The 72,089-nt window shown below is 41.7% G+C and overlaps 1 protein-coding gene and 7 non-coding genes across 9 annotated transcripts; all 8 read right to left on the bottom strand.

The window, feature by feature from the left end:
- Positions 1–11,937: 11,937 nt before the first annotated feature.
- TRNAK-CUU (transfer RNA lysine (anticodon CUU)) lies at positions 11,938–12,010 on the bottom strand. Its single transcript has one exon. It is a non-coding gene; the product is annotated as a tRNA-Lys (tRNA).
- A 670-nt stretch (positions 12,011–12,680) lies between these two features.
- TRNAK-CUU (transfer RNA lysine (anticodon CUU)) lies at positions 12,681–12,753 on the bottom strand. Its single transcript has one exon. It is a non-coding gene; the product is annotated as a tRNA-Lys (tRNA).
- A 664-nt stretch (positions 12,754–13,417) lies between these two features.
- TRNAK-CUU (transfer RNA lysine (anticodon CUU)) lies at positions 13,418–13,490 on the bottom strand. The gene has a single exon. It is a non-coding gene; the product is annotated as a tRNA-Lys (tRNA).
- Positions 13,491–16,612: 3,122 nt separating this feature from the next.
- Positions 16,613–16,685, bottom strand: TRNAK-CUU (transfer RNA lysine (anticodon CUU)). Its single transcript has one exon. It is a non-coding gene; the product is annotated as a tRNA-Lys (tRNA).
- A 9,161-nt stretch (positions 16,686–25,846) lies between these two features.
- Positions 25,847–25,919, bottom strand: TRNAK-CUU (transfer RNA lysine (anticodon CUU)). Its single transcript has one exon. It is a non-coding gene; the product is annotated as a tRNA-Lys (tRNA).
- A 622-nt stretch (positions 25,920–26,541) lies between these two features.
- TRNAK-CUU (transfer RNA lysine (anticodon CUU)) lies at positions 26,542–26,614 on the bottom strand. Its single transcript has one exon. It is a non-coding gene; the product is annotated as a tRNA-Lys (tRNA).
- Positions 26,615–33,045: 6,431 nt separating this feature from the next.
- TRNAK-CUU (transfer RNA lysine (anticodon CUU)) lies at positions 33,046–33,118 on the bottom strand. The gene has a single exon. It is a non-coding gene; the product is annotated as a tRNA-Lys (tRNA).
- Positions 33,119–41,557: 8,439 nt separating this feature from the next.
- LOC147854416 (uncharacterized) lies at positions 41,558–46,340 on the bottom strand. Of its 2 annotated transcripts, none has more exons than XM_087331754.1 (10): positions 45,447–46,340; positions 45,222–45,361; positions 44,873–45,064; positions 44,447–44,691; positions 43,696–43,992; positions 43,378–43,479; positions 43,038–43,199; positions 42,581–42,643; positions 42,345–42,494; positions 41,558–42,113 (listed from the first exon to the last, which is right to left on the bottom strand). In XM_087331754.1, the coding sequence occupies exons 1-10, from the start codon at positions 46,286–46,288 to the stop codon at positions 42,063–42,065; spliced, it is 2,244 nt and encodes a 747-aa protein (XP_087187880.1). In that variant the 5' UTR covers positions 46,289–46,340; the 3' UTR covers positions 41,558–42,062. The 2 variants fall into 2 exon arrangements, with proteins under 2 accessions (XP_087187880.1, XP_087187879.1); XM_087331753.1 differs by having other exon boundaries at positions 44,873–45,070.
- Between the last annotated feature and the right edge of the window lie 25,749 nt (positions 46,341–72,089).

The raw sequence follows: 72,089 nt of genomic DNA on the forward strand, positions 1-72,089 counted from the left end.
GTTTTGCTCAAGACATCCTGGCGCACATTGATACTTCTCGGGCATCCTGTTCTCAGTCTCAACAACCAGGTATTGACTACCGACAATTCGAATATCATGATGGTTTGTTATTCTTTAAAAAGCGCGTATATGTCCCCGATTGCTCCTGTCGCCTTCAAATTGTCCAACATTGTCACGACACCCATACGGCGGGACATTTCGGTAGTACTAAGACGTTGGAGCTAGTGCAGCGATCTTTTTGGTGGCCCCACATGCGCCGTTTTATCGACGACTACGTTCGGACCTGTGATGCTTGCTGCCGAGCAAAGATGCCACGACACCATCCATATGGCTTGTTGGAACCTTTACCAATTCCAAGTAAGCCATGGCAGTCTATTTGTCTTGATTTTATCACAGATCTGCCGGTCTCGAAAGGGTTCGATGCTATCCTAACCGTCGTCGATCGATATACGAAGATGGCACATTTTGTGCCATGTACTAAAGCCATCACTAGCGAGGAAACCGCCGCTCTTGTTATGCGTGAGGTTTTTCGGCATCATGGCCTCCCAGACAGTATTATCAGTGACCGAGGCCCGCAATTTGTCTCCAAATTTTGGCAGCATCTCTTCAAGATGCTCAAGGTCTCCTGCAACCTCTCCTCCGGCTACCATCCTCAGACCGACGGACAGGCGGAACGAACAAACCAAACGCTGGAGCAATATCTCCGGTGTTTCCTGAGTTATCAACAGGACGATTGGGCCGAGATTCTCCACTTTGCGGAGTTTGCGTATAATAATGCTATTCACTCCTCGACTCGGGTCTCCCCATTTTTCGCTTATACCGGTTTCCATCCTCGCTGGTCGGTGATCGACGCTCCGGAGCTACCTACCAACCCTCGTGCCGAGGATCATTTGGAGAGGCTACGCAAGATCCAGATGGATCTCTCTACTCACCTTCGTCATGCTCAACACACACAGAAGACTTATGCGGATCGTCATCGGATTCCCTCCTCTTTTGCCATCGGAGATCGAGTATGGCTCTTACGTCGTCACATCAAGACTACTCGACCGTGCGACAAGTTGGATTATCGACGACTCGGTCCTTTCCGTATTACGGGGAAGATTAATGATGTCACCTTCCGCCTTGATCTCCCTCCGCAGCTTCAGATACATCCGGTTTTCCATTGTTCTCTTCTTGAACCTTATAAAGCAAACACCATTCCCGATCGTGTGACACCACCGCCGCCCCCACTGGAGTTGGACGCCGGCCCGGAGTATGAAGTTGCTGCCATCCTCGATTCCAAACTTGTTCGCAACAAACTCTATTACTTGGTCGATTGGCTCGGTTATAGTCCGAGCGAACGTACTTGGGAACCCGTCGAGAATGTTGCCAATGCACAAGATCTTCTTGCTGATTTCCACCAAAAGTATCCGGACAAACCCGGTCCGCAAGTAGCGCTGACTCGTTCCACTCGTCGTCTTTAAGGGGGAGATAGTGTCATGAGATGGCAAGACTCGAACCCATGACCTTATGGTATATGGGTCGAGCTCTTAACCATCTCACCATCTATTGTAATTCATAGAATATTATTTTCATTTATGTTTTATTATAAGAAAGTAATGTATATTCCAGATTTGTCTGGAACATTCTAGAAGCTTCAGGATTATTCCTGAGAACACTATAAAAGAAGGCACTAAGCATTATGTTGAACCAAATTGGTTCAACACCAGTCTTAAGCCTCTTAGCCGATTTGTACTTATCTTTCATATAATATAAGAGTTGTTGTCATCATTCTATTTCTCTCTCTCTCCTCTTCTCACTTCCTCTCTCTCGGGAATCTTACGCAGTCCTGTCTTCTTAGTACTAATAGTACTACTCTTCTTAGTACTAATTCCATCTCTGCTTTAGTACTATTCCTGACAGTACCCACTCAGAGAAAGGAAAGCACCGACTACATATGTCAGTCAATACATTCTCTTGACTGATGACGGTGAACCAGAGTGCTGTGAAGAAGCCATTGCCGACGAGAGCAGTGAAAAATGGCTGAACGCGATGCAAGAGGAGATGGAATCCTTGCACGCAAATTACACCTACGACCTAGTAGAGCTGCCGAAAGGTAAGAGAGCACTCAGGAATAAATGGGTCTACAAGGTGAAGACTGGAGAAGTCAACACCGAGCCCAGGTATAAAGCCCGCATAGTGGTGAAGGGTTTCCAACAGAGGAAGGGCGTCGACTTTGACGAAATATTCGCACCAGTCATAAAGATGACATCCATACGAACTGTTCTGAGCATAGCGACCAACATGGATCTGGAGATCGAACAGTTGGATGTCAAAAAACACCGGGTCATTTGGAACAGGTAATATGTCGCATTATGAGAACACTACGTCAAAAAAGGGCACAAAAGCACGCAGTTTTCAAAAAGGCACGATGCATGCGTAAAGCTTTTCAGAAAAGGTGGCAAAATATATTGAATTTGAACATGACTACCACTTTGAGGCCTCCAAAAATACATCACCAAAATTACAAAATAGTGTACAACATGTCTACCAGTTACAATTATACATATTCGTGAGTTTACATCCAAAACAAATTTACAAAGTTTCCGATCATGTAGTAAAACAATCCCCAACTTGAACCAAACCAATATATTAAGACATGTCTGATGGACTAGAAGAGCATTCTGACGTCTCATCCTCATCATCAGTGGCAATCAAAGCATTATCCTCATCCAATTCCAACCCAACATCTTTGTGGTTATGAGAATTGCTTTTGGTTATTCTCTGTATTTCGTTTGACACCATGTTTGGGATTTTCTCCTTTATTATCTTGATAGTTGCTTGTCTTAGATGACCTGATTTTGTCAATGAGAAGTCATATACTAGTATGTCAACACGGTCTAGTGCGAGAGTAGCCGTGCTTGGTATATTCTTTCTTCTTCTCTTTCTGCTTGAACATCCGACATCCTTAACCATCTCTAAAGAATACTTTCCTGTAAATGCATCAGGTGAAGTTGTCTGATACCAGTGGACTACTATTGACTTTGTCTGACTATTTTCTTCATCCCTTACTAATTCAATAATTTTTGCAATCCAAAATGGATGGCCCAAGGTATCGTCCCCTGCTAATGTTGCAACCAACATTCCCACTTGTAGTTCTTGCAAATTACCTTGCCATCTTGCCTCAACAGTACGTGACTTTCTTGGTCCCACATAAATATCTCTTTGCAGTGGCCGAACTAAATCATGAAGCTCCATATTATTCGATTGTTGGTGATGAGTCTGTGATATCGTTGATGTCATCCCAATGTTCCATGTGAATGGGATACGGATTGGCCATAAACCGGCGAATGTAATTATCTAAAATGGTGCGTTGATGGGTGAAGAAAATCTCCCACCATTCAACATCCTCATCACCGGCATACTTCTTAGTCCGATCAATATTATTTTGTTTCTCTGCTAGACATCTCAACCAATATGCCCTTTGTTCATCAATAGTACTATTTGGTGCTACATTTTTACGATCATCATATGGCATTTGTTGTGCACCATGTAGAGGTTCATCTGGGATATGAAGAAGGAGCCTACAACCTTCTTGGGGCTCCCATTGTGCACTAGATGAGTATTGTTTCGCAAACAACACCGTCATCTTGAGGTGGGCCGATCTTTGTTTTATGAGGAAGACATGGTTGAAACTTATATTATTAAGAGGTGCAAGCACCCTACCTTTAGTCCCGTCACTATCCATGCAGAAACGTTTGAAGTCGTATACTTCTTCCAAGTGTTGTACTTCAGGCTTTGGTGTATATGATTCACTAATCAATTTGGATAGCGTGGGAAGTGTGAAAGCATTACAGCGAGCAAGTTTCTTTGAGAACCTACTGAACATTTGATCTATGTGATCATGGGTATGACCAACCAACAAGAAGTTAACCTTTATCTTTTAAAATATGCCCCTCTCTACTAGCATGCTTAGATAGCCGAAGACAGTTGAGTTCTTATTCTCTCTTGCTGTGTTGTCTAGTTGCACATATAGAACTGGCGGGAGTATACCTGACCATGATTGCAATACCCTGTGCATGACAGTGACAGTAAGATTAGTGTCGTTGTGGATATTGGGATAAGTTAAGAACACTTGCGGTGTTATAGTTTGACAATATGTCAAACAACCCACTAGATGCATTTGCACTAGACACTCATCTCCAATATCCTTGGGGAGTCTTTGAAAATGCGGCAAACAAGTTTTCTTTTGATCCATGCCATCAATAATCATGCACATACACTTTTCGGGAGATTGAAACGCTTTTTGTCGGTGATGCATAGCCTTAGTACGTTCCAATGCCTGACTTTCACGATGTTCTTTTAACAGGTTCTTGTAATACTTGATCTCTACATCTGATTTTCCACCCTTGGCCATACTTTTTAAACTCGCACATATTGAGCAGACTCCCATTCGCACCTTTCGTGGGATAACCACGTTATTAAATTGTAACCTCCATAGTCGATTAAAATGCATGTACTGTATGTAAGGCTCAACATCGGAAGACATGTCGTCCTTGTACGATTGGTAAACTTCCCTTCGAGTAAAGTTATCTGACAAATTAAGTCTTCCTGTCGTTGGCATAACTTCGCACTGTTTTGAAAAATATACCTCCATCCACCTAATTGCCTGTTGCCCAATTTGACCCTTACATCCAGAACCATTTTGATCGAACTGTACCCAGGAGCCCTTCAGAAGTCGCTCTTGAACTCGTTGCAGCCGCATATTTCCAATGCTATGAGTGATTTTAAAAGCTGCTCGACAACACTTGGTAATTAGTCCAAGGAAATATTCAACTTGCGTTGAATTAGGCCCTGCTTTGTGATCCAATTTAAGTTGCATATGCGAAAGAAGAAATGTATCTTGCTCTTCCCCATTAAGCGACAAGTATTTTTGTCGTGTTTCACGTAACCTTGACTTTCCATAAGTTGATAGACAGAGATTCGCACAACACAATTTGTTCAAGTCGCATAGAAGTTGACGATCAGAACATAAGAAATTATTTATCTCTTTTCACTAACTTGTCGAGGAACTCTTTTAAATGCTAGAGGTTTAGTAATGCTATTGTTATCTATCGACGAAGAACCGTCCGCTTGTAAGCTTGCATGAAGAGGGCCATCAACAGGATCAATTGAAAACAGAGAATTCGAAGTACTAGGAGCCACACTTTTCTGTTTAAGCCGCGAATGTTTTTTGTGGTCGTACTCTTCTATTGAGAAATACGAGTTGTCTGACAATGAAAAGGGGGCAATAGAAAAAAGAGATGTTCTACTTGTAGAAGAAGACATTTGAGGGAGTCTAACTGTATTCTAAAACCTTCTTTTGAGAAAATTAAGGAATGCTAAAGCCTAACTATATAACTACCCGAACACTTAGATTAACTATATTATTTTCCGACATTTTTCTAAAAAACAAATAATTAAAAATTATTTTTTATTTTAAAAGGAATGCTAAAGTCTTCTATATAAGGAGGTTAGAAATTTCATTTTCATTATCACGTGAAAGAATCCATCAAGCTCAGAGCACAGGCCAATTTTCGAGCACTCAGAAGCACATCGTCGACAGCACTACCTCCGGCACGAATCATGAACAAGGGAAAGAAAATCGTCAGGTTAGTAATATTCTTTACATTTTTTAAGATTCCTAAAGATTCCTTAAAGATTCCTTTCCTCAACACATAGAAATTTTATTTTATTTTGTACAACGAACTTGGAAAGCAATTCTGAAAGGCAGGACCTTCAACGAAAATCTGATGCAGTGCATCGGATTTTCGTTGAAAGGCAGGACCTTCAGCGAAAATCCGATGCAGTGCATCGGATTTTCGCTAAAACTCCTGCGATAGTTTTTTATCGCAAAAACAACATTTTTTTCAACGAAAATGTTGTTTTTGCGATAAAAAACTATCGCATGGGACCATAATATTGACGTAATTTAGATGATAATTTGCGTGATTTAGAAAAAATTGTACGTTGTTTCTATGTTTTCACCAACGTTTTTAATTTCAGTGAACCCAGACAAAAAGTTCCTTCATTTAGATTGAAGATTCGATCTCCGACAAAACGAGATTTTGGCTCCTTCATGAAGGACACGAGTAAAAAGATTTTATTTGACTCAACGGGGGAAGGAGGATCCAAGTCATCTGTGGCTACTACCAAAATCAACAAAGGTAGTACGCAAGAGGAGAAAACGGTTGAGGTGAAATATAAGGATTACCCCGAACTTGAATGGTGTCTCTCCTATGTCGAGGAGGATGGGGTGTTGTTATTGATAACAGCAAAATCGGACGGGGAAGGGAAACTTCAGCTTGGAAAAACATTTAATTACGGCATGTAACCAAGCTAGAGTACGAAGACATTGACTCTACAAGTATTTTAATCGACGTCTCGAGCTCAGTTGGCAATAGGCGATTGCGACTTGATGAGGGAAACCTAGTACCCGAATCTTGCAATCCCAAGGCTTTGCGTAAAGACCTGCAAACGAAAAATAACTTGTTGGTAGCTCTTCGGCCGTACGTGACAGGAGAGATGATGACCGGTGAAGCAGAAACTCCACCGAAAAAGTCTAGGAAGACAAATCCTGTTCAAAAGAAATATACTAAATGACCACGACCCGAAGAAGAAGAAGAAGAAATATTAGAGTTCGTGGAAGAAGAAGACGACCAACAAGTCGACGTCGTGGCTCCAGGCGGACAACTATCTTCTGGTGTCCTGACGTCAGAACAAAATAAAATAAGAGAAAATATTGTGAAGACTAAACTTGTGCGCAGGGGCCAGCTATTTCATTTGCCCATTACTTCTATCCAGAGGCCCCCCATTGACCCCGTGACTGGAAGACGTCCCCTGGAAATTAGGGAGCCGCACTCCGTCCATGTGCAAAACCTAAAAAGCAAAATGAAAATCAATCCTCACGCTACTGTGGTGCCATTTTTGGTAATGGTTGATCAAGAACAATGCCCAACAATAGCAGATTTCAAGTATAGCTCTGCAGACGATTGCATATACTATGTAATCGGAGGATCACATTCAGCCGAAGCTCAACGACAACTTGTCAAAGAATATCCTCTCACGCCGTTCTTCAAGTACGCCGAATGTAAGGTATATGCAGGACTAACTCATGAGGAGGCGAAGCTGCTCGCATGGGACCATAACAATGACAACGATTATAGGCAAAAGATGTCATGTATAGAGAGGATAAGATTTTTTCATCATGAATACCTGGATGCCTTGAATCGTTTTGGTCCAAGATTGTGGCCTAGATTGCAACGCCAGTGTTTATTGGAAGTAGGGATTGCAGTGGATGAGAGTACCAAATCCGAAGGTCTCCGAAAATATGATTCTTGGTTTCAACTAGCTTTTCGGACTGGAGAGGTGTGGGATCTCCAAGACAAAATATTCTCTATGTGGGAGCGGAAAGAAGTCAAGGGGCAAAGATAAAAAAAGGGAAGAATTGATCCACAAGTTGAGATGAAATCAAAGACCAAGGGAAAAAGCGACTTGGTAATCGAGGAGTTAGCAGAGGACATGAAACTTTTACCTTGGAGATCATTACAAGGTATCAAAGATGATAGATTGTTAATATCCGTGCTATCTCGAGTGGTCGCCAAGGAATTTAGTTTGGACGAGATGGTAACAGACTTGCAAAAGTAAGTGTTTATAGTATACCTTTTCATGAAAGTCTTTAATTATTTTGAATATCTTATTTCTAATTTCATATTGATTGTGCAGTGACAAGGTATACATGAAGATTCAGGAGTTGATGATGCAAAAACTGAGTTTACCGACATGGGAAGAAGTTGAACAAGCCTGCCCGATAACTTCTTCCTACAAGGCATTGGAGGAATATTTTATTGTATTTAGAGAATGGGTATGTGTCTTTTGAATGTTGATATGTTAGAAAGTAATGTTCCCTACTAACAACAATGACACTTGCAGAAACCATCAAAATCGAAAAAGAACAACGACAATAATGACGGTATTCCAGCGGCCTTCATCACGCACTTAGAACGTGCGAAGTATGAGAAGAGAATGACCAAAGGGAAGGAAATGGAACTGCTCGAGGATTCGGAGACTGTAAAGAGTTTTTTGCATAGGTCCGATCCTTTCAAATAGCTTCATTATAGTGTTTTCAATGGTGAAGTATCCCAGATGCTCGAACTGTTACCGAGAAGGCACTACACTTTGCTGATAGCTGACATAGCATATGGTTTCCGTATTGCGGGATCAACATATGATGATGTGCCTTTCAAGTACCCTCAGATCGAGAAAATGGTAAAGGATTTCGCAGAACTGACATTGGCCCCCTTGTGGAGGATAGTCATATTTCATAGCATGGGGCAATCACTGTCAGTCACAACAGCTTTGAAGTCCCGTTGTCATGCCACTGAACATATGCATTGGTGCGTTATAGTTCACTTTTACTCATTACAGTACTTCTTATTATATGTACACATTTACACCTCTAATACTTTATTTTCTTTCTCTATAGGATCAAAACAAATATTACACGTAGCCCTGGCAATCGAATGGTTAGTGCGGTCGAACATTTTTGTGTGGGCTACTATGATTCAATTACAAAGAAGAAGGCTAGAGCACATGTCAATGAGCGTAACGTGGTTAACTACATCATGTGCCCAGCTGTAACCAAAAAATTAAGACATGTGTCAGGGGATAAAAGTATGGTGAACCCTTATCAAAAACCTCAAAGATTGATCAACCGCCTCATAGAGCTCTTCTCAAATCCAGATGATTGGGTCCTAGACTTGTTCTCTGGCACAGGTATAATATATATATTTAATTTCAATCCTGTCGATCAAGTTTAAGACGTTACTTCTTATATATACTTGTTTGTGTTCATGCGACCATTAGGTACAGCGACAGCTTGTGCATTGAAGATGTTTAGAAATTGTGTTGCATTGGAGAAGGACCCTGCTCAAGTTAACTTCATCAAAATGAGGATCACAGGAATCTGGGACTGTCCAGATCAGGATCAAGAAGTCAGAGCAAAACACATCAACAAGACAGAGATGTTCCAGATGACTTCACGAGAACCAATGGAACCAATTGATGAAGAAGCAGGGGAGCGGTGGACCTAGAAGATGTAGCACAGTTTGACCATACATCAGATTCGGGAGAGCTTGGAGATGACACAAATGAAAACAGTCTAGAACAATCAACGCCAGAGGAGCCTGCTCTGCCTGATTTGCTTATAGATTGATGTAGATGGCGTAATGTAAAAATTGAGGATTTTGAGGCATAATGTTCACCATCACTTCATATTATATTTGTATATGAGAACATCTGTAATTGTTTATCGTTTAATTAAATTCACATGTTCATAATTTCCCTTTTTAATCATTATTGGAACCGTAGTTTGTATTTACATATAATTGGTCACCATGCTCTTCTTCAGTTTGAGATATTAACATGATATTGTAATTTCTCATTTCCGTTAGCATGATTGTATATGAAAAGGCGAATGTTTTTTATAATAAGAGGTTTTTAGTTACCTACGGTTCAAGTCTACTGGTTCCACATAGTATAAATGAATGTCGTACGTAGTTGTTACTCTTACCAATTACATTGTCATGAACTATATGACATTATACAATGAAACTATCGATATACCCGTCCAACAAGTGGGGTACTACTTTATTCCTAAACCCAAAACCACATATTTATAATTACGGTTTATGTAGTTTTACTCTATAATTTGAATATGGATACCAATTTTAGAACTTTATATTGAACCAAGTCTTCAATTGTGCTCCATGATATGCAAATTGACACGAATATGGACACATATACAATTTAGTAATTGCTAGGTTTTTTTTGTTCTATATTTAACCATCAAGTCGCAAAAGGGGTACGCATGCATCGTATATTTTCGATATCGGGCTAAAATAGGGTACTTTTCTACATCTGGCCAACTATGCCAAAAGAGAATACGACATATTACCTGTTTCAAATGACCCGGTGTTAAAACCGCATTTCTGCACGAGGAGCTATAAGAAGAAATCTACATGTAGCAACCCGAAGGCTTTGAGGAGAAAGGAAAAGTGAATATGGTGTGTCAACTGACGAAAAGCTTGTACGAACTGAAACAAGCTCCATGCCAATGGTACAAGAAATTCGAGTCCTTCATGATGGAACATCGGTTCTAGAAAACATAGGCCGATCATTATGTGTTCGTCAAAAGGTACGAGGAAGGAGATTTCTTGATTCTCTTGTTATATGTTGATGATATGTTGATAGTAGGTCAAGACGCAAGGAAGATTGGAAGCTTGAAGAAAGCTCTCGGCAAATCATTTGCCATGAAAGACCTTGGACCGGCAAAGCAAATCCTAGGAATGCACATAACCCAAGACAGATCTTGGAAGGTATTATGGTTGTCACAACAGAAGTATGTGACGAAGATCCTAGAGAGGTTCAACATGTCGAACGCAAAGTCGGTCGGCTTTGTGTTGCCGACAAACTGCAGATTGAATGCAAAGTAGTGTCCAAAAGGGCAGAAGGAGAAGGCTGAGATGAAGAAGGTACCATATGCCTCGACTGTCAGCAGTCTAATCTATGCTATGGTCTGTATGAGACCGGACATAGCATTTTTTGTGGGAGTAGTAAGCCGATATATGAGTAATCCAAGGAGACAACACTGGGCAGCGGTGAAATGGATACTCAGGTACTTGAAAGGCACCTCGGACGTGTGCCTAAGGTATGGTGTCGGAGAACCTGTACTGGAAGGTTTTACCGATTCGGACATGAGCCGATCCATGTCAGGGTACGTGATGACCTATGCAGGGGGAGCAGTGTCGTGGTAGTCACGATTGTAGAAGTCTGTAGCTTTATCCACTACAGAGGTAGAGTATATGGCAGCGGTAGAAGCTGGAAAAGTCCTGATTTGGATGATAAATTTTCTCACCGAACTAGGCATGAAGCAAAAAGAGTTCTTGCTTCAATGTGATAGCCAAAGCGCCATACACCTAGCCAAGAATGTGACATACCACTCTCGGACCAAGCACATACAAAGGAGGTATCACTGGTTGCGGGAGAGAGTCGAAGAAGGAGAGTTTTCTCTCGAAAAGATCCATACTCACGACAATGGATCCGACATGCTGACGAAGAGCCTACCTATGGATAGACTTAGAGTCTGTTGACAAAATACAGGACTGACAGATTTCCACCCACAAGAGTGAAGGGGGAGTTTGTTGGGAATATGTCCCTCTAGTGGGAGGATGACCCGACTATTTTGAAAGACGACAGTCGAAGAGTCGGAAAACAGGAGCCGAGTTGATGAGAAACCAGAATTGTGTAAATAGCCAACTCGGGAGACAATATTTGTAAATAGTCTTAGTGTGCGCCCCATGAGGGCTATGTATGTAAATAACCAGAAAGTTGCGTAATTATATATGCAACTAGGGCAAACATGTTGTGTTGAAATGTAGGAACAGAAGTAGTCGAAAACTCTGTGTAGAAGGTGTAGAGCGTGAGGGAGAGAGAGAGAGTGAGACAGAGAGTGTGTGTGTGAGCCGTGCCATAGCTGTGTGTGTAACAGCAGACGCGAAGAGCCCTGTGTGGCTGATACACTCTATCGGCAGAGTGTTGTAATCATCTTTGTTCTGTATATACACTGTCTATAGTGAAGATTTTGTTCTCCCGTGGTTTTTCCCGTTTCAAGGTTTCCACATAAATCTCTATGTACATCTGTCGTTTATCTTGTGTTTGTTATTTTTGGTATTTCTATGTGATTCGTATTTCAGCGCATTATTTGTCTATGGTGATTTATTCCGCGACGATTTCTCAACACTAACAAGAATATTAACACCCTCCCGGACAATCATATTATCTGAAGCTTACCATGAAGGAGATTGTTGTAGATATTGTTCACTAATGGCAACAATAACATTTTTCTTCAAAACCAATAATCGCCGACCATGGGGCTCGAACCCATGACCACAAGGTTAAGAGCCTTGCGCTCTACCATCTGAACTAGGCCGGCTCCATGTGCCGTTTTCACTAAGGTGTATTTACTAGAAGTGGAGCATATGTTTTACTTTCACAATAGGAGTAAGTGCGCTTCACACCACCGTTGAATTTAGTGTGTGACTTATTACAATTCGAACTATTTTTACGGGTATAGGGATTTGTGAATATTTAGTTAGAGGCAATTCCGACCTTCCATCGAAGGTACGGCGTCGCTTCCTACCTCCAACAAAGCACTTCTATTCATGTAAAGGTAATTGAAAATTTTTCTTTGAAAAGAATATTACGCGGCTTGGCTTTCGTATGACCATATGAGCTCTATGTTTTGGTCAAGTACATTCATGTATCTTTCGTTGATTCATACATAAAAAACGAATGGGTTTTTGACCATAGCGCTCGAGCCCATGATGACAAGACTTAGAGTGTTTTCCTCTACCATAAATATAAGTGGCCCATGATGACAAGACTTAGAGCGTTTTCCTCTACCATAAATATAAGCGGGCTGGACACCACCTTTACTTAAATCAACCCCAGAACAATTGCATTCTTCCGTGTATGCTAAGTCTCCTTTTCTCACATTAACTCCCTCGCGGAGCACCATATGATCTGAGGCTTGCCCGTAAGGAAGTTCTTGCAGATATGGTTCACTAATAGAAACAATAACATTTTACTTCTAGACCAATGATCGCCGACCATGGGGCTCGAACCCATGACCACAAGGTTAAGAGCCTTGCGCTCTACCATCTGAGCTAGGTCGGCTTCATGCACTTTTCACTATAATGGTGTATTGACTGGGAGTGGACCAAACGTTTTACTTCCACAATAGGAGTAAGTGCCCTACACACCACCATTGAATTTAGTGTGCGACTCATTACAACTCGAACTATTTTCATGGGTATAGGGATTTGTGGAATTTTGAGTTAGAGGCTATTACGATTTTCCATTGAAGGTACGTCGCCCCTTCGTAACTCCGGCGAAACACTTCTAGTCATCTAAAGGTAACTGCTAAGTTTGGTCTGAAAAGAATATGAAACGGCTTGCGTACGACCATATGAGCTCGATGTTTTGGTCAAGTACATTCATGCATATTTCGTTGACTACTACAAAATAAAAAATGGTTACTGACGATAGGGCTCGAGCCCATGCTTAGCGAGTTTTCATCTACTGTAAAACTAACCCGGCTCGACGAGCTCTTTTCATAACTCAACCCCGGAATAACTGCGATCTTCTGTTGATGCTAAGGTGCTTTCTCTCAGAGTGATGACGCACTTGCAGTCATCTTCACTTGACCCAGCATTTTGTTCTCACAAAAATATTAACACACTCTCGGACAACCATATGATCTGAGGCTTGTCATGAAGGAGTTTGTTGCAGATATTGTTCACTACTGTAAACAATAACAGTTTATGTTGACACCAATAATCGCCGACCATGGGGCTCGAACCCATGACCACAAGGTTAAGAGCCTTGCGCTCTACCATCTGAGCTAGGTCGCTCCATGTGCTTTTCACTAAGGTGTATTTATTGGGAGTGGACAAAACGTTTTACCTTCACAATAGGAGTAAGTGCCCTACACACCACCATTGACTTTAGTGTGCGACTCATTAGAACTCAAACAATTTTCACGGGTATAGGGATTTGTGGAATTTTGAGTTAGAGGGTATTACGATTTTCCATTGAAGGTACATCGCCGCTTCGTAACTCCGACGAAGCACTTCTAGTCATCTAAAGGTAATTGATAATTTTGCTCTGAAAAGAATAGGAAGTGGCTTGCGAACGACCATATGAGCTCGATGTTTTGGTCAAGTACATTCATGCATATTTCGTTGACCGCTACAAAATAACAAATGGTTATTGACCATAGGGCTCGACCCCATGAGCACAAGGCTTAGCGCATTTTCCTCTACTATAAACCTAACCCGGCTCGACGAGCTCTTTCCATAACTCAACCCCAGAATAATTGTGATTTTTCGTCAAATACTAAGGCGGCTTATCTCACATTGATGATGCAGATGGAGTTATCTAGACTCTACTCATAATTTTGTTTTAACAAGAATATTAACACCCTCACAGACAACAATATGATGTTAGGTTTTTCCGTGAAGGAGTTTCCTGCAGATATTGTGCACAAATAGAAACAATAACATTTTACTTTGAGACCAATGATCACCAACCATGGGGCTCAAACCCATGACCACAAGGTTAAGAGCCTTGCGCTCTATGATATGAGGTTGGCCAGCTCCACGTGCTTTTCACTAACATCTATTTACTGGCAGTGGATAATATGTTTTACTTTGACAATAGGAGTAAGTGTGCTCTACACCACCGTTGAATTTAGTGTGTGACTTATTCCAAATTGAAGTATTTTCACAGGTATAGGGATTTGTTAATATTTAGTTAGGACCTATTCTGATCTTCCATCGAAGGTACGTCGCTGCTTCATCGGACGAAGCACTTCGATTCATCTAAACGTAATTCATAATTTTTCTCTAAAATGAATATTAAGCAGCTTTCGTATGACCATATGAGCTCGATGTTTTGGTCAAGTACATTCGTGTATATTTTGTTGATTAATACAAAAAAAAAAAGGTTGCAAACCATAGCGCTCGAGCCCATGACGACAAAGCTTAGCGTGAATATAAGCCGGCTACACATGGTCTTCAATTAAGTTAACCCTAGAACAATTGTGATCTTCTGTCGATGCTAAGGCGTCTTCTCTCACTGTGATGACACAATTGGAGTCATCTAGACTTGACTCATCATTTTGTTCTACCAAGAATATTAACACCCTCGCGGGCAACCATATAATCTAAGGCTTTCATTTGAAGGAATTGCCTGGAGATATTGTTCACTAATGGAAACAATAACATTTTACTTCGAGACCAATAATCGCCGACAATGGGGTTCAAACCCATGACCACAATGTTAAGAGCCTTGCGCTCTACAATCCGAGCTAGGTCGGCTCCATGTGCTTTTTACTAAGGTGTATTTACTAGAAGTGGACCAAATGTTTTACTTTGACAATAGGAGTAAGTGCCCTGCACACCATCGTTGAATTTAGTGTGCGACTCATTACAACTCCAAGTATTTTCATGAGTATAGGTATTTCTGGAAATTTGAGTTAAAGGTTATTCCAATCTTCGATCGAAGGTATGTCGCCGCTTCCTAGCTCCAACAAAGCACTTTTATGCATCTAAAGCTAACTGATAATTTTTCTCCGGAAAAGAATACTAAGCGGCTTTCATACGACCATATGAGCTCGATGTTTTGGTCAAGTACATTCATGTATCTTTTGTTGACTGCTAGAAAAATAACAAATGGTGGATGACCATAGGGCTTGAGCCCATGAACACAAGGGTTAGTGTGTTTTCCTCTACCGTAAACCTAACCCGTCTCGACGAGCTCCTTACATATCTCAACCCCAGAATAATTGTGATCTTCCGTCGATGCTAAGGTGCCATCTTTCTTTGTGATGAGGCACTTGGACTTGACTCATCATTTTGTTTTAACATGAATATTAACACCCTCACGGACAACCACATAATCTGAGGCTTTCCGTGAAGGAGTTTCTTGCAGATATTGTTCACTAATAGAAACAATAACATTTTACTTCGAGAGCAATAATCGTCGACCATGGGGCTCGACCCATGACCACAATGTTAAGAGCCTTGCACTCTAGTATCCGAGTTAGGCCGCCTCCATGTGCTTTCCACTAAGATATATTTACTGGGAGTGGACCAAACATTTTACTTTGACAATAGGAGTAAGTGGCCTGCACACCGTCGTTGAATTTGGTGCGCAACTCATTACAACTGGAAGTATTTTCACAGGTATACGGATTTTTGGAAATTTGAGTTACAGGATATTCTGATCTTCCATCGAAGTTACGTCACCACATGGTAGCTTCGACAAAGAAGTTCTATTCATCTATAGGTAACTGATAATTTTGCTCGGAAAAGAATATTAAGAGGCTTTCGTACACCACATGAGCTCGATGTTTTGGTCAAGTACATTAATGTATTTTTTGTTGACTGCTACAAAAATAACAAATGGTTGTTGACCATAGGGCTCGAGCCCAAGAATACAAGGCTTAGCGTGTTTTCCTCTACCGTAAATTGAACCCGGCTCGACGAGCTCTTTACATAACTCAACCCCAGAATAACTGTGATCTTCCGTCGATGGTACGTCGCCTTCTCTCAGAGTGATGACACACTTGGAGTCATCTAGAGTTGACTCCTCATTTTTTTCTAACAATTATATTAACACCCTTGCGGAGCACCATATGATCTAAGGCTTTCCGTCAAATCCTTTCGTGGAGATTACTAATAAAAACAATAACATTTTACTTCCAGACCAATGATTGCCAACCATGGGGCTCAAACCACATTTTCCTCTACCGTAAACCTAACCCGGCTCGATCAGCTCTTTACATAACTCAACCTCAGAATAACTGTGATGGCGCACTTGGAGCCATCTAGAGTTGACTCCTCATTTTGTTCTAACAATTATATTAACACCCTCGCGGAGCACCATATGATCTAAGGTTTGCCGTTAAAGACTTTTGTGAAGATATGGTTCACTAATAGAAACAATAACATTTTACTTCGAGACCAATCTTCGCCGACCATGGGGCTCCAACCCATGACCACAAGGTTAAGAGCCTTGCACTCTACCATCTGAGCTAGGCCGGCTCCATGTGCTTTTCACTAAGGTGTATTTACTGGGATAAGACCAAATGTTTTACTTTCACAATACGAGTAAATGCCATGTACACTAGCGTTTAATTTAGTGTGCAAGTCATTACAACTCGAAGCATTTTAAAGGATATAGGGATTTGTGATATTTTAGCTAGAGGCTATTCCGATCATCCATCGAAGGTACGCCGCCATTTCATAGCTCCGATGAAACATTTCTAGTCATCTAAAGGTAACAGATAATTTTCCTGCGATGATGCACTTGGAGTCATCTAGACTTGAGTCATCATTTCTTTCTAGCAAGAATATAAACAACCTCGTGGACAACCATATGATCTGAGACTTGTCGTCAAGCATATTCATGTATTTTTCATTGATTGATAAAAAATTATACTCAAACTCAAATGGTGGCTGACGATAGGGCTTGAGCCCATGAACACAAGGTTTAGCGCCTTTTGCTCTACCATAAGGCTAACCCGTCTCTAGGTGGTCTTTATTTAGCTAACCCCCATAACAATTGTGATCTTCCGTTGATGGTAAGACTCCTTCGCTCACTGCGATGATGCACTTGGAGTCATCTAGACTTGAGTCATCATTTCTTTCTAGCAAGAATATAAACAACCTCGTGGACAACCATATGATCTGAGACTTGCCGTCAAGGACTTTCATGTAGATATTGTTCAATAATAGAAACAATATCATTTTACTTCGAGACCGATGATGGCAAAGCATGGGGTTCGAACCCATGACCACAAAGTTAAGAGCCTTGTCCTCTACCATCTGAGCTTGGCCGGCTCCACGTGCTTTTCACTAAGGTGAAATATTTATTGGGAGTAGATCAAACATTCTACTTTGACAATAGGACTAAATGGCCTACACACCATTACAACTCGAAGTATTTTTACGGGTATAGGGATATGTGGAAATTTGAGTTAGAGGCTATTCCGATCTTCCATCGAAGGTACATCGCCGCTTCGTATCTCCAACGTAAACCTAAGCCGGCTCTACGCGCTCTTTATTTAACTCAACCCCAAGGAAATTGCAATATTTCGTCATTGTTAAGGAGCCATCTCTCACTATGATGACGCACTTGGAGTCATCTAGAGTTGACACATCATTTTCTTCTAACAAGAATATTACCACCCTCCCGGCCCACTATATGATCTGAAGCTTGCCGTCAATGACTGTCGTGCGGATATTGTTTACTAATAGAAACACTAACATTTTACTTCGAGACAAATGATCGCCGACCATGGGGGTCGAACCCATGGCCACAAGGTTACGAGCTAGGCCGGCCCCATGTGGTTTTCACTCAGGTGTATTTATTGGGAGTGGACCAAACATTTTACTTTGACAATAGGAGTCAGTGCCCTCCACACCATCATTAAATTTAGTGTGGGACTTATTACAACTCGAAGTATTGTCACGGGTATACGGATTTGTGGAAATAGAGGCTATTACGATCTTCCATCGAAGGTACGTCGTCACTTCGTAGCTCCGACAAAGGACTTTTATCCATCTAAAGGTAACTGATAATTTTTCTCTGAAAATAATATTACGCGGCTTTCGTATGACCATATGAGCTCGATGTTTTAGTCAAGTACATCCTTGTATCTTTCGTTGATTGATACAAAAAAACAAACGGTTTCTGACCATAGGGCTCCAGCCCATGACAAGAAGGCTTAGCGCATTTTCGTCTACCATAAATATAAGTCGGCTACCCACGCTCTTTACTTAAGTCAACCGCAGAACCATTGCGTTCTTCAGTCGATGCTAAGGCGCCTTCTCTCTCTGTGATGACGCACTGGCAGTCATCTAGACTTGACTCATCATTTTATTCTAACAAGAATATTATCACCATCGCGGAGCACCATATGATCTGAGGCTTTCCGTCAAAGACTTTCGTGCAGATATGGTTCAATCGAAATAATAACATTTTACTTTGAGACCAATCATCGTCAACCATGGGGCGCGAACCCATGACCACAAGGTTAAGAGCCTTGCACTCTATCATTTGAGCTAGGCCGGCTGCATGTGCTTTTCACTAAGGTATATTTACTAGGAGTGCACCATACGTTTTACTTTCACAATAGGAATAAGTGCGCTTCACACCACCGTTGAATTTAGTGTGTGACTCATTACAACTCGAAGTATTTTCACGGGTATAGGGATTTGTGGAAATCTGAGTCAGAGGCTATTCCGATCTTCCATCGACGGTACGTCGCCACTTTGTAGCTCCGAGAAAGCACTGCTATTCATCTAAATGTAACCGATAAGTTTGCTCTGAAAAGAATATTAAACAGCTTTTATATGACCATATGAACTCGATGTTTTGGTCAAGTACATTGATGTATTTTTGGTTGACTGCTACAAAAATAACAAATGGTTGCTGACCATAGGGTCGAGCCCATGAACACAATCCTTAGCGCGTATTCCTCTATTGTAAACCTAACCCAGCTCAATGAGCTCTTTACATAACTCAACCCAAGAATAATTGCAATAATGAGCATCAGTTCCTCTTCAGTTGTCGTGATTTCCGGCAACCAAAGATCTTTACCCACCAGCATATCCCTCATCTTCGACTTCCACACTGAGTAGTTGGAGCCGGTGAGCTTGAACATACTGCCAAACAATTCTTCCATTTCCTGTGTTGTTCGCTCTGATACTAGTTTGAAGAGAAATAGCATGGAATACTTCTCGGCCACAACCGAGTAATGAAACACTACAATGAGAATCAAAGACAGTAATGGGAAGTAGAGAGTGAACGGACGTACACACACAACGATAGAGAGTACACATAATGTTTACGTGGAAAACCCTTAATGGGAAAAACCACGGGAGCCCACAAACTCCAACTATCACTATGAAGAAAAGGGTACAATCAGAGACTCGAAGGCAATGACCTCGACCTCTGTATCTTCGCCAAGCGGCGGTTACAACTGAGTATAGGTCTGTATCTCTCTCTCTGTATGCAACAGTTATGCACATCCAACAATTTGACAACCACACTTCTTTTGTGATTGCCCTAGGTCATATATATACTCATATGAACTTAGGGCTATTTACAAATATAGCCTCAATAGGCTTACTCAAAACATATTTACAAATATGTCTTTTCTTCCGGTTCTCACTAGGTCCATCCGATCCGGTTTCTGGATCTCTTCGAGAACTGGGTCCATCCGATCCGGTTTCTGGATCTCTTCCGGTTCTCACTAGGTCCTCTTCATTCATAACCGGATCCCATCTAGAGGGACCGACATCCCAATAGTTGTCGCTCCGTAGCTCCGATGATGCACTTCTAGTCATCTAAAGCTAACTGATAATCTTTCTATGAAAAGAATATTAAGCAATTTCCTCACGGCCACATGGGGTCGATGTTTTCGTCAAGCACATTAATGTATGTTTCATTGATTGATACAAAAATTATGCTCAAACAAAAATCGTTTCTGACCATAGGGCTCCAGTGCTTGACGGAAAGGTTTAGTGCCTTTTCCTCTACCGTAAAACCTAATCGTCTCCACGCGCTCTTTACTTAACTAAACCCCATAACAATTGCGATCTTCCGTCCATTGTAAGGCGCCTTCTCTCACTATAATAATGCACTTGGATTCATCTAGACTTGACTCGGTCATTTTTTTCTAGCAAGAATATTAACATCCTCGTGGACAACCATACGATCTAAGGCTTGCCGTCAAGGACTTTTGTCCAGATATTACTCAGTAATAGAAACAATAACATTTAACTTCGAGATCGTCGACCATGGGGCTCGAACCCATGACTACAAGATTAAGAGCCTTGCGCTCTACCATCTGAGTTAGGAAGGCTCCATGTGCTTTTCTATTTATAGGGATAAGAGCAAACAATTTACTTTGACAATAGGAGTAAGGGACTTGCACACCACTGTTGAATTTACTGTGCGATTTAATACAACTCGAAGCATTTTCATGGGTATAGGGATTTGTGGAAATTTTTGTTAGAGGCTATTCGAATCTTCCATGGTAGGTACGTCGCCGCTTCATAGCTCCGATGAAGCACTTCAAGTATTCTAAAGGTACCTAATAATTTTGCTATGAAAAGAATATTAACCGGCTTCCATACGACCATATGCGCTCAATGTTTTGGTCAAGCATATTCGTGTATCTTTCCTTGATTGATAAAAAAATTATACTCAAACACAAATGGTTGTTGACCATAGGGTTCGAACCCATGACCAAAAGGGTTAGCACATTTTTCTCTACCGTAAACGTTGTCGTGCCTTTCGGCTCCGGATCGTTTGCGTGAGTCGGGTGGGAACCACCGGGGTTTTGGACTTGGAGAAAGAAAAATACAAATAAGGCTAGTAAAGAATAGGTATAAAGAGTTATAAGATAAGAATCTCGTGAATCCCACGAGTTTAGTATATTTAGTCAATATTTAGGTAGTAAGAGAGAATTATTTTAGCAAATTCGTGAATCCCAGGAATATTTTAGATTGATTGATCATTATAGAAAAATAATCAACAAAAAAAGAATATGTATTTAGATTGAAAGAAAGATATAAGAAACTTGTGAATCCCACAAGTATAGATTATATTATTTTCGTGAATCCCACGATTATATTAATTGGTGTTTTAGGAAATATATCCAATTTCCCAAATATTTTTCACACGCCTATTACATTGTGCTCCCCATCCTTATGTAGTGATGGGAGAGACTAAGCATAGCTACATGCTTTTTTTTCTAATATGTTCATGCACACTAAATATGCATGTGATGCTTTTCTAATCCTTCCTTTTATTTGCTAAATATAGTGCTCATGCACGCTAGATGTGCATGAGTCACTTTTTAGTTGCTTGCGTTTTTCTATAAAATATTCACGCACTCTAAAAATGCACGATTTACCTTTTAATAAAGGTAGGTGCAAATAAAGCACTTATAGTTATTAAATCTTTTTGTAGAACACTAAAGATAAGGTAGCATAATGGTAAAGTTGAGGTTTGGCTACGTGGAGGTACAAGGTTCAAATCTTGCCCTATGCATGTGATAAATATCTTGATATTCTTATTTTATTTATTTATATGTAATTAAATCGGTTATATTATTTTTACTTTTTCACGTAGTGTACGAAATACACTACGACACTCGCCCCCTCCGAACCCGCACATCCTCCGGTATGTGCCGAAGTTGCCGATGCTCGTTGTCTCCCCTTCATCCTCCGTTTGTCCCGCTATGTCAACTTTGTCTCTCCATTTTGAGTAGACCCATTCTTTCCACCCGAACCATTGTCGCCATCCGATCCACCATATTATTTGTTCTCTCTCGTCATATTCTTGGCCCTTGTCATTCATGGTAGTGTCTTTTACTGGCCTCTTTCTTGTCTTCATCAACCTTGACTTTTTTCCGGATCGCTCTCGTCCGATCGACTTTCGGTTTGATCGGCTTCCGATCGGATTCGTATTCGGCCGAATCGGAATCGGTTGTTTGGTTTTGATTGAGTCGGTCTCCTTCCGCCCCGGTTTCGATCTATCGGTTTCGGTTTCGGTTGGCTTTCTTTTCCTCGTTTTCACCAGCCTCGACCGGTCCAACCTTCGGTTGAGTCGGATTAGCTTCTTTCCGGATCGATCTCGTCTGATTGGCTTTCGGCTAGGTCGGCTTCCATCCATATTCGCGTTCGGCCAAGTCAGACTCGGTCGATCGGTTTTGACCAAGTCGACCCCTTTTCGGGTCGGCTTTCTTTCGGGTCGTCTTTCGGCCGAATCCTCATTCGCCCGATTCAGCTTTCGTTTGTGTCGTCTTTCGGCCGAATTCTCTTCCTTTCGGTTCGGCTTTCTTTTGGGTCGACTTTTGGTTGAATCCTCATTCGCCCGGTTCGGCTTTCTTTCGGGTCGTCTTTCGGCCGAATCCTCATTCGCCCGGTTCGGCTTTCGTTTGTGTCGTCTTTCGGCCGAATTCTCTTCCTTTCGGTTCGGCTTTCTTTCGGGTCGACTTTTGGTCGAATCCTCTTTTACCCGGTTCGGCTTTCTTTCGGATCGGAATCCCGTCCGGATCACCTTCCATCCAAACCGGCTTCCGACTTTACCTTTCTTGCTGCCACCTCCCGTCTCTCCGGTCTCACGTTGGTTCTCGGACACAACTGCCGAAGTCTCTAGAATTAGTGGGTAGGAATCCTCGGTATTATCATCCTCCATTGTTTCACCCATAGCCATATTCTCGGCTATCTCTCCGTCGTATGCATCGACTTCGACCTTTGTTTTCTCTCCGCCACCTTCTGTCTCTTCGGTCTCACGTTGCCTTTCGAACGCAACCGCCGGAGTCTCTAGAATCAGTGGTGGGGAAGTCTCGATATGGCCATCCGTCATTGATTCGTCCATAGCCACCTTCGATTCGATGTCATCTTTCGTGGCGACCTCCTCAATCAAGTCCTCCTTGCTCTCTTTCACTGCATCAATTATGCAAACATCAATTATGCTTACCCCTTTTTCACCCGATGTTTCGGACACTTGTATTCCGAAATCTTCTTCTACACTTGGGTTATCGGCCTTATCCTTCGCCATCGTTCTTTCGCAAGACAAGAGGGTAGCTTGTTTTACACCCTCTTCCGTCGCACCATCATGTTGTATTTCGGCCTTCATATCGGCTCCATCGTTTGTCTTCAATCGACCATCCTTCATCGGCCATGTCGTTGACAAGATTCTCATCTTCCTCTCATCATGTCTCCGGCATACCCTTTGGACTTCGGCCCAATTTTCGGTAAGACCATTCGTACCGTCATCGTCTTCGAGTTCGATCCCGATGTCCATCCTTTCTTTTCGATCGATCGATTTTACGAACATTAGGACTTTATCCTCCCCCACCAACCGTTGTTCCCGCTCCGAGAGTCGAGCAAAACGATTCTCGAACTCTAGGAATGCTTGTGTTGCACTTCGGTGGGTCTTCTCCGATGCCACCCATTCGTCGAATTCTCGTCGATCTTGTCCCTTCGATCTCTTGTAATCATATGCCTCTCGTAAAGCTTCTTCGAATGACCCCCATGTCGAGTTTTGTTGCCGTATCTTGTGGATTCTCTCTTGTAGCTCATCCGTGGCCACCCGATTGAAGGATGTCACTTGCAATCCTTCCGGTATCCCACATCGTATCATCTCTGCCTTGTAGTCATGTAGATAGCGTGACAGATCGTTTCCGTTGAATTGTCCGTTTCGTTGTACGAGCCGCTTTACTACCACCGTGATCTCCGACATCGCTCGTTGTTCTTGTAGCATCCGTTCGAACATCATCATCATCATGTTCATCGCCTCTTGTTGATTCTCCATCTCCTTGCCACCCGCCTTCACGTCGGGTTCACCAACTGTGTCGTGCCTTTCGGCTCCGGATCGTTTGCGTGAGTCGGGTGGGAACCACCGGGGTTTTGGACTAGGAGAAAGAAAAATACAAATAAGGCTAGTAAAGAATAGGTATAAAGAGTTATAAGATAAGAATCTCGTGAATCCCACGAGTTTAGTATATTTAGTCAATATTTAGGTAGTAAGAGAGAATTATTTTAGCAAATTCGTGAATCCCAGGAATATTTTAGATTGATTGATCATTATAGAAAAATAATCAACAAAAAAAGAATATGTATTTAGATTGAAAGAAAGATATAAGAAACTTGTGAATCCCACAAGTATAGATTATATTATTTTCGTGAATCCCACGATTATATTAATTGGTGTTTTAGGAAATATATCCAATTTCCCAAATATTTTTCACACGCCTATTACATTGTGCTCCCCATCCTTATGTAGTGATGGGAGAGACTAAGCATAGCTACATGCTTTTTTTTCTAATATGTTCATGCACACTAAATATGCATGTGATGCTTTTCTAATCCTTGCTTTTATTTGCTAAATATAGTGCTCATGCACGCTAGATGTGCATGAGTCACTTTTTAGTTGCTTGCGTTTTTCTATAAAATATTCACGCACTCTAAAAATGCACGATTTACCTTTTAATAAAGGTAGGTGCAAATAAAGCACTTATAGTTATTAAATCTTTTTGTAGAACACTAAAGATAAGGTAGCATAATGGTAAAGTTGAGGTTTGGCTACGTGGAGGTACAAGGTTCAAATCTTGCCCTATGCACGTGATAAATATCTTGATATTCTTATTTTATTTATTTATATGTAATTAAATCGGTTATATTATTTTTACTTTTTCACGTAGTGTACGAAATACACTACGACAACGTAACCCAGCTCCACGTGCTCTTTACTTAACTCCACCCCAGAACAATTGAAATTTTCGGTCGATGCTAAGGCACCTTCTCTCTTTGTAATCACGCACTTGGATTCATCTAGACTTCACTCATCATTTTGTTCTACCAAGAATATTAACACCCTCGCGGACAACCATATGATCTGAGGCTTGTTGTCAAGGAGTTTCGTCCAAATATTGTTCACTAATAGAAACAATAACATTTTACATGGAGACCAATGATCATCGACCATGGGGCTCGAACCCATGAACACAAGGTTAAGAGCCTTGCGCTCCATGTGCTTTTCGATAAGGTGTATTTATTGCGAGTGGATCAAACGTTTTCCTTTGACAATGGAAGTAAGTGCCTTGCACACCACTATTGAATTTATTGTGCGACTCATTACAACTTGAAGTATTTTCATGGGTATAGGGATTCGGGAATATTTTAGTTAGAGGCTATTCCGATCTTCCATCAAAGGTACACCCCCACTTTGTAGTTTCGACAAAGCACTTCTATTCATCTAAAGGTAACTGATAATTTCGCTATGAAACGAATATTAAGCGGCTTTCGTACAACCATATGAGCTCAATGTTTTGGTCAAGTACATTCATGTATCTTTCATTGATTGATACAAAAAACACAAATGGTTGCTGACCATAGGACTCGAACCCATGACCAAAAAGCTTAGCGCTTTTTCCTCTACTGTAAACCTAACCCGTCTCCACACTCTCGTTACTTAACTCAACCCCACAACAATTGCAATCTTCAGTCGATGCTAAGGCGCCTTCTCTCACTGTGATGACACACTTGGAGTCATCTAGAGTTGACTCATCATTTTGTTCTAACAAGAATATTAACACCCTCGCGGACCACAATATGATCAGAGACTTGCATGCAGATATTGTTCACTAATTGAAACAATAACATTTTACTTCGAGACCACTAATCGCTGACCATGGGGCTCGAACCCATGACCACAAGGTTAAGAGCCTTGCACTCTACCTTCTGAGCTAGGCTGGCTCCATGTGGTTTTCACTAACTTTCACAATAGGAATAAGTGCCCTATACACCACCATTGAATTTAGTGTGCGACTCATTACAACTCAAAGCGTTTTCAAGGGTATAGGGATTTGTGAATAATTTAGATACAGCCTATTCCAATCTTCCATCGAAGGTACGCCGCCGCTTCATAGCTCTGATGAAACACTTCCCAGTCATCTAAGGGTAACTGAAAATTTCTCTATGAAAAGAATATTACACGACTTCCGTACGGCCATATGAGCTCGATGTTTTGGTCAAGGATATTCATGTATCTTTCGTTGATTGATAAAAAAAACACAAATGGTTAATGACCACAGGGCTCGAGCCTATGACTAGAAGGCCTAGCGTATTTTCCTCTATCGTAAACCTAACCCAGCTCCATGTGCTCTTTACATACCTCAACAACAGAACAATTGACATCTTCCCTCGATGCTAAGGTGACTTCTCTCATTGTGATGACGAACTTGGATTCATCTACACTTGACTCATCATTTTGTTCTCACAAGAATATTAACACCCTCGTGGACAACCATATGATCTAAGGCTTGCCGTCAAGGAGTTTCGAATAGAAAGAATAACATTTTACTTCGAGACCAACGATCGCCGACCATGGGGCTCGAACCCATGACCATAAGGTTAAGAGCCTTGCACTCTACCATCTGAGCTAGGCCGACTCCATGTGCTTTTCATTAAGGTGTATTTATTGGGATAAGAGCAAACGTTTTACTTTGACAATAGGAGTAAGGGCCTTGCACACCACCGTTGAATTTAGTGAGCGACTTATTACAACTCAAAGCATTTTAACGGGTATAGGGATTTGTGGAAATTTTCGTTGGAGGCTATTCTGATCATCCATCCAAGTATAGCACCGCTTCGTAGCTCCGATGAAGCATTTCTAGTCATTTAAAGGTAACTGAGAATTTTGCTATGAAAAGAATATTAGGCGGCTTCCGTACGACCATATGAGCTAGGTGTTTTGGTCAAGCATATTCATGTATCTTTCATTCATTGATAAAAAAATTATACTCAAACACAAATGGTTACTTACCATCAGGCAACTAGTGGTTTGGTATGTTAGGTACAATATGGATACCATACGTATATAACATATTAATACTCGTATAGTACCTCCCAATTTAAAAATACTTTAAATACGTTTTCTTAATATGTTAAATACTTATTAAATACATAAAATACGTATTTTACATATAGTATGTTAAATACTTCTAGAATTTGAAATTTATTTACCTAAGGTATAATTATTGGGAGTCGACCAAACGTTTTACTTTGACAATAGGAGTAAGTGCCCTGCACACCACCATTGAATTTAGTGTGCGACTCATTACAATGTGAATATTTTAGATAGAGCCTATTCCGATCTTCTATCGAAGGTATGCCGCCGCTTCGTAGCTCCAATGAAGCACTTCTAGTCATCTAAAGCTAATTGATAATTTTACTATGAAAAGAATATTGAGGGGCCTCCATACGACCATATGTGCTAGTTGTTTTGGTCAAGCATATTTGTGTATCTTTCGTTGATTGATAAAAAAATCATACTCAAACACAATTGATTGCTGATTATAGGGATCGAGCCCACGACCACAATGTTTACTTACCTAAACCCATCTGCACGCGCTCTTTAATTCAAGACAAATGATCGCCGACCATGGGGCTCGAACCCATGACCACAAGGTTAGAAGCCTTGCGCTCTACCATCTGAGAAGGGCGGCCCCATGTGCTTTTCACTAAGCTATATTTATTGGGATAAGAGCAAACGTTAAACTTTGACAATAGGAGTAAATGGTATAGGGATTTGTGGAAATTTTACTTAGAGACTATTTCGATCTTCTATGGAAGATACGCCGCCGCTTCGTAGCTCTGGTGAAGCACTTCTACTCATCTAAAGGTACCGAATAATTTTTCTATTAAAAGAATATTACAGAGCTTCCGTACGACCATATGATGTTTTGGTCAAGCATATTCATGTATCTTTCGTTGATTGATAAAAACATTATATTCAAACACAAATGGTTGCTGACCATACGGCTCCAAACCATGACCAGAAGCCTTAGCACATTTTTGTCTATCATAAACCTAACCCAGCTCCATGCGCTCTTTACTTAACTCAACCCCAAAAAAATAGTGATCTTCCGTAGATGTTAAGGCGCCTTCTCTCACTGTGATGACACACTTGGAGTCATCTAGACTTGACTCATCATTTTGTTCTAACAAGAATATTAACACCCTCATTGACCACCATATGATTTGAGGCTTGCCGTCAAAGATGTTCATGCAGATATTGTTTACTAATAGAAACAATAACATTTTACTTTGAGACCAATGATCGCTTTTCGACCATGGGGCTCGAACCCATGACCACAAGGTTAAGAGCCTTGCCCTCTACCATCTAAGCTAGGTCGGCTCCATGTGCTTTTCACTAAGGTGTAATTATTGGGATAAGACCAAATGTTTTGCTTTGAAAATAGAGTAAGTGTCATGCACACCACTGTTGAATTTAGTGTGCGACTCATTACAACTCGAAGCATTTTCAAAGGTATAGGGATTTTGTGAATATTTTAGTTAGAGGCAATTCGGATTGTGCATCGAAGGTACAACGCCGCATTGTAGCTCCAATGAATCACTTCGAGTAATCTAAAGGTAACTGATCATTTTTCTATGAAAAAAATCTTAAGTTGCTTTCGTACGACCATATGACCTCGATGTTTTTGTCAAGCACATTCATTTATCTTTCGTTGATTGATAAAAAAATTATACTCAAACACAAATGGTCACTGACCATAGACCTCGAGCCCATGACCACAAGGCTGAGCAGCTTTTCCTCTACCCTAAATCTAGCTCTCATCTCAATGCACTCTTTACTGAATTCAAACTCATAACAATTCTGATCTTCGGTTGAAGGTAGGGTGCCTTCTCGCACTTTGATGACACACTTTCAATTATCTAGACTTGACTCATCATTTTGTTCTAACAAGAATATTAATGATGAGCCTCGCGTACACCGATATGATCTTAGCCTTTACATCAAAGCCTTTCGTGCAGATATTGTTCACTAATAGAGACATTTTAATACAACACAAATGATCGCAAACCATGAGTCTCGAACCCATGCCTTGCGCTCTACCATCTGAGCTGGGCCGGCTCTATATGCTTTTCGCTAAGTTGTATTTATTGGGACTAGAGCAAACGTTTTACTTTGACAATAGGAGTAAGGGCCTATCACACCACCGTTGAATTTAGTGTGCGGCTCATTACAACTCAAGCATTTTCACGAGTATAAGGATTTGTGAATATTTTAGTTATAGGCTATTCCAATCTTCCATCGAAGGTACGCCACCACTTCCTAGCTCCGATGAAGCACTTCTAGTCATCTAAAGCTAACTGATAATTTTGCTATGAAAATAATATTTTGCGGATTCTGTACAACCATATGAGCTCGACGTTTTGGTCAAGCACATTCATGTAAGTTTTGTTGATTGATACGAAAATTATACTCAAACACAAATGTTCGTTGACCATAGGGTTTAAGCCCATGACCAAAAGGTTGAGCGTCTTATCCTCTACCCTAAACCTAACCCGGCTCCATGTGCTCTTTATTGAATTCAACCCCATCACAATTGTGATCTTCCATCGAAAGTGGGGCTCCTTCTCTCACTCTGATGATGCACTCATCATTTTGTTCTAACAAGAATATTAGCATCCTCATGGACAACCATATGATCTGAGATATTACGTCAAGGACTTTCGTATACATATTGTTCACTAATAGAAACATTTTACTACAATATCGATGATGGCTGACCATGGGGCTCAAACCTATGACCACAAGGTTAAGAGCCTTGTAGTCTACCATCTAGGCTAGGCCGGCTCCATACGCTTTTCACTATGGTGTATTTATTGGGAGTGGAGAAAATGTTTTACTTTGCCAATAGGAGTAGGGGTTGTGCACACCACTTTTGCCTTCCTCTCCAGACAGAACACCTTCGATTCCTAACCGGAATCGGACCAAAGGACTGTGGTACGTGGTGGTCAGGTCTCTTTTACGAAACGGTGTCGCGTTGTTACGCGCGTGCGTGTAGAAGGGCGAGACCACGGGGGTCTTGGACTAGGGAGTGGAGGAGAAAGATTAGCTCAAGAGGAGAAGAGAACGAATATGACATTATGATAGAAGAAGAAGATGCAATCAAGATACTCAACAAGAAGTTCTATTAAGAAATCAATGATTACAACAAATGGTGGCCGCCATGGCCGCACCAAACGACTATATGAAAAACCCTAAAGGAAAACCCAAGAAGAAAATCGTAACCGAAACCCTAACCCTAAAACGAAATGGGAAGAAGTAGAACCCTCGACTAAGTGGTATACCTTACTCACACAAAATAGGCAACCCCCACAATGGTGCCTTCTCTCTCCTTTTATAGCACAAGGAGGGAAGACCGCTTACAAAAGTGAGACTAAAATATCCCCTTTCATTCAAAGGGGATATTTGCCTTGATTTGGGGGAGGGTGAGATTGATGGCCCCTTAACTCCCACCTCCTCACAAACAACTAGGTACCTATGTACCGCATAGTACCTCTCTCTCTCTCTCTCTCTCTCTCTCTCTCTCTCTCTCTCTCTATCTCTCTCTCTCTCTCTCTCTCGCGTGGATGTGCGTACAACCACATCACCTTTATACCTTTATTACTATTACAAATACATTATGTACGTGTGCAACGTTGCACATTGCTCTTTGGCTCTCGTTGCTCGGGTTTCCGCTTGTGGACGAAAATCTTCACGACAACGGGATGACACCCTACAGATTATGTAAGAGGATACCTCGGGTTATGCATACACGATAGGGAGAGATAGATTACTTAACAATTATTGAAAGCGAACAATGACACAAAATAGACCCAACATTGTTTAGATTACGGAAATGAGTACTGATTACAGTTACACGGCTATCTACCGAAATGTATCAGATACACTTTAGTAGGATTAATTACGTACTAGTACCCTCAGACTTCTCTCCTATAGGTCTCTCTTTCTTCCTTCTATCTCCTACTCCTTATATAGAGGCTCCTCGTCACACTCCTTCTCCTTCCACGTTTTCGGTTGTGTTTTTTTTGGCTCCTTCTGATTGCTTTCGGTTGTTTACGTACTGCTACCTAATTCCTATTGTGATTCGTATGTTACTATTCTGGCCCATGGAAAACAACCACCGTTAATTTTAGTGCGTGACTCATTACAACTCAAAGCATTTTAACGAATATAGGGATTTGTGAATATTTTAGCTAAAGGCTATTCGAAGGTACGACACCGCTTCATAGCTCGGATGAATCTCTTCGAGTCATCCAAAGCTAACTTCTCATCTAAACCTATCTCGGCTCCATGCACTCTTTACTTAACTCAACCCCAGAACAATTGCAATCTTCGGTCGATGCTAAGGTGCCTTCTCTCACTGTGATGACGCACTTCGAGTCATCTAGACTTGACTCATCATTTTGTTCTAACAAGAATATTATTAACACCCTCGCCGACAACCATATGATCTACGGCTTTCCGTCAAGGACATTCCTGTAGGTATTGTTCGCTAATAGAGACATTTTACTACGACACCAATGATCTCCGACCATGGGGCTCGAACCCTTGACGACAAGGTTAAGAGCCTTGGGCTCTACCATCTGAGCTAGGCCGGTTGCATGTGCTTTTCACTAAGTGTATTTATTGGGAGTGGATTTACTTTGACAATAAGAGTAAGAGCCCTCCACACCACCGTTGAATTTATTGTGCGACTCATTACAACTCGAAGCATTTTCATGAGTATAGGGATTTGTGAATATTTTAGTTAGAGTCATCTAAAGGTAACTGATAATTTTGCTATTAAAAGAATATTAGGAGACTTCTATACGACGAGATGAGCTCGAGTTTTTGGTCAAGCACATTCATGTATCTTTCATTGATTGATTAAAAAATTATACTCAAACACAAATGGTTGCTCACCATATGGCTCGAGTCTATGACCAAAAGGCTTAGTACCTTTTCCCCTACCGTAAACCTAACCCGGCTCCACGCGTTCTTTACTTAACTCAACCCCAAAACAATTGCGATCTTCGGTCAATGCTAAGGCACCTTCTCTCACTATGATGACGCACTTCGAGTCATCTAGATTTGACTCATCATTTTTTTCTAACAAGAATATTAACACCCTCGTGGACAACCATGTGATCTTAGGCTTTCCGTCAAGGACTTTCGTGCAAATATTGTTCAATAATAGAAAGATTTTACTACAGGACCATCATGCAAATATTGTTCCCTTTAATAGAAACATTTTACTACAAGACCAATAATCGCTGACCATGGGGCTCAAACTGATGACCACAAGGTTAAAAGCCTTGCGCCCTACCATCTGAGCTAGGTTGGTTCCATGTGCATTTCACTCAAGTGTATTTATTGGGACCAAACATTTTACTTTTGACAATAGGAGTAACGGTCCTACACACCGCCATTTGAAGTTAGTGTGCAATTCATTACAACTCAAAGCATTTTGAAGAGTATAGGGATTTCTGAATATTTTAGTCAGTGGCTATGCCGATCTTCCATCGAAGGTACGCCGCCTCTTTGTAGCTACGATGAAGCACTTCTATTCATCTAAAGGTAACTGATAATTTTGCTATAAAAAGAATATTAAGTGGCTTCTGTACGACCGTGTGAGCTCGATGTTTTGGTCAATCACATTCATGTATCTTTCGTTGATTGATACAAAAATTATACTCAAACACAAATGGTTGTTGACCATAGGGCTCGAGCCCATCACTAGAAGCCTTAGCACCTTTTCCTCTACCGTAAACCTATCCCGGATTCAAGCGCTCTTTACTTAACTCAACCCCAGAACAATTGCGATCTTTTGTCGACAGTAAGGTGACTTCTCTCACTGGGATGACACACTTGGAGTCATCTAGACTTGACTCACAATTTTTTTCTAGCCACAATATTAATTGTTAAGCCTCGGGGACAACCATTGGATCTGAGGCTTTCCGTCAAGGACTTTCGTGCAGATATTGTTCACTAATAGAAACAATATCATTTTACTACGAGACCAATGATCACCGACCATGGGGCTCGAACCCATGATCACAAGGTTAAGAGCCTTGCGCTCTACCATCTTAGCTAGGCCGGCTCCATGTGCTTTTAACTAAGGTATTTATTGGGAGTGGACCACATGTTTTTATTTGACAATGGGAGTAAGGACCATGCACACCACCGTTGAATTTAGTGTGCAACTCATTACAACTCGAGGCAGTTTCACGGGTACAGGGATTTGTGAATATTTTAGTTAGAGGCTATTCCGATCTTACATTGAAGGTACGTAGTCACTTTGTAGCTCCGATGAAGACAATAGCCAAAGAACATCTATAACAAGAATCATGAACCCCAACTAATGTTGGCAAAGAAAAGGAGCCCGAGTCCACGACTGATGAGCTCATAAAGGGAATGAAGGATTTACAACTCAAGTTCACAAAGCTTGAGAAGGGAGAAAGCTCAGGTATCAGATAAAAGCCCAATGGGGAAGAAAAAGGTGAATTAGTTTGTCGATGCATATGGTGCAATAGCACGGAGCACCTCAAAAGGAAGTGTTAGAAAGAAACTTTATCTTCTATCAAAATGAGAGGATCCACTCATCGGAGACCTAATAACCCCTAAAATCTAACTTCGGCAAAGGTGGGATGAAGAAATTGATGAAGGACAAAGAGTCGAAGAATGTTCAAGCGATGTACTTTTCGACTACCTTCAGGTTGAAGGTTGATGATCTCAAGATTGGATCAAGATTTTGGGGAAAGGTGATAAAGTCCAGTAATGACAAAGAGTCCAACCACCGGACTTACGAGAGGTCGGCGACGAGATGAATAATACTAGGTGGAATGACCTAGTATATTTCAATGATCGCCAAGATAGCAAGGATGAATGCCCATGAGGTGATTGTTGAAGAAAAGAGAAGAAGAACGGAAGAAGCGAGTCCTTCAAGAAAAACCGAGATCCGTGAGCAAAAGAAAGAAGAAATGGATAGAGCTACTGTGGGGCGATGAAAGAAGACAAAGGTAAGAAGAAGGTCGCCCCGTCATTCAAACTTGCTTCCGATATCGAAACACCCACCGACCTAAACCAGGTGCTCTAGAATCTAGGATTCTTGACAACGAAGTCGAGTAAACACTTCGCGAAGTATTAGGGATCGAGAAGGAGTTCCACGAAGTGATTATCGACGTGATTCGAAGAAAAAGACAAGTGATTGAAGAAACATGTGCAGTAAATACCGTCATGATATGGGAGGAAGATGAAGATATGGACACTGCATTGTTAGCTAGGGTACGGAGTGCCAACATGTAGTGTAGTCGTGAAGTGGAAAGAAGCCATTACACCCGCGTGCACTGGGCTCGAGCAACAACCGAGTTTCCAATCAGAATTGGAGATCAGATGGAACCGTGTGTGGTGCGCATCAACCATGGCTCCGAGATCAACATCATATCATTTGATTTCTACAATCACGGCATATTGCCAATAGAGAGGAACCATGGCTGGAAGGTTAGAGTAGCAATGAAGGTCATGAAGGATTTATGTGGTGCATGCCCCAATATTAAAGCTACGATTGGGAATATGTTAGTAGATCAAAACTTCTTCGTCCAAGAGAAGTCATTTTATCTGGTAATCCTGGGGTAGTCGTACATCACATCAATATGGATGGAGACTAAAGTGATTGATAATGGAGCAGCATTTGGCAAGATTCGGAGTCAAGATGGGAAGAGGTCGGTAATGTTCCTTCTGTTCAACCAAATCAAGAAAGGAATAAGGAGCATCTATGGGATCATCCACAACGAGATGTGGAGATTTCGTACAAGATTTGCAAGATAGGCCCTTACAAAAAAGGGCCATGAAGCCCCAAGGGAGAACATGAGGATTTTGAAGAGGATCAAAATGAAGTAATGTGAACTCGCCCACAGGTGTCCAAGTTTAGAGGGGGTGGGTGTCGTGAAGTTGAGGATTCACGATATTGAAACAATGTTAAAAATATTTCGAAGTACATTTTCCATTTGGAGCTTGAGACGAGGAGCATGTAGGATTTTTATATTCATGAATTGGAGTTTGGAAGCCCAAGATACAACCTCTAGAAGGATCAATGTTACCTTCAAGATCACTCAGGACACAAATGTAATTATATAAAAAAGGGGAGTTCGAAATTAAATGAGGGCAATTTTGTAATTTCTGGATTGTAAAAAATATAAAATAGAATTTATAAATAAATAAAAATTAAAAGAAATAATAATAATAATAATAATAGTGTCCATGCATGAGGCGGTTTGTCAATGGCCTCAAGGAGGGTGGTTGGGCAGTTTACCCCCTATAAAAGCCACTTCCATGGTGGTTGAGAAGGGGGGAAGAAGAGAAAGCCAGTGAAGAAGTTCACGAGGGTGGGGATGCAGAGGTCACGAAATCAAGAAAATGAAGAAGTTGAAGTAGTTTATCTCAAAACCTTATCGGAAATAAAGGTTGTGAGTTTAAATCCTACCAAAATCACTTCCATTTGCTAAACAAGTTTTGTAAGATAAGCATACTATATATAAAGACAAAGTTAAAATAATAGAGAAAAAAAAGAGTTTAAGTGGTTTATTTGATAAACCTTATTTCTAAGAGAGGAGCTAAGTTTGAGTCTTGCAAAATAACATTTGGCAAACAAATATTGTAACTGGTTTTCTACAAATAAAATTATTTTCATCACAACATCACATCTATCTTGTCATGACACCATTCGCATGATTATCCTTGAGTTACAGAACCCCAACGGTTGTGACACACAACTACAATCTTTATGACAGCATCTGATGCGGCGAAAGAGGCCTTAATGGCTCGGTCAGCTGCCGCACACGTTTCAACAAGTCGACTCCAACTCGGCTCCAATTGTCTTTGTCGAAAATTCCGGTTCAGCATAACACCTCGAAGCATATAGACGTGAGATATCACTTCGTTTGGGACTACGTCATTCCAAGGAAAATCAGCCTCAAGAAGATATCTACAGTCGACAATGTGGCAGATGGGATGATCAAGTGTCTTCTGAAAGATCGATTCTGATCCCTTCAGCACCAGATGGGTGTAACAAAGAACCATTCTGGTTGAGTCGAACATTCAAGATGGTTTCAAACGATCAACAAATCCGCATAGTCGACTCAACTTCAGAATCTCTAATTGGGATTCCCTTTTGGACTAGTTGATTCGACTTTAGCTCTTCCAGCCTCGGTCGACCCGGCTTTTTGTTTCCGGATGTTGCCGATTCGGACAAAAGTTGACTTGTTCGAGAACCCTTTGTATAAATTTGTATTTTCTATTTATTCTCATGATTACAGATTTTTGTTGTATACGCCCATTATGGGGGATTGTCGAATACGGGAAATAATGGACATATTCACACTATCCCATTTGGCCATACTAGGTTTTAGGCTATTTATGTAAATAGTGGAAAGGGTAGTTGGTATTTAAATTGACGCTTGTAACCTAGTTTTCAAGTGGTTGTTGTTCATTTCATATATTGTGTTGTTGTAACTTTGAGAATAATACAGTTACATATTGTTGTGCCTAACCCTTTCTCCTCTCACTATTGCTTTTCATTGCTTGATCTTGTCTCTTGTCTAAGTTGTCTTTGTCTTCTTCAATCTATTATTCCTCTCTGTTATAGCTTTGAGTGTTAAAAAGATCTTCGACTAAGAGTGTTCATTTGTTCCACTACTAACGATTGGTTCCAACAATGCTCACTGAACACCTTTTATACAAGTCTTCGAAAGGACTGACAATACAAGTACTTCAATGCTCACACGTGAGCTCTGACACTAAATGCTTATAATATTCCTATTTACTAAAATAGGAATGTAGGCCTCTAACAACTTGTCGGCTCCCAGTCGATCTGGTTTTCGGATTCTTCGGCTGATCCTCCTCAACCGACTCGACGGTCGGCTTCTTCAGCTTATCCGGCCTACCGGACTTTAGCCGGTTCGGCTCATGTTGAGCTTGTCTCTCAACAATATTTGACTATGAGGCGTACGCGCTTGTGCCACAGGATGAATGCCGAAAACTTGAGCGAAGGTCGCGGAAATGCATTTTTCTTGGAATCTATGAAGCTGACAGCAATTTCAACTATCAGCTTTGGGATCCCAAGAGTCTCCATGTTGTTTGAAGCTCAGACGTAGTGTCCAATGAGTCGGAAATGCACAAGGCAGTCGAAAGTCCAATTGAACCAAGAAGAGTCACTTTTTCGGATGTGCCAACTCTTCTAGATGGTCAAGCACAACACATGAGGTCGGTTTCACGAGTAACGGAATCACCATTTCCCGATTCAGTTGAGACCAATACTATGGGGAGGGCCGAAACTTTGGCCTAGCCAAATTCGACCAATTCGGCTCCAGCCCATCCGAACACCTGAAATACGGACGTATAGAGTACGATCGTATCAGAACCGGCTAGGCAAGTCTTATCACGTAGATTTGAGAGACTATGGCAGCCACCAAAAAAGTACTCTCCTAGCCTCTTCTTTACAGATTCAGGTGAGCCGATGTCATTTGAAGAAGCTTCGGCATGTGCCAGATTAGCAATAGAATAAAAGAAGAATTCATCCTATCGGAGAGCATCAAACACGGGACCTAGTAGCATTGCCGAAAAATCGGCGTGCACTTTCGTGCAAATGGTTCTTTCGACTCAAGGAGACAACCGATTTGGCAAGTCCCAAGAATAAGGCCAGGCTAGTTGCAAGGGGTTTTCGGCAAGAATATGGGGTCGACTTTGATGATTTTTTTCCACCCATAGTGAAAACGAAAACCCTTCGATTCTTAGTCGAAATAGTCACTATTGGGGACTTAGAGCTTCTTCAACTAAAAATGGTGTTCCATGGTGATAAGAAAAGTCTTTACGGCCTCTAGCAAGCACCGAGGGAATGGTATCAAAAATTCTACGACTTCATACAATCTATCAGATTTTCTCCGAGTGATGATGAAAATTGCCTATACTCGAAAGATGCACGACATAGATCACCCATCTTCATTATCCTCTATGTGGACGTTATGTTGCTCTCCGACCGAAATATTGAAGAGCTTGTCGAACGCATTCGGCATTTGCGATTGAAATTCGTTATGAAGGACTTGGGTCCTGCGTGTCACATTCTCAAGATGAAGATCACAAGGCATCACGCTAAGAAACAATTGTTTCTATCTCAAACGAACTACATCCGATGATTTTTTTGCGATTCAACATGCAATCAGCTTGATCTGCTTTGACCCCGCTACCTACCAACCTTCAGTTGTCTCAGAGAGAGTGCCCAACATCCGGTTCGAAGGGGGATCACATGAAGTTGGTATCATACACATCGGATGTTGGCTCTTTAATGTATGTTATGGTCATGACACAACCAGACATAGTGCATGTGGTAGGAGTCGTAAGCATATTCATGCACTTTCTCAGTCAACAACACTTGAACACAGTAAAGCATATCTTCAGATACCTCATTGACATAGAAGACTTTGGCATCCACTTCAGACCAAACGAACCTTTGGGCTTAGTTGACTACACCAACTTGAACTTTGTCGACTGTCTGAACAGCCGAAAGTCGACATCAAGTTACCTCTTTCTGATTCAGCATGTAACCATCTCATGGAGGTCGAATCTTCAGGAGGGTACGGCTACCTCGACGATTGAAGCTGAATATGTAGATGCGTCCAAAGCTGCTAAAGAAGCGTTACGGTTCGGTCAATTAGCCTGCACATTTGGGCAAGTCAACCTGAATTCGGCTTCGGTCATCTTCATAATGCCTTGAAGCATATCGAAGTTCGATATCATTTTGTTCGGGATTGCATGACCAAAGGAAAACTCAGCTTGGAGAAGGTTTCTACAGTGACAATGTTGCAGATGGGATGATGAACTGTATTTCAACCGACCGGTTTCGGTCGATTTGACAACTAAAGATGATTTCGGCTCGAGCAATTCAGGAGCAGATGGGAGTACAACAACTTTCTGCCCAACTACGACAGAAATCGTAGTATGTAATCGTCTTGTTATATCTATGTCTTGTTTCTTTTATTCTTACAGATTCTTTTGTAATATGCCCATTACGGGGGAGTGTCAAATATGGTAATATAATGGACATATTCACATTACCCTATTGAACAAACAAAATAAGGTTATTTCAATAAATAGCATAAAAAATAGTTGCCCTAGTTCGATTAGTATATAACCAACTCTATAACTAGTTTGGATGATGATGATGATGTTATTTCGTTGATTCTTGAATAAAATAGTTTGTACTTTGTGCCTCTTAATTTTCCCTCTCTCACTCTTTTCACTGTTGCAAGTTGTCTGGTACATCTCTATTCTTTGCTCTCTTTCATTAACTTGTCCATTACCATAGTGTTGTGTTGTAATCATAGAATGAACCATACGTATCATACGTGCATTCCCATTCGAGAATGATTCAATCAAACGTGCATGGTAAATCATCTCAAAGTTGGATTGGATTGACTATGGTCTATATTATATATTGATTCACTCTCAATCCCAATAAGTGGACTCTAATCCATTGTGAACCACCAATATAAGTATGGTTGCAATATTTGCATTGTATCACATGCATAGTTTTGGGATGCTTCTTAAGAATCAAGACATCTCTATCATCCTCACTTTAGAACTTTACAAAAAAATGAGTATGAACTATAAAGATTGAATCAAAATATGTCATTAAAAATTATAATCAAACGTTCAAAAACTCATAAAATGTATATTCGAGAATATGAAGAAAACATGACATAAGTAGTACTAGCATAACAACTTACCACTAGGGTGACCTAATTTCTAATAACAAAGAAATAAAGAAAGAAAAGAAAAATGAAACGATCAAAAACTCATAAAACATATATTCGAGAATATGAAGAAAACATGACATAGGCAGTAGTAGCATAACAACTTACCACTAGGGTGACCTAATTTCTAATAAGAAAGAAAAATAAAAAATAAAAAGAGGAACATGACACTAACATAAAATTTTGTCATGACATAGGCAATAGTAGCATAACAACTTACCACTAGGGTGAGCTAATTTCTAATAACCAAAAAAGATAGAAAAAGAAGAAAAAGGAACATGACACTAACAAGAGGATATGAGAAAGTTAGGAATTGAGCCCAAGACACAAGTAATAATAGCACAACTTACCACTAGGTTGTGCTTAGTTCTAATAATACAAAAAAAGAAAAAAGAAGAAAACTATTATAACACTAACATAAAATTTTGCTATGGCATGGTACTTATGAGAGAGAGAGAGATGAGAAAATTGGGAATCAAACCCAAGACATAGACAGCAACAGCATGACTCCTTACCACTAGGGCGAGCTAAACTTGTAATAACAATGAATGCAAACAAAGAAAAAAAAAGGAACGTATTTTCCCCTTTCCAAACATGTTCATTTCCAAACGTTTAAATGTTTGCATGAACACGAATATTACAGTCTATGGTTGTAATCATAGATTGACATATTCACATTCGTCGGGTTTCCCATTCGAATACGAATACGAATGGGTGGTCACGTATTCGTTGAACTCAAAAAAAAAAAAAGATCTGTCTTTTTTAATTTTCTAGGATAAAAAAAAAGGAACTTGACAATAAATAGGGATAATAAAAGAGAGACTTGGGGATTTGACAATACTAAATTTTTATAATAAATGTATAAGTTATAAGTTATAAGTATTCGTTTTATTTTTAAGAAATAACGAAAATAAAATAAAGCCTCATTAATTTCTTACTTTTTATTCCCTCAAAACTTATAGATATTTTTACTTTGACATTAAAAATAGTACTTCAAACTAAACATACCTTCAAAGTTCATACTAATCATATTTGTATAATAAATATAAAAATATTCGCTTTTTAAAAAGTAATTAATTAATTGATTAATTAAAATAAGTTTTATAAACTCTCTTGACACTATAATCTATTAATGAATAATTGTTCTTTTTTTGGTGAAATAAATTTATTTAAATAAATAAATAAATATTTAATATTTATTTTGCAAAACGAATGGTTTTTTAATATTCTTGCGACCATTTCGTATTCTCGAATATTAAGAATATTGCGCATGAAGAATATCATGAATATCATGCATGTGTCAATCTATGGTTGTAATCATCTACTCAAGATGACCCATCTCCATCAATAACTTCATAAGGGAGGAGATAGAAGTATTTTTTACACAAGCAAGTGATGAACATGAGACCAATATCCAAATCACACAAAACCAACTTTGCTACCTAATAACTTAATAGAGAGGAGGAGATGGAAGTCTTTTCTACACAAGCAATAAAATTGCATCACCATATGGTGGCCAAACTTGTGAAGACAACCGAGAATTGAACCAAAGTTGACTACCTATGTATGCAAAGAATCTGTGACATTTAGAGAGACAAGTTGCATCGATGATAAGTTGGTGATACACATGATGGTTCAATGCAATTGTACCAAAAATGACAAGGTGTATACATGACACTAATTAATGTCACCTTAGATACTATTTTATGAGAACATTAGAAGGATTTCATACATCATCACAATGTAGATTTCTATCACCTGATGAGACAAACCATCTTTTCCAAGCTTTTTTATATCTCTCACATTAGATGTAGGCATTGCATTGTTAATAACATGAGAGCTACTACTAACATGCATCGACTGCCGAAAGTAGATATTTTCCCACAAGAAATACTATAATCAATTGTTTTCTAAACAAAGCAATATACTTTATGAATTTTTATAACCGCTTTGATTTCCAAGATGAACTCACTTTAGTTGGCTCTGAGCAGGTGGTTCTCATTCATGATCGATCAGAAGGCGATTGACTTTGAAAAGAACTTTGTACCATGTCCAAATCTAAGGTTTCCCCAATTAAGCTTTTTGAACGAACACACATTACACTAACGTCTCAGCATCGATTTACTCCATTGTCAGAACTTTATCATTGTAGTTTTGTGTGGATTGAAGCATGATCAAGAAAGATTCTTCTTAAATGTGTCCCTTCTAGAAACAGTTTTTCTGAGTATTAAAGAACCACTATTGTTGTGATCTAGTCCAGTACATTGTGGTAGATACTCTGCTCCCAATCTGTTCAACAAAGAGAATTAGATGTCACAAATCATGCAAATCATGCAAACTACTAGACAGTCATTGTGTTTCAAGAAGCAATATAAAGACTTTATCCATCACTCAGGAAGCAATATCAAGATAAGTAAATCTTCATATCCTCTATGACGAATCAAAACCCTAAATTATGGTTTTAACTACACTAAATTGACGAATCAGATCCCGCATTAAAAATACATGCACAAACTATACCTGGAGTTTCCGAGCTACTTCGACATCACCTTGCTCCAGGGTTGTTGGAGTACTTTGGAATTTATCTGCCATGCTTATGCTTTGGTTGTTGATCATTTTTCTGCTATCTGCCCCCCACTCTGCTTGCAAAAACCTCTCGTACCTTTTAACCTAAAACTCTCACCAGCTTTGTTAAGTTTCCTCAGTGAAAATCAATGACAAATGTATTACACTGCCATGCTCTAAAGATAACAAACCTCATCTTGCAATGATTGGATCTGCTCTGTGAGAGCAGTGATTGTTCTTCGAAGTCTATTAATCTGTCACAACATTTTGAAGATTAACATAAACAAACAATACACAAGAACTCTGACAGAAACTTATTATGAATTATCGTGACACTATTGCCAAGAAGACAAATATATACTCTGTATTCTATCTTCTCTTTAGTGTGCATATGGCATTCTATTTTTTGAAAACAAATTGTACACACTTAAAATAGGAATTTACAGCTACATGGCAAGACATAATAGGATCAAAATATCTAAATATTATGGAGATCATCTTACAAGATAACAAAACCTACTCAACAAACATCACCTTAAATTTTGATTACATTTCACTCATAATTAAATAGGTTTACTTATACATGAAAGACATCACTGTCAATGGCATCTTAGATTATCTACTTTAGAATGTAGGGTACATTCTTACAGTCAAGTTTTGCAGTGATTCTTTCTTAGCGCAATCTGAAGTGATGTTGGCAATTTTCTTTTGGAGCTCTTCAATTTCATTCCGTTCCTTTTTGGTGGGAAGTTGTGCTAACAACTTTGTCTGTTTCTCTAATCTTACCCTCTCCTTCCTCAAACGTTGAGTCTTTAATGACAAATTAGAGGGACAGAAACTAAATGTTAGAAATACACGTGCAATTCTCTTCTAAAACCGTATTCTTATGGTAATAAATTGCTCTTTACAGTTGCTAGCATGAATACCAAAAATACCATAGAAATCGACATATCAGAATTTAGAAGCATTTTTTATGCCAATATTTTACCTCTTCCTCTTTGAATGCATTGAATATGCTCATTTCAGATAGTTTTTTCTGCTCCCATAAAGCTCGTTCTTTTGAGAAATCTGCTGTTTCATGTTCTTTCTCCTATCAACAGTTGAAAAAGAAAACATCGCGACTAATTTCACATTCAACATGGTTATAGTTCATTGTTTCATAACCACTACTGATTTCTAAAACTTCTAGAATATAGTTGATGTAAAAACTAATTATATTTAATCTAAATAAGAATATCATTCTAAAAGAACCTAAAAATATTCATCCTGTCAATCTAAAGAAAATTATAAGGAAAAACGAAAATACCTTCAAAAGCTTTTCTAACCTTTCGTTTTCCATTTGTAACCTATGAACTTCTTCCTCGAAAGCTTTTGGAACTGTGGTTATCTTTGGTTCTTTTCTTCCATTTTCTGTAACATTACATTCTTGTTCCCTAGTTTGCAAATCATCATTATCTATTGTATGAAGTGAAACTGAGCTATTCTCAGATGTAGGATTTTCTTGTCCAGCTCTATTCAAGTGGTTTCTTGGCATTTTGTTGTTGATATGAAGGGAGTGTAGGCTCTTTAATGTTGCACCATATTGTTGTTCAGGATCCATAACCTATGTAAGCAAAGGAATACAATTTTGAAAATTAAGAATTTGCTATGTGTTAAACAGACACTATAAACAAGTAGAATAAAATAGAATTTGCCTAGTACGAAAAGGAACACAACATCCACATATCATGAAAATTTGTTTCTTGTAAGTGAAAGCTTCCACATGGTTCTCATTATACAGTCATAATCACTATATAAAAAGACAGAACTTATGTTTTTAACATTAACAGAGGCAATGATTTGTTTCATAACCCCCTTGTTAAGATGGCATTTTACACTTGTCATAACCACCCATTACGACAATATATTTCGTGTTAGATTACTATTTGCTTTTGGAGTTCAGAAAAGGAAGACCCTATATTGACACATTGATGCATTGAACACACTTTGTGAAAACAGAGCATCAATTTTTAATGCAATAAAAAGTTGTGAATATAAAACTTTAATCTTGTAGCCACCTCTGAATTGCTGGTTATCCAAGGAGTTGTATCATCGAACTCGCTAATTCTTTTGATATTTCTATGGTCTATGGCTTCCATATAATTTTCTTGCCATGGGTGCCTTACAGAGTTTGCAATTTTAGATGTTTCATTTTGCCTAATCACTGTGTCATGCAAAGGATCTTCACATTGATCCTCATATAATTCTTTTATTCCATGTCCATTGAATGTTTCTTTAACTTTCTTGCTTAGGTTGCAATGCTCTGTAACAAACCAACATTTTCACTTAGAATTCGTAGTCAAAGGTTAAACAATTGGATTTTAGGAGATCCATATGATGGTCTTTCCATGTGCCAAAGACTAATTCAAGGGTGATACTGAGGTAAACACTACAATTTGAAGTTCGGCGCAAATACATATATCTAGGCACAAAAAATTACCCACCTTCAATTTCAAATGCTGCTAGCATATTGGAATTTCTATATAGAAAATCCTCATCCTGTTCAGATAAGGTACTCAAATCCCTCTTATAGCCTTCAAAGCTGTTCCAAAGCATGCTACTTCTACTGGTTGTTACTTCATTTTTTCCATCAACAACTCTACGATCACAAAGCTGCTGAAGCTTATTGCAGTTCCCTGCAGCTACATTTTTTATACTATATCAGCATTATTGGTAAGGAGCTCAACATGCTTATTCTGCATAGAATAATCATGTTCACGTCCAAATTTTATATATCTAGAATTGATCGTAGAAAGAAAAAAGTGCACATAGAAATGTAGCACAAGAGCATACCGATAGGTTGTTCCCATCCTCTTTCACTTTCCTGTTCAGACTTTTCTTGATTTTGATCAAGGTCATCATTCTCTTTGCAAAGAATTCTACGAGTTTTTTCGGACCAAGAATCATTGTGTATTTCAGATTCTCCAACATTCCTGTCATGAATAAGACGCCTTCTATACTTAGGCAATGTACACATACTTCTTTTTCCCAAAGTTTAGGGGATTGAGTTCTTTCTACCTTTGGTGGTCAGGATTGATCGCTCTTGGGTCATGATTCTCAAGCACCTTCTCTTCAGGAGCTAAACCGTTTAATGATGAATACAAGTATTTATCATGATTAATTGATTTCATATTGTGTTTCTCTAGCATCACTCCTTGGTAAAGAAAATCCTTTGAATCAATCAATGGATCTGAGCATCTATCAGGATAAGTTGCTTTTATGTTGTGTTTCTCTAGCATCATTCCTTTTTCGTGAAAATCTGTGACCGAGGTTGATGAATCTGAGCATCTCTCGGGATCGAATGTTTTCATATTGTCTTTCCCTGGCATCATCTCTTGATCAACAAAATCCTTCGTTGATTCGATCGATGAATCCATGTCATAGATGCTACCACTATGAGAAGCTGATGAATTTCCCTCTAAATCATAATCATCACCATCCTTATCGAACTGAGAGTTCCAAAAAGTTTCATTTGCATGGCATGCTTCTTTATCTTCACCATCAGATGAATCTATGGAATAACTTAAATAACCGTTCTGTGTTGATGGTAAAACCTTTTGGCCACCAAAGGCCTCATTTTTATCATCATGTTCAACCATTACTGGTATGCCTTCTTTATTGAGAGAAGGAACGTGATCTTCAGACCACAGAGGATTACCATAGACTAAGAGATGATTATCCTTGCCGTTATCATCCTTATCAAACCCTTCGTTTTCATCACTGTGGAAATCATAAGAAGAAAAGAAAGCGCCTTTCTGAAGAGAGTGTTGGAAACCATTCCCTTGGTTGAAATATGCTCTGTTTCTGCGTGCAAACCCAGTCATTCTGTTTCTCCTCCTTCTCTGTGACGAGACGTCCATCGGATGAAGAAAGAGAAGGAGATGGGCAGTCTCCTCTGTTTCTCTACTCGCTGTTCTGTTTCTCTGTGTATGCTCTGTTCTGCTCTCTGCTTGATAATGGCTTCTGTTGGGGCAAGAAAAGGAAGGATTTCATGGAAGAGCTTTCTTGATGGAGTTTGTTAAAAGGTTTTTCAATGGTTTTTCTTTCTCTCTTCTCTTCTTCTCTACACACTCTCTCTCTCTCATCGTCTATTTACCAGAATGCCCCTCCTTGAAAGTTCCAAATTTACCAAACTACCCCTATGTCCAAAAAATTACACTTTATAAAGTAATTTATACACTCAAATCTTTGGTAAATAGGGCTACTTCGGGTCCATCTCTTCCATCTTAGGGCTAGCTAGTTCTAGTCCATTTCTTCAATCTTTGGTAAATAGGGCTTGTAGATTTTAGTGTATAATTGCTTTATAAAGTGTAATGTTTTGGACATAAGGGTAGTTTTGTATATTTGGAACTTCCAAAGGCATTCTGATAAATACACGAACTTCCAAGGGTATCCTCGTACTTTTCCCTAATAATAATAATAATAACTTCATCATGTTCCATGCATATGCTCTTGAAGCATGGCGCGTGGCGTACGGCCGACACCCCAGCACTAGCAGTCGGCAAGGCAACCGGTTCGGTTCGGCCGACACCCAGCACTAGCAATCGGTTCGGTTTGGTTCGGTTCAAGATTGTCAAACTCGAACCCTCTAAAACCGAAACCGTTTCAAAATTTTAAAACTTAAACCGAACCCAACCACAAAACCGTTTAGAGCGAACCATTACAAAAAAAAAATCAAGCTCCAAACCAAAAGGGTTTTAGAGACTTTCGAATTGTTTTAAACCGTTAATACCACCGCGATTGCGCGGTTCGGCTTTGGTTTTCAAGTTAGGTCAAACTTCAAAATTTCACATTTTTACTTTAAATATCTTCAAATTTTCAATATTTATAGATTTTTCTTAAAATATCAAAATTAGGCTTAAAATATTCAAAAAGAAAATTATTGAGCGTAAATCCTAAACCATCAAACTGTTTGAACCAAAACAACGTTCACTTGATAAATGCTTGAACCGAACCGATAAACCCCCCAAACCAAATGGAACCGTTTACAAAAACCTGAACCTGAACCGAACCGAACCATTTAAAGTGTTATGCCATGGTTTCACGATTTGGTTTGGCTTGAACCGAAATGTTGTTGATTATTACCCAGCACAAAGAACTTTGATTGATTGTTCATGTCCACGAGAGACTTAAATACATCTATGGGGCCAACCTTGTGGAGAGAGAGAAAGAGAGAGAGAGAGAGAGAGAGAGAGACTCAACACAAAGAACTTTGATTGGTTGTTCATGACCATGAGAGACTTAAATACATCTATGGGGGCAACCCTGTGGAGAGGGAGGAAGAGAGAGACCCAGCACAAAGAACTTTGATCGATTTGTTCATGTCCATGACAAACTTAAATAAATCTATGGGTCCAACCTTGTGGAGAGGAAGAAAGAAAGAGACCCAACACAAAGAACTTTGATCAATTGATAAAAAATACTAAAGTAGTATAAACCAATAAGAAAAAAAAAACAAAAAAACAAAAAAACAAAAAAGAACTTTGATCAATTTCTTCATGTCCACAAGAGAAGTAAATACATTTATGGGGCAAACCTTGTGGAGAGGAAGAAATAGAGAGACCCAACACAAAGAACTTTGATCGATTTGTTCATGTCCACAAGAGAATTAAATACATCTATGGGGCCAACCTTGTGGAGAGGGAGAGAGATTATATTAGATTAAATTTTTTAAGCGTCGGTAGAGAGGTCAAATTTGACTTTATGGAACCTAAATCGGCATATCATCTTGTATGTAAGTCCTTCCCAAGAAGGGAGTTTACTACTCTATCATAAAAACTCTCGATTTCAAAATAATGCATGCACATATGTGCTCGCCTTCATTGGTGTATATTTGAGTACGACACTTGCATTATCATGCTCATCTAACAAGTTATAATATTTCTTGCAAATTACCTTATAAGCCGAGCATGTTATAAGTAAGTGGTATTCATCCTCCTTATTCTACATACCTTATTTTGTGATGACACCAAAACGATCTATTGGGTCATAGCCAGATGGTTCCTTGGTGGGTTCTCAATTTGTTCGAAATGATGGACAGTTTGTGCAATAATGGCTCACGTGATGATCAGAATAATTGAAGGTTGCTTCAATTCAAGCTAATGCCATATTCATTTCTTTTGAACTAGTTGGTTGGTCATAGACAAACCTCTTCTTTAAAGAGGCATAACTCTCCTCTGCCTTCACATGCAATTGGTTTCACATGTTAACATCTTGCCACATCATCCTTAGTGCCTCTAGCAATCTATCCTCAATGATCAAATACTTCATAGCATCACCTGAGAGATCTAGTAAATCTTGTACTCTCTACCTCTTAAACCATTTCAACACAACCACCTTGCCAAATGAGAGTATTTTGCTCTTATTAGTTTTTTGTACCTTGCACCACTTTTCTGATATATATTTGTATACTCTTTGCATGGCTAGTACCTCTATGGGTCTAGCACCTATTTCTAATACCTTGAAAGGATAGGTTGTTGAGGATTTTAGCCCCCCAATTGTCTACATAAGAACTTCTTTTGGATTTTCTCTACTTCATTCCATGCACTAAGTGGGGCTGCCTTATGAAACCCAAATCCAATATCCTGCACTTGTTACGTGATTACAGGGCCACCATGAGACCATCATTACAGAAGACATTTGTGATGAAGTAACCATATGATGGGCCACATGGACCTATGGCAAAGTCGGTGGCGTCGATTTCAACCTGGAAAGGGCGGGTGGGGTTGGGGTGGACTAACATGGGGGCGGAGAGAAAAGCTGCTTTGAGGGCATTAAAATCATTGTGTGTCGAGGGGGTCCAAAGAAATGGAGTATCTTTTTGGGTAAGCTGGATGAGAGGTTGGACTAGGGAAGAGAACCCGTCTATATATTGTCTATAAAAATTTGCAAAACCAAGAAACGATTGTACCTCTTTCAGCCGAGTCGGGAGAGGCCAATTAGTGATTGCTGCTACCTTGTGTTCATCCATTGTGATCCCTGAAAGGAATACGGCTTCCTAAGCTATGCTTGGCCACAATTGAGACGTCAGATCAAGCACAGAAAACAGGGATGTGATGAGATGTATCTACACACGAAACAATAAAGAAGAGAGTGCACTGGATGTTAATGTGGAAAACCCAAATCTGGGAAAAACCACGACATCCCTCAAACTGCAAAATATCACTATATCAAGATTACAACAATGGGGCACAGAGGTAACGACCCCTTGCTCCCTCGCTTCGCCACTAGGCGGTTACAACAGAGCCGGCGACCTCTTCCTCTCTCTCTCTCTCTCTCTCTTCTCTGTACATAGTTACGCTCTGAATTATCGCCACAACGATAATAATACAACCAGCTCTACATCATTACTATTAAGTTTGCCCTAGGTCATATTTATATTAATATGACTTTCGGGCTATTTACAAATATAGCCCCAGTGGGCTCTCTGGAACATATTTACATATATGTCCCTTCCATCCGATGAGAGGTTCTCACCGGGCCTGCAACATCCGGTTCTCACCGGGTCTTCCGTTGTCGGGTACTCCACATCCGGATTCGTCCTCGGCCTATCAGCCTCGATCGAGTTGCTCATCAACACTGTTCTTCTCACTTCCCATTCGGGAGGGACCTGTTTCCTAACAAACTCCCCCTTCACTCCGGCATGGGATGTCTTACTAGTCCGATCCGCTTCCGACATGCATCCAACTTGTCGGGTATCAGTACTTTGGTCAACATATCTGACCCATTCTCGGTTGTGTGGATCTTCGTCAGTGCGAACTCTCGATCTTCTACTCGCTCCCGGATCCAATGATACCTACGTTGGATGTGCTTCGTCCTGGAATGGTACACTGCATTCTTAGCAAGGTGGATGGCACTTTGATTGTCGCAATAGAGTCAATATTCATCTTGCCGGATACCGAGCTCACTGATGAAGTCCTTCATCCATAGTATTTCCTTGCCGGCTTCCACAGTCGCCATGTACTCCGCCTTCGTGGTTGACAACACAACCGTCTTCTGCAGCCTTGACTGTCATTACATACTCGGATGTGGACCGACTGGTATCCATATCAGCCAACATGTCCGAATTGGTAAAACCGTCAAGTTGAAGTTTACCGAAGACGAATTGGAGACATATATACGAAGTGCCCTTCAGGCACCGGAGTATCCATTTGACCGCGTTCCAGTGCTCCTTGTCGGGATTGCTCATAAACCGGCTCACCACTCCGACTGCGTATCCAATATCCGGCCGAGTAGACACCATTGCGTACATCAAGCTCATGACGGTAGAGGCATATGGAACCTTCACCATATCCGCCTTCTCTGCTTTCGTCTTCGGGCTTTGCTTACCGGATAATCTGCAGTTTGCCGGGAGTGTCGATCCGACCGGTTTTTCTTCTTGTTGAGAGACAAGCTCAACATCGGCCGGATCGGATGAAGAAGCCGAGGACCGGATCGGTTGGGACCGATCGGTTAGGCCGAGTACATAAACCGGGAGATCGTTAGGAAAGATATTCCGTGAGGAATATATTTGGGAGTTAGTGTAGGGGCTCTTGATGAGCATTGAAGTACTGTCAGTACTTCGGTCAGTCCTTCTAGGGCTTGTATAAAAGTGTTCACTGAGCACGTTGTCGTGATGCGGCATGTCTAGTGCGAGAAAAAAATCAAAAATTGAGGATCCACACACATTTCACGAATACTTGTAAAAATGAAAATAAATAAACCTAGGTCACAATGGCATTGAGTGCATGTAGAGGGTTGCAAGTAGGATTTGAACCTTGCACCTCTAAGATAAGAGGCAATTACCTTACCACTAAAGCTACTACTAAGTGCTTTAGATGTTCTATATTTCTTTCTCATATTCAATATTCCGTAGGAAACAAACGAACAAAACCGTGTACACAAAACCACGGTTTTAAGCCCATGGTTTCCTGCATGTCTCAAAGCAAAACTGTGTGCATAGAAACCATGGCTCCAAGCCCATGGTTTTGTGCATGGACAAACCTATAAAACCCCTAGTACGGCTTGTGTAAGGGGGGGGCTCAATATGATATGACCATCATCATCACCATCAATAATATAAGCTTCTATTTCTTCTTCTTCGCATCTATCTTGTAATTATTTATCTACTTCTCAAAGTGTACAATCTTCAATCTTCTCAAGTGTAATAGGTCTTCCTCCAATCTTACATTCACATCGTCCTCTTCTCAATACCTTGACGGACATCCTCCTTGGTCCAAGACCCCGGTGGTCCCGCTCAAGCGAAGCACGCTCGCACGCGCATCTTCGCGACATTTTTGGTGAACCCGACATGAAGAGCGGTAGGGGAGGATGAAGCTGGACGAGGAATATGTAATGAAGGCAATGTCAAAGATGATGATGGAGTTTTCAAGAGAAGGGAAAACACGACATGCGGCCCAACAAGCCGTCGAAAGCATGTTCAAGAGGAGTGAAGGAAGCAATGAGGCTGGAGTACTTTTGTCAAGTGGTGGCCGAACCAATCTTCGAAGAGATTAAAGAGATTCAAAAAACTCACGATTCGTGGGTGTCCTTCAAAGAAGCTTTACGAGAGTCATATGGTTACAAAGAGCAAAAGGGACGAGGTCTGTATGAGTTTCACGAATGGGTGTCATTGAGAAAGACCCACCAGAGTGCTATGCATGCATTCATTGAGTTTGAGTATCGCTTCGCTCAACTCTCGGACCGGGATCGAAGATTGGTGGGGGTGAATAAAGTTCTGATGTTTGTAAAGTCAATCGATCGGAATGAAAGGAAGGCCATTGGAATCCAACTCGAGGATGACAATGGTGAAAATGGCCTCACTGAGGATTGGGCCAAAGTGGAAAGGGTATGCCGACAACACGATAAGAGGGAGATGAGACTCTCATCGACAACAACACGACCCACAAGGGATGTTCAAAGGAGAATGGGATGTGGCAATAAAAACCCACTGAAGGAAGAAAGCTCGAAGAGGGAAGCTTAGACAGAACTCAACATAGAAGCCTTGATGAGAGAGGCATTAATGAACTTAAAGGCACAAGTCGAGGTTGAAGAGAAGATGAAAACAAAACCGAGGAAAATGGTGATCGACGAAGAGGAGACCTCCCCACAAATGCAGACTATTGATGCGGCCAATACGAAGGCCCAGGTTCGGTATGACAGTACCATGGGAGAAGGTGTGAAACAAACCACCTTCTCGACTTATGGAGGAACGACGGTCGAGAGAAGGGCCGAAGACTCGAGAGCGGGAAATGCTGCTTTAAGAGTGGACGAGCATTTCGGAACACATGTTGTGTCCGAAATATCGAGTAATGAAGGTGCAAGCATGAGGGAAGCTTGCTGGATCAAGGGATGTAAAGAGTGCGAGGTCGACGTGATTGAGGCGGTAGCCACGAGGAACGACATCGAGTCGCAGATGGCTAAGGAAGAGTCCACGACGAATGACCGTGTCGAGACTTTCCCAACACTTGATCTAGAGACTTGGGCAGTTGCGTCCGAGAGCCAACATGAGACCCAAGAGACAGAAAGTGGTGGGGAAGAAAATATTGAAGACAATGCGAATAATAACATTGAGCGAAAGATGGCTACGGATGAGAAGACGGTGACCGATGGTGTCAACGTTCTCCCCACAATTGTTCCTGAGACTTCGGCAGTTGTGCTCGAGTGTCAACGTGAGACCGGAGAGATGGAAGGTGACGGCAAGAAATCGAAGGACCAAAGCGTCGATGAGGACGATGACCACAGACGAAGGGATCCCTCCACACCGGTTCCGGAGACTTCGGCAGTTGTGCCCAAGAGCCAACATAAGACCGGAGAGATGGAAGGTGGCGGCGAGGAGATGAGGGTCGAAGCCAGCACATACAGAGGAACGATGGCCAACAAAGAGGCCAAAAACAAAGCTACAATAGAGTTCAATGAAGAGCCAAAGAGCGGAAAGAAAGGAAGAACCGGAATACAATCTGGATGGAAGATGAAGCCGTTGGTATTCCGACCCGAACGGAAGCCAACCCGAACGAGAGTTGATCAACCGGGCCCGACCCAACTGAAAACCGGATGGAAACTAACCCGGACGAAAGGCGATCATCTGAGTCTGATTCGGCCGAATGTGAATCCGAACGAAGGCCGACCAAGCCAGAAGTTGATTGGTCGAGACCGATCCCGACAGAGGTTGAGCCGGCCTAGACGGAGGTCGAAGCAAACGAGCCGCGACATCCAGTCGAGGCTGTTGAGCATAAGGAAAGGCAAGCATGAGACAAGAAAGGATGATAAAGAAAAGTTAAGTGACCAAGGAGATGGCAGAGATGAAGGTGGCACATGCACGAGGCATGAAGCGTTATGCTCGGGAGGAGCAAAGGGAGCCATGACAACTAGACATGGCAATAAAACAGGTGAGCGAATGATATGGTGGATCGGATGGCAACGACAGTTCGAAGTAGACGGCAAAAAGACGGTGCGGACGAGGCGCAAGAAAGGAGGAAATCAAACACCAACTGCCTTTGACCCTTCCACATCACTCTTTTCTTCTTGGCACATACCGGAGGATGTGCGGTTTGGTGGGGGTGGATGTCGTGATGTGGCATGTCTAGTGCGAGAAAAAAATCAAAAATTGAGGATCCACACACATTTCACGAATACTTGTAAAAATGAAAATAAATAAACCTAGGTCACAATGGCATTGAGTGCATGTAGAGGGTTGCAAGTAGGATTTGAACCTTGCACCTCTAAGATAAGAGGCAATTACCTTACCACTAAAGCTACTACTAAGTGCTTTAGATGTTCTATATTTCTTTCTCATATTCAGTATTCCGTAGGAAACAAACGAACAAAACCGTGTACACAAAACCACGGTTTTAAGCCCATGGTTTCCTGCATGTCTCAAAACTGTGTGCATAGAAACCATGGCTCCAAGCCCATGGTTTTGTGCATGGACAAACCTATAAAACCCCTAGTACGGCTTGTGTACGGGGGGGGCTCAATATGATATGACCATCATCATCACCATCAATAATATAAGCTTCTATTTCTTCTTCTTCGCATCTATCTTGTAATTATTTATCTACTTCTCAAAGTGTACAATCTTCAATCTTCTCAAGTGTAATAGGTCTTCCTCCAATCTTACATTCACATCGTCCTCTTCTCAATACCTTGACGGACATCCTCCTTGGTCCAAGACCCCGGTGGTCCCGCTCAAGCGAAGCACGCTCGCACGCGCATCTTCGCGACAACGTCTTATGTACAGAGATTGAGTATTATTGTGGAATATAGTTTTTTGTGTTTCTCTCTCTGTCTCTCCTGCGTATACCGTGTAAGCCTAAGCTCTCCATTGAACCTGAGTTTCCTTCCTCTGTTCTGTCTTCATACTTGCTTCCGCACGCTACTTTCTACATGGTATCAGAGCGCGAGGGTTGAGAACCTCTCTACAGCCGACACAACTTGACGAAGAAGAACAAGAAAACGATGGATAGAGGCATGGCGAGCTCGCTTCCAACAGAGAAGCTTGACAGAACCAACTACGCGTCTGGGTCCTACAAGATGCACCAATACCTGCTCGGGCACGGCTACTGGAGTTATGTCGAAGGAGCTAATGACGCGGCACCCGAATCGACACACAGAGACTTCCCGTCGTGGGAGCAATCGGCGAGCAGGGTATTGTACTGCTTCGCGTCGTGTGTGGGTGAAAAACTATTGAGCTATGTTCAGGATGCAAAGACGCCGAAGGGTGCGTGGGAAAATCTGAAGAAGATTTTCGCCGCGAGCACCACAACCAGGAAGCTTCAGCTCCGACAGGAGTTGAGCAACCTACGACAACGCGACTTGTCGGTGGCGGACTATACCTCGAAGATCAAGGATATCTGCGACTCCCTCGCCTCCATAGAGGTGAACATCGAGGAGAGCGAGATGGTCCAGATCTGTCTCGGAGGTTTGGCGTCGAAGTTCGGAGCGTTCCGAACGGCTGTGTGTACCCGGGAGAATACGCCGTCCTTTTTCGACTTACAGTCGATGCTCCTGGTAGAGGAGAACCATGCGGGTGCGTCGACGAGCACGCACACCGACAGCAAGATGTTGTACACAGAGGGAGAAAGGCCCCATGGTCGTGGCGGACGAGGCGAGTCGGTACGCAATGGAAGCGGCCGACGTGATCAAGGAAGAAGGCACCGAAGTGATGCCGACAGCAACTCCGGACCCTCCGGAAACAGGGGGAGTCGAAGCGATGAGAACCGGCAAGGGAAGGCAATCGCGGAGTGCTGGTACTGTGGCAAGAAAGGCCACAGGGAAAGCGAGTGCTGGAAGAAGCGCGCCGATTCGGAGAGAACTGGTTCCGGGAACGGCTCCAGACATACCGACAAGGGAAATCGGCAGCGATCGCACTACGCCAAAGACTCCGATTAAGTGGACCGATTGGACGACTGAGTCGATACGACCAGTCCGATGAAGAGCCGGCGAGTAGTGGAGACTCGGCCGTGCATTCCCCGCGCAGGAAGCCGAGGAGACGGCTTACGCGCAAAGAGAAAGGGAAGAAGAAAGTGTCGGATTCCGGCACGGAAAGGAACGAGTCAGACCGACGCGAGTCCGACTCCGAGGGAACCGGTGACGGGTCTTTAAAGGTGAAGACCGCGTCGACCGAGAAGGCCTCGACATCGGCTAATGTGAGATTATGCCGATCTACCCGCCAGAAGAACCCAGTTGTGCGGTTCGGATACAACGACTACATGGCGCATCATTATGCGTACATGACTCGTGTAGCGAAAGTGCGTGAGCCGGAGAGCTACGCAGAAGCGGCTAAAGACGCGAATTGGCGAGCCGCGATGGAGGAAGAGATGCACGCATTGGCGGAGAACGAGAACCAATTTGTGTCGTGGCGTGGCTCGCCTAGAAGCGTAGCGTTGCGTAGACAAAAGATATCGTGAAAGTGAGGAAGGAATCACTGGGATTATGGACGGAAGAGACGAAAGAGTAGAGATAGATAAATAGTGATCAACAAGATATGACAAGATAGGATATAGAATGATATTTGAAGCAATAAAAGAGATTTATAATTATTTGATAAAAGAGTTACAAAATGATTGTGCACATCATTGAACCTCCGAACTTTGTCTTGCAAGGTAATCGCTCTTCTCTTTCTTGATCGTAGACCATTACAATCTTCACTTCAATATTTTGATGAAGATAAGGCTCGAACCGCCTCCCTCTTGTTGAGAGTTGACCACCACGACCGCCAAGCTAGAGCTCCACGTTTATGTTAAACTTCTTCCCTTCTTTCTCTATTTTTATGGTATCTCTTATGAAGTACATAATTTGATTGATATCTCATACATATCCCCCTTTGATCTTCTCTTTCACCATTTAAATAGGTGCCCCCATGCATATGATGCATTGGAGGGTACAAATCATGCATGTAGTGCATGAAATGCATGTGATGCATGATCACCATTTGGCGTTCATGCATTACATGTGATGCATGATAAACATCTCGCTCATTTGAGCTTTTATGTATGAAACAATATATGCAATAACAATAAACATGAAAACATAATCTTAAAGAGAAAGGGCCTAGCCTAATGGTAGGTGTGTTGACTTTAGTGTATGAGGTTGTGGGTTCGAGTCTCAAAATACTATTGAATACAACATGCAACTTTATTTTTATATCATGAAGCAAATCCTTTATGTAATATAAAGTATATATAAAGTATGCTTTATTTTATGAATATTATTAGTGTAGAGTAAATGGTAAGATTTGAGAGTCATAGGGTGGGCTTATTGGTTCAAGTCCTCTCTTGTTCGTGTAATATAATATATTTATATATATATATATATTATTTTTCTTTACATATATATAATATTATCATATGTGTTGTTATAAAACATTATCAAATGTTATTTTAGTTACGTATTTATCTTATTGTAGACTTTTAATGTGAAGCTTTCGTACTTCACGACATCCACCCCCTCTAGACCTGCACATCCTCCGGCATGTGCCACTATCTTTCATCTTCATGTTGATCTATCGGAGGAGGTTCAAGCTCAAACCTTTTCTTAAATACTTTTATCCTCTTTCCAGCTACCACGTTTAGGATTAGTGTCCCATCCAATTCACTAAGCTTATAAGTAAAGTTATCATATACTTTTCTTACTATATAAGGCCCAAACCATCTTTCAGCGAACTTGCGGACGGTGCTATGTTGATTATCTAAACTGCTATCGTACACGAGCACCCAATCTCCTTCTTCTATTTTCTTAGGTCGAATTCTATGACTTTTATCAAAACGGATTTTATTCTTTAGTCGAGCCTCCTTTAATCGTTGGGCTGCTATTTCTATATCTTCAGGTCGACGCTCTAATTGTTGAATTCGCAAAGCAAGTAATTCTTCTCTGCTCACCTCTTCTCTCCATGGAATAGATATCCATGACATAATTGATTCTTCTATCGGCATGATGGGCTTTTGGCCAAGTATCAATTCAGCTGGCATGTATCCTGTTACTGAACTATGAGTTGTTCGATCCGCCCATAGTGCATAAGGTAGCATGCGTGGCCAATCTCTTATTTTACCTTTACAGCTTTTCACGATCGCCTTAACTATTGGGCTATGTCCTCTTTCAATCTTTCCATTGGCTTCTGGATTATACGCAGTTGTAAGTGATAATTTGACCCCTATTCGGCTGAAGAATTCTCTAGCTTCATCAGAGTCGAGTTCTCCTCTATCTGCAATTATTTTACCAACACACCCGTAACGACATATTACATCTTCTAACAAAAATTTACATACAGCTCTAGTTGTTTTTTGTCGTAGTGGTCTTCCTTCTACTTGGTTTGTAAGGTCTTCTCTTGCTAGTACTAAATATCGCATTTGACCTTCCCCAAGTGGCATTGTCACTAAATCAACCATCCATTTATAATGCATTGATGATGAATATGTTGGTTTTAGCTCATCTCGATACCGGATAGTTGAATACCTCTGGCAAACCTCACAGGTTTCCACAAATTTCGTTACATCTTTATACATATGTGGCCACCAATACTTTTCTTTCAACTTCATAAATGTCGCCCATATGCCTCTATGTCCTGCCCACAAACTATCATGGAATTCATTAATTAATTTTCTCTTAATGTCATCCTTACAAATGACTCGAAGAGGATTTTCGGTTGGCCTTTTTGGACGCCTCCATAAATGCCCTTCATGTAAAAAAAACTTGAATGCTCGTCTTCGAAATTCATTTAATTGTTTCTTCGACCATGATGGGTTGGCTTCTTGAGTCTTTAGAAAATTTCCTATTTCTAACCATTGACCTTCATACTCTGTGTCTTTGAACATTATACTTACATTAAACTCATCATGAGGCGTAATAGATTCTTGATGAGCAAATTGATGGCTTGTAGTTGCCCAGTTCCTATATTCAGTTTGCATCACCTTTTCATTTATGAACCTTGCCCTTGACAACATATCTGCAACTGGGTTGTCTTTTCCCTTTATATGCCGCAATTCTGGGTTCATGGTTCTGATGTATGCAATCCACCGAAGCATTGCAATATCTGGTGTCGTGCAACTTGCTATCATTCCAATGAGTGGCAAACAATCTGTTTCAACCACTACATCTGCTCCGATCAAGTAATCTCTATCTGTTTTTAATGCAGTAAGCAAACCCCACAATTCTCGTTTAACTTGTGCATAGTTTCTTTGTCTTTCATTTAATATCTTTGCTCCAAATCTGATAGCATATCGATGTTGGTCTTCATCTTCTTGGTTGATAACCCAACCGATCCCGATTGGGCTAGTATCAACTGTTACTATAATTGGTCTTTCACCTTTGTAGTCTGGTTGACGAAGAACTGGTGCTTTCAGTAATGCTTCTTTCAGCTGTTGAACAACTTGTGTATGTTCATCAGTCCAAATAAACTTCTTTCCTTTTCTTAAAAGTTGGTAGAGAGGATCTGAGACATGTGCAAAGTGTGGTAACCAAATATGATAAAACACACATGCACCCAAAAATCTTCTCACCTCTGTTACCGAGTCGCAAACTTCCTTCATATTTTGTATTGCGTTAATTTTGATCGGTGAAGGCTTCCTCCCATACCACCCACACATATGACCAACTATTAGAACTTCGTTTTGCCCAAAGCAAGACTTTGTTCCTGATAGTGTCAAATGTACTTGCTCAAGCTTATTTAAAATATTTTCACAGTCATTAATGTGATCCATCACAAACTTTCTGCAACCATTTCCAACCATAGTCTCATCTTTCTCTCTTTCTAAGCATCCCTTAATAGGAATATCATCTAAAAATGGCATAGTTACCTTTGGGATGTATTCATGTAGAACTTTGTTCATTGCATTCATCATATGAGCAACCGAATTCGTCGCACCTTGAGGTAGAGTGCACATTCGAACCAACCCAATTGGTGTTTTCATTGTTGTGATATTGCGACTATCAATTGCTAGTTGAAATTGGTCGTATCCTGAATATAGGTCTCCCATAGAGTAAATCGCTCTGCCAGCAAACGCTTCCGCAAATTCATCAACGATCGGTCCGATTCCCGCATTTCGGATTGTGACTTTGTTGACTGGTTGTAGATCTTGAATGAATCTTAGAGAACCATCTTTCTTTGGAACTGTGAACCATCTATTGGAGTATGGTGCATTTGAAGGCTCTAAAATCTTCATCTTGACTTTATCCTTCAGCAACTCCAACAATTGAGGTAATCGAGCTCTCGGTACTGCAATAGGTTTAAAATTCCAAGGAATATGAGGGATAGTAAATATTACCATTGGCGTCACCACCTTTGGATTTACACAACCAATCTCCTCAGCTTTGAATGCAAACGCTTTCCCATGCCTAAAGATCATTTCTTTGAAAGTCACGATCTCTGATTGCAGAAGAAATTCACCCCTTCCGATTCTCAAGTTATTTATTGTCTCCGAAGTGAAGTGATGTCCGATCTTCTCTATTGGTCGAAGCATAGGCTCGGTTGCTGCTGCCTCCATCTTCTCTTCACTACCAATAGGTAATGGTACTGCAGCAGGTTTGACCTTTTTATCTATTGTTTTGTATTTTGTATTACATAAACTTTCTACTTCTTCATATTTACAATTATACCTATCAATCTCATAATACATATCAATTGAGTTTACATGTATCTTTCTAACATTCTCATCATCTTCTTTCAAATACATTTCTAACTCTTCTAAAGTATTTGCAAAAGAAATTTCTTCCATAACACTTTCAATCTGCTCTTCCATTTCAAGTACTCCAGTATCCTTCAATGCCTGCTGAAACAGATTAGCATTCTTTTTCAAGTTCCTCTTGCATTCATACATCCTAGTCACACATATAGCACCACTTTCAGAAACATGAAATGACTTATTCATATGTTGTAATGCCCTATATGAGGGTCTTTTAATAATGGGACTATTGCAACCCTCACTCGCAACAGTCCTAGTCAAAAACCTGATTATCAAAATCATCACAATCTTTTGGTATTGAATGATCACGAAGCTCTTGCTTGTTCCTCTCATGATTTGGGCGAACGGTCATAAATTGTACAGTTCGTCGTCCATCTTCACTACGGATTTTCGCATAGGCAGAACCATTGTCGAGGACTTTGGTCTCCATTCGTACGGCTGTAATGTATGGTTGCCCCAGGATTATTGGATAGGTAGATCCTTCCTGCACAAAGAAATGTTGATCTACCTCTATATCACCAATAGTAACCTTTACATTTGGGCATGCACCAAATAAATCTTCCGTGACTGATGTGGCAGCTTTTACTCGCCAACCATGTTGAGTATCAATTGGCCATCTACCTTTCCTGTAAAAATCAGCACTCATTATATTTATTTCAGAACCATGATCAATAAGTGCCATCACGGGGTCTGGAACATTTCCAATCTTCACATGATGCTCAGTAGTGGCTCTTGCCCAACATTTGAGAGAGTAATGGCTTCTTACATCTGTTGAATTTATCATTGAGGTTGATGCATGTTGAGAGTCAACAACAATATTGTTTGACTCGTTGCTCACCACTTCATATGCCACCTTCGGATTTGTCTCTTTAACCTGCTCATTTACTTGCTTCTTTCTTCGCACAATATCAATTATTTCATCATGAAATTCCTTTTTTGCAATACCTAACACTTCTCTTAGTGTAAATTCTACTCGACTGTCTAGTATTCTTGTTTCTAAAACTTTCTTTAAATCTGTATCCTTTTCAATATCAGACATTAATTTGAATGAAGGACCAGATTTACCTTTTTCAACTTTTGCGTCCATCTCTTTTCTTTTGCTTTCTCTTGTTTCATGCTTTTTGGTTGAGCCAATCTCCTCATCCGATCTTTTCCTTTTTTCTTCCACTATCACCTCATGCTCTTGGTGTTCTGCCATTTGAGCATAGACTGTCATAACATCTACTGGAACATCCCATCCAGTGTTTTTCCTCACAGAATCTCCGGCAACACGAAGGTCTTCCATCTTCATCTTTTGTTTTTGTGCGGTACTTACAACCTTCTCCCAGAATGGTGATCGGGATGGCATGTCATCGAGACGCACCCCTGCCGTTGCCGAGTAGTACATTGCGGAAGCCTTCTTTGCTTCAGCTTCTTCAAATTTAACCTTAACACCACCATCACCAAAGTTCTTTGTAAGCAGAGATCTAGTTTCAGTTAAGTAAATGTTACCATTTTTCCAATAGACCAAGTCTCGATTCTCCATGTCTTTATATTCTTCACAATCACGTAGACGATGGTCGAGACTATCACACCACATGCATCGAGGTCGAAATGGTTCCCTTGACCTCGAAGTCTGACCATTCTCAAGCTTTGCCACTTTAATTGTTAGATCTTTCATACTTTGAACTAAATCATCAAGCAAAAACTCACTCTTAGTTCCCGTCATTTCTCGTGGTTGATGGACCATTTCGTGTGATGGTTCTCGACCAAGTCTTTGAACTTCGATGTTTTGCTCAAGCCGATTTGTGTTTCCCACATGTGGTATTTGTAGCATTACACCATTCCTTTGCATTCTTTTCATAAATTTATTACAAGCATTTGTTACCTCATTCCAATCTGTCGTTATACCATCCTCGGTATTTGGCACTTCAAGCATAAATTCCAATTCTTTTCTATATCTCTTGTCAACTGCCTGCAAAAATAAAGCAACCTTTTGCCAAGACAAAGAATTTCTTTCTTCTGGCTTTAGGTGTCCATACATCCTATCAAACTCTCTTTTTGTGTCAGACACAGATAACCCTTTATCTTCTTTTAAGATCCATTCATGAAATGAACGCATAGTAACTCGAGAGAAATCCTCACGAGCATATTCAGACACAAGTGCTTCTTTGAATGCATTCCAATCCAAACTATGCAATGCTTGTATTTCATGAATTCTATCTCTTAATTCCATGTCCACTAATTTATAAAAGTTTGCTATCATATTGACATCATTTATACCAAACATTTCCATTTCATCATAATATATATTCACATACTTCGAAATATTTGTGCCATCAAACATACCAATCTTCTCTCGGACTTCTCGTAAGGCATGAAATAATCGATCTTGATTCAACTTTTCAATAAACAACATTACCGGATCCATTGTACTCGTACTTGCCATGTTGATGTTGATCTTTACTTTAGATGTCTCTTCTACTTCCCCGTTTCACGTCGGGTTCACCAATTTGTGTCGTGGCGTGGCTCGCCTAGAAGCGTAGCGTTGCGTAGACAAAAGATATCGTGAAAGTGAGGAAGGAATCACTGGGATTATGGACGGAAGAGACGAAAGAGTAGAGATAGATAAATAGTGATCAACAAGATATGACAAGATAGGATATAGAATGATATTTGAAGCAATAAAAGAGATTTATAATTATTTGATAAAAGAGTTACAAAATGATTGTGCACATCATTGAACCTCCGAACTTTGTCTTGCAAGGTAATCGCTCTTCTCTTTCTTGATCGTAGACCATTACAATCTTCACTTCAATATTTTGATGAAGATAAGGCTCGAACCGCCTCCCTCTTGTTGAGAGTTGACCACCACGACCGCCAAGCTAGAGCTCCACGTTTATGTTAAACTTCTTCCCTTCTTTCTCTATTTTTATGGTATCTCTTATGAAGTACATAATTTGATTGATATCTCATACATATCCCCCTTTGATCTTCTCTTTCACCATTTAAATAGGTGCCCCCATGCATATGATGCATTGGAGGGTACAAATCATGCATGTAGTGCATGAAATGCATGTGATGCATGATCACCATTTGGCGTTCATGCATTACATGTGATGCATGATAAACATCTCGCTCATTTGAGCTTTTATGTATGAAACAATATATGCAATAACAATAAACATGAAAACATAATCTTAAAGAGAAAGGGCCTAGCCTAATGGTAGGTGTGTTGACTTTAGTGTATGAGGTTGTGGGTTCGAGTCTCAAAATACTATTGAATACAACATGCAACTTTATTTTTATATCATGAAGCAAATCCTTTATGTAATATAAAGTATATATAAAGTATGCTTTATTTTATGAATATTATTAGTGTAGAGTAAATGGTAAGATTTGAGAGTCATAGGGTGGGCTTATTGGTTCAAGTCCTCTCTTGTTCGTGTAATATAATATATTTATATATATATATATATTATTTTTCTTTACATATATATAATATTATCATATGTGTTGTTATAAAACATTATCAAATGTTATTTTAGTTACGTATTTATCTTATTGTAGACTTTTAATGTGAAGCTTTCGTACTTCACGACAACGAGACCTGGGACCTGGTTGACGCACCGAAGGGTGTGAAGCCGATCGGGTGTAGATGGGTGTACAAAGTCAAGTACAACACCGATGGCTCGGTCAACCGGTACAAGACTCGGCTGGTGGCAAAGGGCTACGCGCAGAAACATGGCATCGACTACGATGAGACGTTTGCGCCAGTCGCGAAAACGACGACCGTCCGTGTTTTGCTCGCAGTAGCTGCGGCCAAGGGGTGGCAGTTACATCAGATGGATGTAAAGAATGCGTTCCTGCAAGGTGACCTTGAGGAACAGGTGTACATGGTACAACCCCCCGGATTTCACTCTGGAACGAACTCTTCGGTAGTATGCCGACTGAAGAAGTCCCTTTATGGACTGAAGCAAGCCCCGCGTGCTTGGAACGCGAAGATCACGCAACAACTGCATCGGATGGGCTTCGTCACGTCAAAATCGGACTCTTCCTTGTTCATCTAGAAAGGTCGACTCGGACCGGTTAGTATTTTACTGTACGTTGATGACTTGGTCATCACCGGCGCCGACCTAGGTGAAATCGACCGCGTGAAGCTCTAGCTTGCGGTATCGTTCGACATGAAGGATCTGGGGGACCTTCATTACTTCCTCGGGATCGAAGTGATCCGTACCCCCGAAGGCATATTGATCAGCCAACGTCACTACGTGCTGAGTATGCTCTTCAAATTCGGGATGGCCGATTGTAAGTCCGTCTTGACTCCTCTGGATAGAACCGTGAAGCTTCGTCCCGATATGGGAAAGGTATGCGACCCGACGAGGTTCCGACAAATTGTCGGAAGCCTCATATAATTGACCATCACCCGACCCGACCTCAGTTATCTGGTCGGGGTGATCAGTCAGTTCATGGTGAGACCTACCGAGGAGCACCTTCAGTGTGCGCAACACATACTTCGGTATGTAAGCGGCACTAAGGACCGCGGACTGCTATATCGGACCAGTGCAGCCGCGCAGTTAGTCGGCTACACTGATGCTGATTGGGCTGGCAACGCCGCCGATCGCCGATCCACGTCTGGATACGCGTTCTCCCTCGGGAGTGCCACGATCGTGTGGAGCAGTAAGAAGCAGCCGACAGTTGCACTGTCGATCACCGAAGCTGAGTACCGAGGAGCGGCTATCGCGACATGCGAAGTCATATAGTTGAAGCGGCTACTTAAGGACCTGCAAGAGGAGGTGTCCGATCCAACGACGATCTACTGCGACAACCTTAGTAGCATCCAACTTGCGAAGAACCCCGTTTTCCATGCATGGACCAAGCACATTGAGGTGCATTACCATTTCGTCCGTGAGCGTGTCCTTTCCGGTGAAGTCGAACTTCAGTACGTTCCGACGGATCGGCAGACTGCCGACATCTTCACAAAGCCTCTTGGTCTGGACAAGTTGCGGCAATTCTCAGGTGCGCTCGGGTTGCGTCACCTCGACGTGCCGAACTTGAGGGGGAGAACAGTCCCGAACGACCAAGCAAGGCAGCAGGAAAGGAGCGGTGACCATGACACCAAGTCAGACGGATCGGCTGAAGAAGCCGAGGGCAACTTCAGATCGGCTGAAGAAGCCGAGGGCGGACCCGCGGAAAAGTCCGGAAGCGAACAGAAGGGGAGCAACCAAAGGAGAGAGCTGAAGCCAACCACATATGGGGAAGATGACGACATCGAGGGCGAGAAGACCGAAGACGAGTTAGAGACAGCCAACTCGGACGAGAGCGAAAACCGATCGGAGATAGCCGAGTCGGTTCGGATGTTTGATTCAGATACGCTAAATCAACCGAGGCCCAAGCGGAAGAAAAGGTAGCAGAAGAAGCGTCAACACCGCAACAACAGAAGAGCTGATGAGGGCCACATGAGCAGACAAGCCGATCGGAAGGGTCGAAGCGCGCGGGGTCGAATAGGTCGAGGAGCGCGAGTGAGGCGAGAAGCCAGGAGGAACCGGTGCTGTGAAGATCCCGAAGAGCCTTAAGTTGAGCTTGAGGGGGAGTGTTGAGAGACAAGCTCAACATCGGCCAGATCGGCTGAAGAAGCCGAGGACCGGATCGGTTGGGACCGATCGGTTAGGCCGAGTACATAAACCGGGAGATCGTTAGGAAAGATATTCCGTGAGGAATATATTTGGGAGTTAGTGTAGGGGCTCTTGATGAGCATTGAAGTACTGTCAGTACTTCGGTCAGTCCTTCTAGGGCTTGTATAAAAGTGTTCACTGAGCACGTCTTATGTACAGAGATTGAGTATTATTGTGGAATATAGTTTTTTGTGTTTCTCTCTCTGTCTCTCCCGCGTATATCGTGTAAGCCTAAGCTCTCCATTGAACCTGAGTTTCCTTCCTCTGTTCTGTCTTCATACTTGCTTCCGCACGCTACTTTCTACACTTCTAACATGTTGAACCGCTCAAGCACCTTTGTCACGTATTTCTCCTGTGACAACCACAATTGCTTCTTTGACTGGTCCCGGATGATGTGCATCCCCAGCATCTGTCTTGCCGGACCCAATTCTTTCATTGCGAAAGTTCGGTTGAGAGCCTTCTTCAACATCCGTATTTTGGCTTGGTCCCATCCGACGATCAACATGTCGTCCATGTACAGAAGGAGTATCAGGAAGTTTCCTCCTTCGAACTTCTTCACAAACATGCAGTGATCGGCCTGCGTCTTGTGGTACCCTTAATCGGTCATGAAGGAGTCGAACTTCCGGTACCATTGTCAGGGAGCCTGCTTCAGTCCATACAGGCTCTTCTTCAACCGGCAAACCAGGTGCTCCTTCCCTTCCTCCACGAATCCTTCCTGTTGCTGCATGTAGATCTCCTCTTCGAGGTCATCGTGAAGGAATGTCGTCTTCACGTCCAGTTGCTCTACCTCGAGGTTCATGCTTGCCGCTATACTTAGCATTGTCCGGATGGAGGTCATCTTTACTACTGGGGAAAATATCTCGTCGAAGTCCACACCCTTCTTTTGCTAGAACCCCTTCACCACGATCCTGGCTTTGTATCTCGGGGGTTTGCCGGCATCTCCCGGTTTCAACTTGTACACCCACTTGTTTCGGAGTGCCCGCTTTCCTTTCGGCAACTCCACCAATTCGTACGTATGGTTCTCATGCAGGGAATCCATGTCATCCTGCATGGCACTTAACCATTTGTGGCTATGGGCGTCACTTTTAGCTTCCTCGAAGCTTTCTGGCTCCTCCTCATCGGTTAGCAACACATGCTCTGCATCTGGAAATCTCTGGGGGGGCCTTCTCTCTCTGAGAGGATATCTCCATCTTTGGCTTTCGGCAACCGGCTCCTCTATTTGTTCTTCATCCGAATCCGATTCGAGATCTTGGCCAGTTCCGGTTTCACCTATTCCTTCTGCTTCGGCCTGTCTTGTCTCCTCACCGTCACCGGCCGGTTCATCGAGTGCTAACCGGTCTCTTGCCGGTTGGGTCTGCTCATCGTAGAATCGATCCTTACCGGTCGACTTGGAGTTCACTATCTTCTTCTCCGACTCCCAGTCGGTGAGCGTCTTGTCCTCCATGAAGATAATATCTCGACTCCGGAATACCTTCTTGTCAACAGGATCCCACACTTGGTAGCCAAACTCATAATCGCCGTATCCGAGGAATATGCATGGTCGGGTCTTTGGTTCCAACTTTCCTCTCCGGTCCTTAGCAACATGCACGTACGCAAGACACCCGAACACCTTCAGATGCCAGTAGGACACTTCCTTACCGGTCCATACTCTTTGCGGCGTGTCTCCATCCAAGGGTACTGAGGGTGATTTGTTTATCACATATGTCGCCGTCGACAGTGCCTCAGCCCAAAAATTCTTGGGTAATTTTGCATGCGCTAGCATACTCCGGACCCTCTCCATTATGGTCTGGTTCATCCTCTCGGCCAACCCGTTTAGTTCCGGCGTCTTCGGCACGGTAAATTCGAGCCGGATTCCCTTCGAGCGGCAGTACTCCTCAAACTGCCCCCGGTATTCTCCTCCATTATCTACTCGAACCGCCTTCAGCTTCCGGCCGATTTCTCTTTCCACTCTCGCATGGAGCTCTTTGAAGACGGATAGCACCTGATCCTTCGTCTTCAACGGTGTGGCCCACAACCTCCTGCTGTGGTCATCTATGAACGTCACGAAGTACTGCGATCCTGCATGTGACTTCGTGTCCACTTGACACACATCAGTATGCACCAACTCTAGTGGTGCATTACGTCTCATCGGTGTCCTCGATCGGAAGGAGGTCCGGTTTTGCTTACCGGCTAGGCAGTCGATGCACCTCTCAAGATGCACTTTCTTCACCGGAATGAGGTTGTCATCGACAAGCCTCTTCATCAACTTCATGCTCATGTGACACAGTCTCTTGTGCCACAGCTCACCGACAGTGTCGGAAGCCATGTTCACTTCTTCCGGGCATAACCGGGCATTCATCAAGTACAACGTGTTGACCTTCCGGGCCCGAGCCACAATTAGGCTCCCTTTGCTGAACTTCATAACACCGTTCCGGATGCTACCCGTGTAGCCTTCATCATCTAGCCGACCGGCTGATATCAGGTTCAGTCGAACCTCCGAAACGTGTCGGACATCCTTCAGCAACAACTTGCATCTGGTTGGTGTTGTCAACCACACGTCTCCTATGCCGACTATTCGGCATGTACCTTCATTCCCCATCCAGACACAGCCGTGATCACCGGCTGAGTAGGATGAGAAGCATTTCCGATTCGGAGTAAGGTGGAACGATGCTCCGGAGTCGACCACCCAGGTCATCTCTTTGCCGGCAAGGTTTAGCTCACTCTCCTCCGTGATGAGCATCAACTCTTCTTCACTTGCCGCGATTGCCGTCGTCCCCTTCCGGTCCGTTCCCCGCCGATCTTTACCGTTCCGGTCAGGTGTCTGCTTCGAATCGGTATCGTCAGTTTCCTTGTCTTTTCGGAAGTGCCGACAGTTCTTCTGGAAGTGTCCCAGCTTGCCGCAATAGAAGCAGGTAGGCCTCCCCCTTGACTTTGACAGTGTCCCAACTTCTCCCGGTTCTGGGGACTACGATTCCTTTGTCTTCCGCGTTCCGATTCGGTAATGAGCGCTTTGGAGTCGGAGTTCGTATCCTTGTCTTTCCGACGCACCTCCTCATCCAGCAAGCTCGACTTCACTTTTGCTAGGGATAACTGTTTCCCTTCCGGCCCGGCATTGCCCAAAGTGACAACCAACGTCTCCCAACTATCTGGGAGGGAACCGAGTTGGAGTAATGCTAGTACCTCATCGGCGAGAGGTACTTCCAATGATGTTGCCTGGTGTATCAGCCCCTGGAAGGCATTCATGTGCTCCGCCATGCAGGAGCCATCTTGGTACCGGAGTCTTACTAGCTTCCGAAATACCGAAACCTGATTAACAACATTTTTGTTCTGAAACATAATGCCGATCTTCTCCCAGAGCTCATGAGCCTTGCTCTCTTCATTGAAGTTGTTGTATAGACTCATGTCGATGAAGCACCGTATATATGCCGTTGTCTTCATGTGCATCACCTCCCATATCGTGGCATCGATTTTGTTCGGTCTCTTCTCCATGAACTGAACCGGCAGCCAAAGATCCTTAACCACGAGCATGTCCCTCATCTTCGACTTCCACACTGAATAGTTGGAGCCGGTGAGCTTGAACATGCCTCCCAATGAATCATCCATTTTTCTGTGTCGTTTTGCTCTCATACCAGATTGAAAGGAATACGGCTTCCTAAGCTATGCTCGGCCACAACCGAGACGTCGGATCAAGCGCAAAAAACAGGGACGTGATGAGATGTATCTACACACGAAACAGTAAAGAAGAGAGTGCACTGGATGTTAACGTGGAAAACCCAAATCTGGGAAAAACCACAACAGCCCTCAGACTGCAAAATATCACTATATCAAGATTACAACAATGGGGCACAGAGGCAACGACCCCTTGCTCCCTCGCTTCGCCACTAGGCGGTTACAACAGAGGCGACGACCTCTTCCTCTCTCTCTCTCTCTTCTCTGTACACAGTTACGCTCTGAATTATCGCCACAACGATAATAATACAACCAGCTCTACATCATTACTATTAAGTTTGCCCTAGGTCATATTTATACTAATATGACTTTCAGGCTATTTACAAATATAGCCCCAGTGGGCTCTCTGGAACATATTTACATATATGTCCCTTCCATCCGATGAGAGGTTCTCACCGGGCCTACAACATCCGGTTCTCATCGGGTCTTCCGTTGCCGGGTACTCATCATCCGGTTCTCACCGGGTCTTCCGTTGCCGGGTACTCATCATCCGGTTCTCACCAGGTCTTCCGTTGCCGGGTACTCCACATCCGGTTCTCACCGGGTCTTCCGTTGTCGGGTACTCCACATCAGGATTCGGCCTCGGTCGAGTTGCTCATCAATATTGTTCTTCTCAGTTCCCATCCGGGAGGGACCTGTTTCCTAACAATCCCGGTAGGTGAGATAATGTAACTCATGAATTTGAGAGAGGGGCTATCGAATTCGTATTCTCACTTTTGGCGAAAAGCCCATATTCTCGGAGTTTGGTGAGAATCAGTCAGATGTGGTGTGTGTGCTCCTCCTAGTTGAAAGAAAAAACTAGGATGTCGTCAAGGTAGATGACCACGAAATGATCGAGATACTCTCGAAAAATATCGTTCATCATGTGCTTGAAGATGGCTGGAGCGTTGGTAAGGCCGAATGGCATCACTTTGTACTCGAAATGTCCATAGCGCGTACGAAAGGCCATTTTCCATTCGTCCCCAGACTTGACGCGCACCAAATTGTAGGTGTCCCGAAGGTCGATTCTAGAGAAGATATGTGTAGTTCAGAGTCGATCCAAAAGTGCTGGAATTAAGGGTAGGGGGTAACAATTACACACTGTAACTTTGTTGAGACCCTGATAATCCACACATAAGCGTAAGGAGCAGTTCTTCTTTTTGACAAATAAGATTGGTGCCCCAATCGGTGATTTGGAGGGTTGAATGAAACCCTTCGCGAGATTCTCAGCTAGATATCTGAGGAGAGCCTCAAGTTCGGGTTCCGATAACCCATAGATAGGAACGAATGGGGGATGCTCACCATCTTGGAGTTCGATTGGGCAATCGTAGGGGCGATGAGCTGGTAACCGATCAACATTCCGCTTTTCGAAGATGTCGGAAAGTTGCTATATCGTATGGGTAAATTGTTGACAAGAACGGTGACATCCCCCAACACAACGACTAATGTAGCGAGTGTCGTGACCTAGCAAGAATTAACCTTACTGGAAAAGTGATGGAGTGGTTACACCAATCCACTGTTGGATTGTGTGTCTCCAACCAAGATAGCCCCAACACAATCGGATGTTGGGGGGTTGCGATGAGGTAGAACGTGAGTTCCTCCTAGTGCGCCCCAACTTGAAATACCAACGGGATAGTGGCTTCGGTAACTGACCCCGAAGAGAGAACCTGGCCGTTGATCGCTTCAACGGATGTGGGTTGTGATGTGCGAACGGTGGGATATTATGTGCACGGACAAACGATTTATCGATAAAGCAAGTAGATGCTCCGAAGTCGAGCAAGGCATGAAAATTTATTGAAGTCGAACCAAAACAAAGACTTACTTGCAAAGAAAACCCTCCTAATGGCGGAACGGACTTGTAGGAGCATGGAGAAGGTGAGTAATGGGAAGCCTCCAGTGGCATGGCTCCTACTACAATCGGACTTGGTCATTTTTCTGTCGTCGAGGAACCTCCGCAAGACGTGCATGATGGAATTGGTGTTGCGGGCCCCGCTCCGGGCAGTGGCGGATGACATGGCCGGGGTTGCCACAATAGAGACAGAGTCCATTGTCCCGACGATGTTGGCGTTGGGCTTCGGTTAGTGGTTGGAATCGAGCATGGTCGATCTCCATCGGGATATGGAAATTGACCTCTGTCGTGGTATGGGTATCACTGGGTGAAGGTA

Source organism: Azolla caroliniana, unplaced genomic scaffold (assembly GCF_043228905.1).
Source record: "Azolla caroliniana isolate FFs.n. ecotype wild unplaced genomic scaffold, voAzoCaro1.0.p SCAF_15, whole genome shotgun sequence".
Taxonomy (NCBI): Eukaryota; Viridiplantae; Streptophyta; class Polypodiopsida; order Salviniales; family Salviniaceae; genus Azolla; species Azolla caroliniana.

Bases quoted from the DNA above. Each gene is read 5' to 3' on its own strand.
- LOC147854416 (XM_087331753.1), bottom strand. From the start codon at position 46,288: ATGGACGTCTCGTCACAGAGAAGGAGGAGAAACAGAATGACTGGGTTT. The intron at 45,071-45,221 runs GTATGCTCTTGT...TAAAAAATGTAG, and splicing joins AGGATGGGAACAACCTATCG to CTGCAGGGAACTGCAATAAG. The intron at 42,114-42,344 runs GTATAGTTTGTG...TTTGTTGAACAG, and splicing joins AAGTAGCTCGGAAACTCCAG to ATTGGGAGCAGAGTATCTAC.